The sequence below is a fragment of the Coregonus lavaretus genome, assembly GCF_964263955.1.
Source record: "Coregonus lavaretus genome assembly, chromosome: 31".
NCBI classification, from domain to species: Eukaryota; Metazoa; Chordata; class Actinopteri; order Salmoniformes; family Salmonidae; genus Coregonus; species Coregonus lavaretus.
The window spans coordinates 22,036,509-22,101,364 of record NC_140018.1 but is presented as its reverse complement, the minus strand read 5'-3'; the positions used below and the strand labels follow the sequence as shown (position 1 = coordinate 22,101,364).

Genomic DNA, 64,856 nt, shown 5'->3' with positions numbered 1-64,856 from the left:
CCATGTCCTGGCCTGCAATCTACTCATACAACAATCTGGATTTAATACGGCTTTATTAGCTTAGTTATTATATATAATCAAACCCAACCAAAGTGGTGGTGTAAAAGTGGGCCTAACAGCCCAAAGGGGAATCAGCAAGGCTTTTCCAAGTTCTCTCAGTGTGATTCAATTCAACTCCTTCTGTTACGGTCATATTAATCCACAGATTGAAAACATGAATACACATTTTCCCATATCCTGGTGGCCTTGCAATCATAATCCTATAAAAAACACCACATGGAAAACAATAACTGTTCACATTATATAAACGTCCCTGGCAAGGATGTGGCATGGAGAATAAGCAAGAGTACATGGCATAAACTCTGTACTTGGATAATAATTTGGTGGGTGCTTTTAGTTGTCCTGTTTCATGTACAAGTGTGTATTATATGCATGTGAGAAATGGAAATTAGTTTTTTTGCATATCCAAACTCCCCCTGAGACACCAGCGGAGAGTGGGGTCACGGCCAGGGTCAGCCATTATCAACGGCAACCCTGGAGCAATTATGGTTAAGTGCCTTGCTCAAGAGCACATCTACAGATTTTCTACCTTGTCGGCTCGGGGATCGAACTAGTGACCTTTCAGTTACTGGCTCAACGCTCTAACCGCTAGGCCGCCTGCTGCCAGAGTTGGTGTAATATCATAGTTACTCACCTAGTGATGCCAGCACTGCCACTGCTATGATGAGGAAGGCAAAGAAACCGTACAGCACTTTAACAGCCAGCTGCAGAGAACGTGTCTGCTGGCATTTCACACAGCCACCTCTGGTTCTTCCTGCAATCAGAAGCATGGGGCTTTAGTCTCTCTACCATAACATCAGGTGGTTAGAGAGCAGAGAAGAGGGGAAATACCTGTCTTAACCCTGACACTGTGTGGACTGTGCATGACTAACTACTGGACTAGTGGCTGGCTTTGGTCAGCAGAGTCAGTGTGGAGTGAGTAGGTGGTCAGACTGGGGAAAGAGAAGGATTAAGGAGGGATATCTGAAACAGATGTACAATGCACGCACACAAACAAAACAGTGATCACAGATGTATGCAGACACAGGCAGGCCCGCACACACACAAACACTGTACAAACAAAGCCCAATGTGTACACAATACGCCCTTGATGGATATTCTGACGTTATTGTTCATAGTGTTATTGTATTGTTGGGGACTTTGTCTGAGAGATTCATGACCGACATATCAAAACAAAGTACACTTCATAGAACCTGCATCTCTATCCACATAACAAGCCACAAAAACAAAAGTGGACAGCAAGAAAGAAAGCCTGTGGATTGTAGATTTGGAACCATGTTTCTCACCTCTAAAGGAAGGCATCTCTTCCTCCTCCCCAGTAAGATCCTCCTCTGAAAGGCAAAGAAGAAAAATGAATCACTGTTTTGGAAACATCTGATAACACACACAAGCTCAGCTTATGTCAGCATTCATTCACTTTTTACTTAAACTCAGCTTCCCATTAGGCACCTTAACACTATCCTTAATCTGACTACTCCCACCATGCAAGCATGCAATAGTAGGCCTACTATATTTGCCAAAGCCAGGATAGCAACAAACAGATTTGTCACACCATTCTGGCCAAGAACCAGAGGATAGTTTAGAAAACGAACACGCATGTTTGTCCTCACCTTTAAAGAGCTGGTTCTCGTATCCGCAATAGATTTCTGAAAAACAGATGGAGAGACTTGAAATGCGTGTTCACAGATGAAGGTCAATAGTATGAAACTTTAAGGTATCTTAAGGGAACAACTCACACATTTTATTAAAGTGGTCATAAATCACAAAATACGAGGTGAAATGCAATAAGCCCCCTCAGCCACTTCTACCATCCAAGACATAAAACATTCAACTTGGAGCTCTCAATATGAATGTGAGGTCATACTTGGCTGACAACTTATAGAAACACAATTACGCGAATTGGAAACGGGATCGTTTTCCTAGTGTTTAATCTGTGTCTCTCATCAATATATCATTCACTTCTCTAAGTATGGTGGGCTAGAATGAAAATGTATGTGCTGTCAGATAAAGGGCCCCATTGCAGCACAATATGAAACATTACAGTAAGGCTGATTGTGTGTGAAGCTAGCTGGGCTGGTTGCAGTGGCGTCACCCCCCTGGTTCCAGCTCAGTGTGGTAGAGGGGCCAGGGGGACACGGCACACTGATACTAAAGAGAAGCAGCTTCAAGCCAAAACCTGAATTTGGATTCAATTTGGGTTTAAATGGCTTATTGCTGGCCACAAATGAACTAGCAATGCTTACCTAATAGAGCTATAACTTAATGTATGTGATTTAATCAAATCAAATCAAACTTTATTTGTCACGTGCCGAATACAACAGGTGTAGACCTTACCGTGAAATGCTTACTTTACTGTACCACTTTGATGCAATAGATATGTACACAGGCCTTTCAATTGATTAATGGCATATGCAGTTTTAGGCTACAAACCTCTGTATTTTCTTGTGAGGTAATCCTTCAGAATCTCATTTGAGTTATGTCAACAACTCTCTTACTAAGGTACAGCATCACTCAGTTGAGTCTCTGTTGAGTCTTTTCCATCACTGTCTTTTCCCCTTAAGTTATATAACTTAAATTTAGGCAGCCCTGGTGTATTCCCCTCTGCTGGGATGTGCAGTGCTTTGTGTGCACAGGGAGAGGAATACAGTGAACTCTAAGGTGAGGGTGTTTATGTGTGCTGGCTGCTGGCTGCTGGAGCAGCTGAAGTCAGCCTGTTGAAGGCCAAGGCTCTGACTGAAATGCTGAGATGTGCGGACCAGTGGAAGAGAGAGAGAGAGAGCGAGAGAGAAAGAGAGAGAGGAAGGGGTCTGGAATGGGCCCAGCTGCCTGCTGCAGCTCTTAGACTTTACATTATCCAGTCAGCCATACCGGTGGCTGTAAGCTAAACCCGGACTTGCCCTCCACTGCTCTCCCGGCGAGGGCTCTATTGGTCAGTGGTCTTTAGAATGGAAGATATTTAAATGTAGTGGGTGTTTGTAGTAGAACCAGTGTTCCATTGCAAATATGAGCACAGGTGTTACAGGAGGGAGTTCCTAGGTGTCATCCTCCGACAACCTTAGGCACCTCCTCACTCACAGTCTGGACTAATCAGTATCCTATTGGTGTCACCTGTGTCTACCTGTTCACCTGTGTATTTATGCCCTCACTTCCCTGTGTTCCCTTGCTCAGTTTTCTCTGCTAGTTTCTCTATGTCCAGCAGTACTACTCAGTGTCTGATCAAAGACCTATGTACAGGTACTTGAGAAGTGTTCTCCCTGTTTCGTTGTTTGTTTCAGTCGTAGGTAGTATTTCGTATTTTGTCTGTCAGCTGGTTTTTGGAGACTTATTTGCTCCGCCTTTCTTTTATTGTGATAAGTCCGTTATTTTGTATTCTGGATTCGGGACCCCCAGTAAAGATCCTTGTTTCACCATCTCTGCCTACTGCCTACTGTATATCCTGCACCGCACCTGGGTCACACCTCACACCAACCCTTACACACAGGTGCATTTGAAGGAAATGGCAGAAAAAAATATTCTGCAAATTCTAATGGACAAAACTAACATTTCTAATTCATCAAACGCTTCATGAATGGAATGTCCACTCCAAAAATCTATAACTATTTAGATAACTTTGTAATCCAATAATGTATATGCCAGCAGGGGAGGGACATTTCTATATGTCCAGTAGGTACTGTATGGCCAGCAGATTTCCTTAATTAGAGGGTGTGTAATTCTTGCATTGCTAAGCTTCGAGCCTAATGTGACTGGTAAAAACATGAACGTGAATGTGCCTGGTAAAAACATCAAGGTTACGCCACTGAAAATAGAATCACCCCTACCTATCATTAGTTTTTATAATAGATCATTTGGAATGTGAATTTGATTATATGTTCTCTGTTTTAACAGTGTATAAAGCAGCGACTATGTAGCCCTCTGTCCACTATAGTAGTTGCCAAAAATACCTCTCAGGTCCAATGCTATAGTCCTTGAACTGTCATAATGTGTTAAAACCTTTCATTACCTGAAAGTAATGAAAATAATCTTTGTTAGGGATATTCATCCAAATACTTCAGTCATGCCTCAGCTAAAGCTATGGAGACGATTGCATTTCAACAGTTGACAAAAGTGTAAGTGGTGAGAAAAGATTGATACAGTGATGGTACTGTATGGAGAGGATTAAAGATGGAAAACATTGATAATGTCTCAGTTCTAGGGCAAGAAAGAAGAGCTTTGACTCTCCGAAAGCAATACAGTTAATTTGTTTCTTGGCCAGATGTCTTACAGAACGCAGCCACATATGAAAACACACCTTGAGCTCAATTAAAACATCTCAGCAAGAACATTAGAGGTAGCGATTGCGTTACATAGTACTCTTTGATGCTACTCTAAACATAGTTGATTATTTGTAACCACATCCATATGAATACCTACTTAGGTATGAGGGTAAGTTTGACAAGCTGGCTAATAATCTAGCTGTCACACATTAGGCTAAATAGTCTAATTATTTAACTCTGTAACCTATTACATAAGAAAGGGCCCTCATGGGGCTGGAAGAGAGGTCCATACAGAACTGCTGATAGGGCAAGGACAATGTTGACTGCCAATGATGGCCAAATGATGACACCCTAGGGAGAGGAACTGAATTCAGTAAAAAAGGTTCTGTTCTGTTTCCACAATAGGACAGCCACCTAGTAAGCTGACCCATTTCTAATGATGGTATTGCTGTGTAATGCCATGGACATGAAGCCTTCCCTTAGGAGACTACTGTAGGAGACTACTCTCATCTAACACCTCCATCAACAACCCAGTGTTTCTATTCCCATTGCATTTGTTTCACGTATCAAATAATTGCCAATATGCATGTACAACACACAGTGAACAAAGAGAATGTTAGTGGTCTCACATGGCAAGTCCTCCCACCCTCAATGTTATTGTGAACTTTGGGCCACACAGAGCAAGAACATGACACCAGTCAACTCCCTGCAAGTCCACAAACCTCATGATTTGTCAATGCTTGTGGTTACCCTACTGTGTTCCTTCTTGATTTGGCAGTGGATGTTCAAATGCTACACTTAATCTCTCCTATCAACCTAGAAAAGCTGCTGAATATGTAAACCACTGCTTGGATTTCACACACATTCAAATGTGGAGCAGATAAAATCCAGTTTTGTTTGACTATTGAACTATAGTATAAGCTTTGGGTCAAAAGGTTATGTTTTCTTGTCTTTTAACAGAAGCAACTGGCAATCCATTCTCCAAACAAACAAATACTAAGACTGACAACCAACTATACTGTACTGGTTGAAATGCCTGCCTGATTGGTGGTGACTTAAAGCTTTTAACATGGATACCTAAATCCCCAATTTGAAAACAGAGACACAAGATTTCTCCAAAACCAAAGGGCCCCAACCGCAACCGATATAGACAAGTGTCTCCCCAAGCCCCTGTTGACATCCAACTGTTTTAGATGCACTTAAAAGGGAACGTGTGTTTGCTTTCAAAGCAATGAAATGCCTGGAATGTGTTGATCCAAATGGTCTTGCTCCAAATGATCTCAAGCAGCCCTTTATTGTGGTTCCTCTGTGGTGGAGTGAGAGGGTTCAGACTTTAAATCAAATGATACCCTGAACATGCCCTCGTTTTCTCCAGGAAAACGCTTTGGACATCTCGTGATAGAAATAGCCAGGCATGTCTGGTAATACTAGCAAGGGTCTTGTTCTGTAATCTCACAATCTTCTCTCTTGCAATCTCAGTAGTTTTGTATAATCAGAACCTTTCATTTTTAAATCACCATCTGATAACTGTCATGTGCCAAAGATTTATGATTGAATGTATGTCTAAGGAATGCATTTGTCTTTCCAAAGAAGAGAGCTGTGTTGAACAGTGTTATTCAAGTTCTTGTAAGGCAGTCTGTGTCTCCAGTCAGAGGTATCTCTACTGTACTGTACTCTATGTACCAACCACACACCTGCTGCTTCCCATACCGAGGTGCCTCTTTCCTGTTTCACATTAGGAATGTGTTAGACTGCATGTTTAGTAGCTCGGCTTCAATGGAGCACGCTCCAAACAAGAGATGAGGAGACCTCCTACCTGTGTGTTTCCCTGTAAATACCTCAACACTTTATAACACCTTCCAAAGCTAAAGCCACATGTCACTGCTTAATTCCTCCTCCAAGAGGACTCCTCAGATTTCTCAGCCTCTTCAGAGTCTCTGAAGAGTCTTATATCATGCAGCGTTGACAAAAGTTAGTCTTCAAATGTTATCCTTTCAATAGGGCTCATATAAGATCCTTAAAGGAAACCCAAAAGCAAATGTGTGGCTTCTGAAAACAGCAAGCTTTTGAAATATGGAGCTTTCAAAGCAAAGGAGTGGATGTCCCACATCCAAGATCAACAAACCAACGTTTTCTCTGGATCCTGTGAGGTACTGGTCTTAAAAGCAAGCTGTCTGCACATTTGTGTGCCACCGGTGCACTTTCACGTCTCCTACAGAATATATTATATTCCTCCACAGTAAGCAGTAGTCTGAAGTTGAATACAGTATCAACAGAGATTCATCAACAGTCATCTAACCTTTCATGGTGATTTTACAAGGCAGCTCTGGTGACGATGTGAAGAACTTGTTGTCCGGACAAAAGCCTCTGACTGTCCCAGTCCTCTTCTCTGCAGTACAATCTCCTACAGCAGAAGTAACAGAAAAACAGTGTCTAATTTACAATGTATACACTCATCCATAGGCAACAGGTCCCTCTTGTAAATGGTTCAGGGTGTCCAGAGCACTGAGCAGGAGACAGGACTTACTTGTTAATTTACGACTGCTTTATATCCAGCCAGACTTTCTCTCCAGGGCTCTCTCTCTTGAACTGCAGCTCAAATACACAAAACAGTCTAGGTCTATTAGTGTGTGAAGAACAAATTCCCAGCTACATGCTACAGTTAGTCTGCAAAAGGCTGCTGCTCCTCTCTCCCTCAGAGCCAGAAGAAACTAATACACTGGACAGTAACCATGTGCAGCTTGGGGAAACATGACTGGGCGAGAGAGAGAGAGAGAGAGAGAGAGAGAGAGAGAGAGAGAGAGAGAGAGAGAGAGAGAGAGAGAGAGAGAGAGAGAGAGAGAGACAGAGAGAGAGAGAGAGAGAGAGAGAGAGAGAGAGAGAGAGAGAGAGAGAGAGAGAGAGAGAGAGAGAGAGAGAGAGAGAGAGAGAGAGAGAGAGAGAGAGAGAGAGAGACAGAGAGAGAGAGAGAGAGAGGAGAGAGAGAGAGAGAGAGAGAGAGAGAGAGAGAGAGAGAGAGAGAGAGAGAGAGAATGGGAGGGGGACTGAAAGAGGGAAAGAAGAGGGAGGGATGGAGGGTGCATATGTTGTAGAATGTCCGGTCTGCGGCTCGGGCTAATTGCTAACAAATGTTTGAACATGGATCGAATGGGCACCTTTACTATCTATGGCCTCCCTCCGCTGTTTAAAAATGAAAACTTTCCTCCATGTCTGACATGTCAGGGCTAATTCAAGAGGCATACCTCAAGTCATTTCAGAAAACATGTAAGTGGATGGTTATAGACCACTTTAGAAGACAAACATCAGCTTAATTTACTTATAATACAATTTATCACAATCAATTTGCAATGTGGTCTCAGGGCAATTCGGATTATTCTGTATTTAAATCTGTGACACTCCATTTAGTATGATATACTATGTTACGTTAGGTTACATTATGAATGGAATATTGGATGTACAATATCATATTATAGGACGCATATTATCATACATCTTACCCGGTCATACAATACAATAGCATATGAATTGGATGACATACCTTATCATACATCTTGGAGGATGTATGATATTATACATCTTTCTCTGAGACCAGGTTGCTTGTTGCACTGTAACAACAAAGGAGAATTACGGGAAGAATTTATGTTGGCGCTTAGGGGAACTAACGAAAAAGGTTAGGATAATTTACGTAAAAGGAGAACTAAAATTACAAAGGTTAGGTGAATTTACATAGCAGGTTAGGTGAATTGGGTTAAATGTAGAATATGGGTTAGGGGAAGGGTTAGCTGAAATGCTACAGTTGTCCCCGATGCGAATTGAACACGCAACCTTTGGATTGCTAGAGGGTCGCAGATTATGCCCACATGTAGTTTCCTAATTAATAACAAAAATTAACAGCTGTACAGAAAGACTAATGTGAAGGCCAAATTACAGAGGAGGAACCTCTTGATGCAATTAAAGCCTTTAAGTCCGGGTAAACTCCAGGGCTAGATGACATACCAGTGGAGGTATACCAAACCTTTTTTGATATACTCAGAGGACCGTTATTAGCATGTTTTAACCACTCCTATCAAAATGGTAGATTATCAGATACTCAACAAGAAGGTCTGATTTCATTATTACTGAAACAGGATACAAGTGGAAAATACAAAGATCCAGTCCATCAATGTAATTGTCTGCATCACTTCCAATCCCCCATGTTTTTTATATATATACTCCCCTTTATTACTTTTCAACCCCGCCATCCTTTCCCTACTTGGAGTAAATTAGTGAACAACAATGCCCAGGCCTCTACTTCCGGTCTATACTTACTATCTACACCTTATGGACACAGTTAATTTTACAATAATTATATTATATATATATATATATATATATATATATATATATATATATATATATAATTTTTTTTGCTCCTAAACTTCTTTTACTCTCAACCTCTCCGATCATTTTCATGATGTCCATCCGGTTTGCTTCTATATGCCATATCTTTCTAACTGTGCTCTTTCCCAAAAGCTCCCAACATACAACCTATATACTTATTATGGACACAGTATGCTTACATTATTAGCTATCTTTGTTATTATTTGTTGTTATTTGTTATTAGTCCCATCCTTCAACTCTATTCAATACCTCCCATCTATCTCTTAACACCATCCATATAGGATTTCTATTTGCCATATATATTTCAACCGTACTGTGATGTTTTACAAAAGTTCTGAACCTTTCTATTCTCATTGCTTCTACAGATTGTGAATTAAAAATAAACATTTTTGCTAAAAGTATTATTATATTATTGATCGGTTGACTATGACTTTTCAGATCATCCAGTAATATTATCTGCAAGGTTAGCTCCAGGTAAATATTGCAATTCTTTAGCCATTCCTGGACCTGTGTCCAAAAACAAGCTACAAATGGACAGAACCAAAACGGTGTCGTTTTGCGTGTCAGTTCATAAACACTATGCCATCTATTTTGCAATCTATATGGGACGGCTGTCAATCCTTTGGTCCTTAAGTGAAACTGATATACTTTTTTATTTATCACAGTTTTCCTTAACCAATTATGTTCTTTAATGCAAGGCCGACAGACAAGTTCCTTACTTTCTCCCCTTCCACTTTCCTCTTCCACTTTTGCGGTAAGGCTGCAATTATTTGGTTGTAATTTTGGGTAGAGCAGACATTTCCATATGTTTTTGTTAGCTGCATGTGCAACATAACTCCACCAGTCCTACCGATAATATCATTTACGAAGATTATACCTTTTTTAAACATTCTGTCAAAAAATACAGGTTTTTTGTCAATTAGTATATTTGAATTTAACCACAATATTTGTTGCATTATTTGTTCTGTCGTTTCTGGAGGATTAAATTGAAATTGCAACAACTTTCTATGGCTTGTTTTAGAAATAGTGATATTGGGAGATGATTTCCTTTTCAAATAACTGCAAATGAGTTGTTGTAATCTGAATAAAGGGAAAAAGGCCTTTCTTGAACATTGGGTGAGACAATCTTACTAATTTGCTTGAGAACCAGTTCGGATTTAAGTATAACTTTTGTATGACTGAAGCTTTTAGTGATAGGTCTAATGCTTTAATATTTAATAATTTCTGTCCTCTGAATTCATATTCATTATATAAATATGCCCTTTTAATTTTGTCTGGCTTGCCGTTCCAAATAAAATTGAAAAATTTTTTCTCATATAATTTAAAAAACTGTTCGCTAGGCGTAGGCAAGACCATAAGCAAATAGGTAAACTGGGATAATACTAAAGAGTTAATCAGGGTGATTTTGCCACAAATTGACAGGTATTTTCCTTTCCATGGTAGTAAGATCTTATCTATTTTTGCTAACTTTCTATTAAAATGTATTGAAGTGAGATCTTTTATTTCCTTTGGGATATGTATTCCGAGCATATCCACATCACCATCAGACCATTTTATTGGTAAACTACATGGTAATGTAAAGATTGTATTTTTTTGTGATCCAATACGTAATTTAGTACATTTGTCATAATTTGGTTGTAATCCAGAGAGGTTAGAAAATGTATCTAGATCCTCTATGAGGCTGTGGAGGGATTCTAGTTGTGGATTTAAAAGAAAACATGAATCATCACCGTACAATGACACCTTTGTTTTTAAGCCCTGGATTTCTAATCCTCTGATATTATTATTGGATCTGATTTTAATAGCTAACATCTCGTTGGCCACAATAAATAGATATGCCGATAGTGGACAACCTTGTTTCACTCCTCTTGACAGTTTAAAACTTTCTGAGAAATAGCCATTATTTACTATTTTACACCTAGGGTTACTATACATGATTTTGACCCATTTTATAAGAGATTCTCCAAAATTGAAATGCTCCAGGCATTTATATATAAACCCCAGTCGAACTTTATCAAATGCCTTTTCGAAGTCTGCTATGAATAGCAGGCCTGGTTTCCCATATTTTCCATAGTGTTCTATTGTTTCCAATACTTGCCTTATATTATCTCCAATGTATCTTCCATGTAAAAAACCTGTCTGATTAGAATGAATAATATCCAACAATACCTTTTTAATTCTATGCGCTATACATTTTGCTAGAATTTTTGCATCACAACACTGAAGTGTAAGGGGCCTCCAATTTTGTAAATGGACTGGATCTTTATATTTTCCACTTGTATCCTATTTCAGTAATAATGAGATCAGACCTTCTTCTTGAGTGTCAGATAATCTACCATTTACATAGTAGTGGTTAAAACATGCTAATAACGGTCCTCTCAGTATATCAAAAAAGGTTTGGTATACCTCGACTGGTATGCCATCCAACCCAGGAGTTTTCCCAGACTTAAAGTCTTTAATTGCATCCAGAAGTTCCTCCTCTGTAATTTCACCTTCACATGAGTCTTTCTGTGTGGCTGTTAATTTGACATTATCAATAGAAAAAATATCTCTACAATTAGCTTCAGTTAGAGGAGATGGAGGCGACTGAAAAGAAAACATATGCTTAAAGTGCTTTATTTCTTCCTTCAAAATATCATTTGGTGAATTATGGGTGACTCCGTCAATTGTAACCAGTTTCATTAAGTTCTTTTTGGTAGCATTCCTATGTTGAAGATTAAAAAAGAATTTTGTGCATTTTTCCCCATATTCCATCCAGTTTGCTTTATTTTTATAATATATTACACTTGATCTTTCTTGAATAAGTTTCTCCATTTCTTTTTGTTTTTCCTCTAATTTATTCTGAGCCTCTATGTTACAGTTTTTATTGCCATCTATCTGTTCTGTTAGACTTTCTATTTCCTTTCTTAGTATAAACTCTTTTGACCTATATTGCTTTTGTTTTCGAGATGAGTACTGAAATGCATGGCCTCTAAAGGCACATTTAAAGGTGTCCCATACAATAAGGGGATTAGCTGTACCTATGTTATGTTGGAAAAAGTCAGTTATAAATTCCTTTGTTCTAATTATAAATAAATTATCATCCAATAGGCTTTGATTAAATTTCCAATATCCTCGCCCACGTGGAAATTCAGTAAGAGTAATGTATATGCCTATTATATGATGGTCCGACCGCATTCTGTCCCCTGTCCCCCCCCCCCATTCTTTTCTCCACGCTACTTCATCTCGAATTGTTGAATGAGTTTCCTGTATACAATAGATATTATATTCCTTCTCTTTGAGCCATGTAAATATTGTTCTTCTTTTGTTATTATCAGCTAAGCCATTACAATTATAACTTGCTATACTTATTTCACCATACACCATAATGAGATACAAGTTTCAAGTCTATTTATCATTATATATGTTTGTAAATTTACCAATAAAAAATACCGTAATGATTGAGTGTCCATATAGCTGTACCGTGATATTTGCATTGCTACGGAGTAACCCTTCAATTTTTCTCCACTAATTCCCCCGCTAAAGCCCCTACCCATCCCAAGTTGAGCCGTCATCCCAGTGATCAGCATCCCACCCACGTCCCTTCGGATCCCTAAGGCCCCGAGAGGCCAGGACCCATCCATCGAAAACAGCACACAGTGCCACCCACAAAACAGAAGCAGATTAACAGCCAAATGCATTTCCAATGCTTTCACCTCTATATATATCTATATAAGTATTTTTTTTTAAATTATGCATGTCCTATTTTCCATCATTATCAATTAATATGCGTAATAATGTCGGCAGTTCACGCGTAGGATTCTAACATATAACCTGGATTGCCATTGTATTACATTTAATTCATTGACAAGCAATTATTATCCTAGCAAATAATTCCTGTGGTCCATCCCATACCTTTCTATTTGGAACGGCAAGCCAGGCAAAATTAAACGGGCCTATTTATATAATGAATATGAATTTGGAGGGCAGAAATGATTAAATATTAAAGCATTAGACCTCTCACTAAAGGCGTCAATCATACTAAAGTTATACTTAAATCCGAACTGGTTCTCTAGCAGATTAGTAAGAATGTCTCACCCCATGTTCAAGAATGGCCTTTTCCCATTTATTCAGATTATAACCTCTCACTTTCGGTTATTTGAAAATGAAATAATCTCCAAAATATCGCTATTTTAAAAACAAACCATAGAAAGTTGGTTGCAATTTCAGTTTAATCCACCAGAAAAGACAGAACAAATAATACAACAAATGTGGTTCAAGTCAATTATACTAATTGATTTAAAAAATCTGTTAATTTATTGAAAAACAATTTAAAAATGTATAATCTTTGTAAATGAGATCATAAATAGGACTGGTGGAGTTATGCCACACATGCAGCTAACAAAAATATATGGTCTACCCAAAATTACAACCAATAATTGCAGCATTACTGCAAAAATGGAAGAGGCAAGTGGAAGGGGGAAAAAGTAAGGAACTTGTCTGTCGGCCCTGCATTATCAACAAAATTGGTTTAAGAAAATTGTGATGAATAAAAAAGTATACCAGTTTAATTTAAGGACCCAAAAAATGACAGCTGTGGCATATAGATTGCAAAATAGTTGGGAAGAGATTTTCGATGTACCGATTCCATGGCACATGGTTTATGAACTGTTACGCAAAACAACGCCGGATTCAAAACTTTTCAATTTAAATTATTATACAAAATCCTTGCAACCAATATAATGTTATATATATGGGGATACAACCATCCCAGCTCTGCAGATTTTGCTGTAAAGAGACAGAATCATTAGATAATTTGTTTTGGTACTGTCCATTTGTAGCTTGTTTTTGGTTGCAGGTCCAGGAATGGCTGAAGAATTGCAACATTTACCTGGAGCTAACTCTGCTGATAGCACTACTGGTTGATATTAAAAGTCATAGTCAATCGATCAATAATATAATAATACTTTTAGCAAAAATATTTATCTTTAATTTATAATCTGTAGAAACTATGAGAATAGAAAGGTTCAGAACTTTTGTGAAACATCACAGCACAGTTGAAAAATATATGGCAAATAGAAATCCAATATGGATGGTGTTAAGAGATAGATGGGAGGGGTTGAGTGGAGCTGAAGGGTGGGACTAATAACAACAAGATCACTAATGTAAAATATACTGTGTCCGTATAATGTATATAGGTTCAGAACTTTTTTGAAACAGCACAGTAAAAAATATATGGCAAATAGAAATCAAACTGGATGGTCTTCAGAAATAGATGGGAGGGGTTGAGGGTAGCGGAAGGACAGGAGTAAAAACAAACAAAATATTAGTATAGATATATGTGTGCAAGGCTGTCATCAAGGCAAAGGGTGGCTATTTGAAGAATCTCAAATATAAAATGTTTTGATTTGTTTAACACTTTTTTTGTGACTACATGTTTCCATATGTGTTATTTTCATAGTTTTGATGTCTTCACTATTGTTCTACAATGTAGAAAAACCATTGAATGAGTAGGTGTTCTAACACTTTTGACTGGTAGTGCATTCGGAAAGTATTCAGACCCCTTGACTTTTTCCACATTTTGTTACGTTACAGCATTATTCTAAAATTGATTCAATTGTTGTTGTTTTTCTCATCAATCTACACACAAATACCCCATAATGACAAAGCAAAATCAGGGGGGGGGGGGGACAATGCAAATAGTCCGAGTAGCCATGATTAGCTGTTCAGGAGTCTTATGGCTTGGGGGTAGAAGCTGTTAAGAAGCCTTTTGGACCTAGACTTGGCGCTCCGGTACCGCTTGCTGTGCGGTAGCAGAGAGAACAGTCTATGACTAGGGTGGCTGGAGTCTTTGACCATTTTTAGGGCCTTCCTCTGACACCGCCTGGTATAGAGGTCCTGTATGGCAGGAAGCTTGGCCCAGTGATGTACTGGGCCGTTCGCACTACCCTCTGTATTGCCTTGTGGTCGGAGGCCGAGCAATTGCCATACCAGTCGGTGATGCAACCAGTCAGGATGCTTTCCATGGTGCAGCTGTATAACTTTTTGAGGATCTGAGGACCCATGCCAAATCTTTTCAGTCTCCTGAGGGGGAATTGGCTTTGTGTGCCCTCTTCACGACTGTCTTGGTGTGTTTGGACCATGATAGTTTGTTGGTGATGTGGACACCAAGGAACTTGAAGCTCTCAACCTGTACATTAGGTTAGGGTTAAGAGTTAGGTTAAAGGGTTAAGGTTAGGGTTTGCATTAGGTGAAGGGTTAGCTAACATAATAAGTAGTTGCAAAGTTACTAATTAGCTAAAATGCTAAAATTGTCTGTGATGAGATTCGAACGCTTAACCTTTGGGTTGCTTGACAGGGAATGGTTAGCTAACATGCTAAGTAGTTGCTAATTTTGCTAAAGTTGCCTTTTAGCATTTTAGCTAATTAGCAATTACTATGCATGTTAGCTAACCGTTCCCCGTCTTGGAGGACATATAGTATTATACATCTTTCTCTGAGACCAGGTTACTTGTTGCGCTATAAGAACAGAGGAGAATTATGGGGAGAATATATGTTGGAGCTATTTTTTGTCAAATATAATACGTTTACTCTGAGACCAGGCTGTCTAATCACCCTCCACATGGCTGTGTTGGTCATAATAATAATAATAAAAAGCCATTTAGCAGACGCTTTTATCCAAAGCGACTTACAGTCATGCGTGCATTCATTTTTTTGTGTATGGGTGGTCCCGGGGATCGAACCCACTACCTTGGCGTTACAAGCGCCGTGCTCTACCAGCTGAGCTACAGAGGACCACATGCAATGCCATGCAATGCAATGTCATGCAATGCCAACTATGATATCAATTGCTCCCAACAATGATATCAAGATGCTATAATGTTAGCACACTGAAGAAAGGGCAGATGCTTCTCTGTGAACCATATGGGCACTAGTCACATCAACAGTCACCAAGATACGGATGACTGAGGAAGTACAGAGAGGATCTGGACAGGGCAGGAAGAAGTTATCCCATCACTGAACAGTTTGAAGATTATTACTCTACCTAAATTAGCTCACTTTTCTCTGACTGAGTGAACCTTTTGCCTGGCTCCTTCTCTCCTTGTACCTCAGGAGAGGAGTAAATGATCTAGCTGCTCTATGGAGGGACATGCATATACGTTCCAACAGAAACCTCTTAATTGCTTTGGTCCACTATTATCCATTATCAACATTATCTTAGTGATTGTCTTAGTCTTATTCTGCTCCACTGATGTTTTCTAATATGCAGCGACTGCACAAAATGTTATGATCTTGGATGGGATCCTAATAGCCAGTAAATCAATGGATGGATAAACATTACAAGATACTCCAAGAATCCTTCATTTGGAAAAGGTTCTGACAGCAATTTGTTACTTAAGAAATGGGTTCCACTTCCAGCTTGATTTGATAAAGCTCCATCTTTAGAACATTTAGTTGAAAGAGATTTCAGAGAGAGAGAGCGTGTGAGAGCGACAGAGAAAAACATGTGTTTTTGCTTCAATCCATGAGCAAAATGTAAGACGTTGTCTCTACCTGCTGTGAAATGGCCTTTTGTCTTGGAGAGTGGACAGAATATTATTGATCTAACCATATGCATGATGTAAGCTCCTATGCAGACAGCTTCTGTCAGTTGTAATGTAAGTCTCTACTGCACACTTTTTTTTCTTCATTTTGTTTTTTATATTTCATTTTTTGGGGGAAGATTTAGGCTTTCGGATAATTTATCTATAATAAAAACATTCACTTTACCCCCCTCACCCAGAATTTTAGTCCAAATTGGATTTTTATTTGGATTTCATGTAATGGACATACACAAAATAGTCCAAATTGGTGAAGTTAAATTAAAAAAATAACTTGTTTCAAAAAATTCGAAAAAATAAATAACGGAAAAGAGGTGCGTGCATATGTATTCACCACCTTTGCTATGAAGCCCCTAAATAAGATCTGGTGCAACCAATTACCTTCAGAAGTCACATAATTAGTTAAATATAGTCCACCTGTGTGCAATCTAAGTGTCACATGATCTGTCACATGATCTCAGTATATATACACCTGTTCTGAAAGGCCCCAGAGTCTGCAACACCACTAAGCAAGGGGCACCACCAAGCAAGCGGCACCATGAAGACCAAGGAGCTCTCCAAACAGGTCAGGGACAAAGTTGTGGAGAAGTACAGATCAGGGTTGGGTTATAAAAAAATATCATAAACTTTGAACATCCCACGGAGCACCATTAAATCCATTATTCAAAAATGGAAAGAATATGGCACCACAACAAAACTCACGGACCAGGCAAGGAGGGCATTAATCAGAGAGGCAACAAAGAGACCAAAGGTAACCCTACAGGGTCCCCTGTAGCTCCGTTGGTAGAGCATGGCGCTTGCAACGCCAGGGTTGTGGGTTCGTTTCCCACGGGGGGCCAGTATGAAAAATGTATGCACTCATTAACTGTAAGTCGCTCTGGATAAGAGCGTCTGCTAAATGACTAAAATGTAAAATAACCCAGAAGGGGCGGCAAAGCTCCACAGCGGAGATTGGAGTATCTGTCCATAGGACCACTTTAAGACGTACACTCCACAGAGCTGGGCTTTACAGAAGAGTGGCCAGAAAAAAGACATTGCTTAATGAAAAAAATAAGCAAACACATTTGGTGTTTGCCAAAAGGCATGTGGGAGACTCCCCAAACATATGGAAGAAGGTACTCTGGTCAGATGAGACTAAAATTGAGCTTTTTGGCCATCAAGGAAAACGCTATGTTTGGCGCAAACCCAACACCTCTCATCACCCCGAGAACACCATCCCCACAGTGAAGCATGGTGGCAGCATCATGCTGTGGGATGTTTTTCATCGGCAGGGACTAGGAAACTTGTCAGAATTGAAGGAATGATGGATGGCGCTAAATACAGGGAAATTCTTGAGGGAAACCTGTTTCAGTCTTCCAGAGATTTGAGACTGGGATGGAGGTTCACCTTCCAGCAGGACAATGACCCTAAGCATACTGCTAAAGCAACACTTGAGTGTTACAAGACATTTCAATGTCTTGGAATGGCCTAGTCAAAGCCCAGACCTCAATCCAATTGAGAATCTGTGTTATGACTTAAATATTGCTGTACACCAGCAGAACCCATCCAACTTGAAGGAGCTGGAGCAGTTTTGCCTTGAAGAATGGGCAAAAATCCCAGTGGCTAGATGTGCCAAGCTTATAGAGACATACCCCAAGAGACTTGCAGCTGTAATTGCTGCAAAAGGTGGCTCTACAAAGTTTTGACTTTGGGGGGGGGGGGGGTGAATAGTTCTGTACGCTCAAGTTTTCTGAATTTTTTTTGTCTTATTTCTTGTTTGTTTCACAATAAAACATATTTTGCATCTTCAAAGTGGTAGGCATGTTGTGTAATTCAAATGATACAAACCCCCCAAAAATCCATTTTAATTCCAGGTTGTAATGCAACGAAATAGGAAAAATGCCAAGGGGGGTGAATATTTTGCAAGCCACTGTATCTTCCCCTTTGCTCACACTACGTGCTCATGTCACTCTGCGATTGATACATCACAGTAACTTCTGCACCTCATTGGATTGTTTACAGACATGTCATCACATTTGTTTAAGCCATACTATACAATCTTTGATTGAGTTTTACAACAATTTTACTGGCGGCCATCTTGTAATAACCTACAATCCAATCCAGTTTCATGAGTTTATAAACAGGGACCATTTTGTTTCAATCCATAACAGATTATATCAACATAAAACTGCTATCAAATAAATTGCCTGGCCACTGATTAATGGGAAGTTCATGACTACTTTGATTTGTCATTGATGCACAGAGATGCCATCTTGGCTAGAGTTTAGAGGCCACTATTTTTAACATTTTCAGTGTTTACATCCATACAAATGTTGATGCCTGCATGTTTCTAATAGCAGCTGTAATTCAGCTGTTTGTAGAGAGATCTATTAATGTGTCTAAAGGTCAGAATGTAATCACCCTTGAGGTTCAAGAGCAATTACTGAAGTTATGTCATGTAAACTATGGAAATAGGACATTGACCTCCAATCATGTAATCTTATGCAGTAGTATTGTAGGCTACATCAAAAAAGCAGTAGCTGGTAACACAATATTGAGCTAAACTGAGGGCATGTGGATCTAAAGATTGAGAGTGAATATCAAGTTAGGATGTTGAGTCTTCCATTAGCAGATTAAGAAACCCCAACATAATTAAATCTGTGGAGTTGTGATTTGGGATAGACTATAATGACTCCAAAGACACTTTGATCTCGATGCCAAACTTCAGAGACAGTGAAAACAATTGGCCCATGCACTCATAAGGGACTAGGCTATAACCCAGAATGGTTTAAATGACTTGGAAGATAAAACAGAAGAATGATGAAACAATGAAAACTTTACTGAAAGCACTGAAGATTCCATTTTTCACACATTTTGGATCATTTCAAAAGTTTTGTATCTGGACTGCATCTATTTATCGCACTGCAAGGATAATAGATCCACGTTTTGACATACCCAAAATGTCCAGTCCTTTGTTTAAAGCAGTTGCTACTGAGAACATAAACATCTCAGTATTTCTTACGTCAGAACTACTGCCACCCAGTGGACACTATGTAAAATTTCTCGGAACCTTCTTGATTAATACTGCAGGAGGATACATTATGACTCTGAGAATCAGCAGAAAATATAGATGACTATCGTTTTTCATTGTCCTAAAATATGTTTCAATCTTACATCCACAGAGAGGAGCCTAGAAATCGAGCTTAAAGGCACTCGAAACCCACTGCTGTGGCCAGCCGCTGTATAACAAGGCATGAACAATTAAAGTGATACAAATCAACAGCATGATTTTGAGAGTAATACAATACAACATTTCTCAGAGGGAGCAGCTGTTGTCATTCCCAGCAATAGTTTATCACTGTGGGAGAGAGAGTGTCTCTTGCATGCCTCAAGAGATCCCTGTGTTCTGTGGGAAGTGATAGTCACACGTCTGGCTCTGACTGTGTCTCAGTCTGTGAATGACCTTGACTGGTCACATACACTTGGGAGGAGAGGAGGAGAAGGACGGAGGATGAAAGATGGAAGATGAGAGGAGGGGGGAGAGAAGGGGATGGAAAAGGAGGAGGTAGGAGAGGATGCAGGCCCAGGCACGTCTTGCTCTGCCCTGGTCTGGGCCTGCTGGAGGTCTGCCCATAGAGGGGGAGAGAGGAGAAGTGTCTGCCTGCCTTAACACAACAGCATCTCTCACAAGGGCAAGACACCATTACAAATCAACCCTGAGCTCGTCTGGAAGTGGATGACAAATCATGTCTGTGGACTTGAGCGTAGACACTAAACTTGGCTGAGTCCTTTTCTATTCTTTGCAAAACTGAACATCAAGCCATAAGGACCTATGCCAAGGGCATTATTCAAGTTTGTTTATATATGATCTCATTTATATCCTTAAAACTGGTGTGTCAATTTCGTACCCACATTAAATTATTATTTTTTTTGTTGTCATTTAGCAGACGCTCTTATCCAGAGCAATTAGGGTTAAGTGCCTTGCTCAAGGGCACATCAACAGATTTTTCACCTAGTCGGCTAGGGGATTAGAACCAGCGACCTTTCGGTTACTGGCATAACGCTCTTAACCACTAAGCTACCTGCCGCCCCACATTTAAAATCAAAAATCTGTCTTTGCATGAGAAAAGCACAAATAGGTGAGAATTAATATAAAAATAGACCAATTGAGGTCTTGTTGCTAGGATGCTCCAGCTGTAATGTCCTGCACAAATGAACTTTCACCTTTCGTCTTATTTGAAACCACAAATCAGCCCCTGAAGACTGCTGACACAGTGCCAAGGTATGAGTGTGTGCATACAGTAAATATCACCCTAGCAGACATTCAACATTAGGGCCCAGAACTTGTTATTCTCTGTGTGTTTTAGGTGGGATGTAGCCAGGAATCTAGTTTTTCCATTTCCTCCTTTTATATCGTTTTATTTCTGAATGAGCTTATGTAATGATCTTGCGTCACAGGAAAAAATAAAGTATACTCCTAACTGGAGACATCTGGCCACTGGCCTGGCTGTAGAGCTCAGCTTGGCAACAGGACGATGAGAGCATAAAGTAAGAGGTTTAAATTTGCAGGGCTCATTAAAGAACCCTTTTATAACCTGTTAGATTCAGCAGGTTTCCACTCAGAACACATCATCAACATTCCCGTACCTGTGCTTGGTCATGCATTTGTGTGAGGCTGGAGCCTGGGAATGTTTGTTTGAGCCAAGTGTGGGGTTTAGGGATATGTTATGAATTAGAGCTACAAGGTGTTACAGTAAATGTTTGCATTTGTTTGGCTGATACCATTATAATTTCAATTTGACTCATTTTGCATGATCCTTGTGTGTGTGTGTACTGATGCGCTGATGCACCGAGTCATGGGGATGTGTGATAATATAAGGATCAATCATCTTTAAAGCACCCTCCTCCATGTGCCTAAACCTTGTACACTGACCCACATAGCTTACACAATCTTCCCTCTATTTACATAGTCTCCCAGGAGCCAGAGAGTAGCCAGAGGGAGCTTAGTGACAAATAGTGCAACAGTGCCCACTCCTGGCTGCTCCACAGCTCCGAGCTGTGACTGGGAATTACACAACTTCTGGAAAAGTCCAAAGCCACAGGGCGTGAATCACAGTGTCAACATCACCGCTAGGTCCTGTATAAATATCTAGCGGAAGACAGCCTCACTGCGCTTCATCCGCTCTGAAGAGGCAAGATCAACAGGGAGGTGAGTGGTCCTCTTCTGCCTGGCAGCCCGGCTAGGTGGGAGGAAAATGCCTATTGTGTGTCTTCAGGGTACCAGCCCTGTGCACAGCTGCCTTCTGCTGCACTAGACAGAACTGCAGTAGGAATATCCTTTAAATGCTTGATTTGTCTTTAGAATTGTACATGGGGCTGATGCTACAGTTTTTGCCATGTTGTTTATTATGATAAAGATTGTTTCTATTTGATCCTGCAGAAATTATGTACAGTGATGATACTGTTATTCCTAATTCTTACTCATGGGTGACCTCTATTCAAAACTGCTGCTGCCTCTGCCTGGGAATGACCCAGATACGTACTGCATATATCACAGCATTTTAAGGCTGCAAGCTTTATCCAATGCATTTGCTATAAAGACTACACAATTGGATAATTTAATTCAGCATCCTCAAAGGCACAAAGTCTCTCTGAGTTAGAGAGCTGTTATTGAGTTGATATTGTAGCTGCACAGGGCACGTTTGAGTGAGATGGACAGAGCAGAGAGCAATCAAGGCTGGACGCTACAGTTCTCGGACCCCATGTTTTTTCCTAGTAGGAGTGTATTAGAATGTGCAAATCCCTTCTAATGCAGAGCTCTGTCCATCTGCGTGATTGAGCAGAATTGTGGGTTCTACTATTGTGGGTTCTTCTTCTGGGTTCTATTAACAGTGTTCTACTTTTTCCTGCAAGTCCTACAAGTACTATTGGACCTTATTTATGAGTAGGACATTGTTTGAACTTGTTATTGACTTATTTTTCTCCCATTATTATTTTCCCTTATATCCAGACCTGTAAGATATGTAAGGCTAGTAGTCCTGTGACTGAAAATGTCAACATTATGACTGTTTTCCCTTAATGGCAAGATATTTACTTCAATAGTGACATTTCAATTGAATATCTGGTACCAAAATTGAAAGGATGTGTAATGTTTTCCAAATCTAGACATTGGGATTTATTTTTCCCCCCCAACGATTCAGTGTTTTCTGGGAAGTTGCACAGTGAGTGTGTTGAATACACAAGGGATTATAGGGCTGCCTGGAATAATCACAGAGATTAGTGGAGAAGAATTTGTGTTTGTTTCTGTGCCATTCCAACAGGGAGATCTGTCAGATAAGATCCCCCTAGGGCTGGATTCAATCTGTTGCTCCGAAGATCAGCGTTGTAGCATGATTTAAATGTATAGGCATTGTTTCCGTGTTCGCGGAGACTGCATTCACGGTAAACGATAAACGCTGCATATGTCGACTCAATTGAAATTAACTTTACATTTCAACCGCGCTACAACTCTGCTCTTCGGCGCTACGGATTGAATCCAGCCCCTAATCTCCACATTGTATCCATGTCACAGGGCTCATCTTGAGCCTAATGTCTATACTTATATCAAATTAGAAAAGTATAAAATAGAAGAAATGTCTATGATGTAATGCAGTATAAAGACACTTTATCCTTTGGAACAAATCAGTAAATGTCAGCATTAAAGGAAAAGGATTTAAATTATGCTGTGTCACGCTATTGTCATTGTTAGATGGGCAACATTACCCTCTAGTGGGTATTATCAACATCACATCAACACCAAGGTCAGACGTGGACTATGAGGTCCTTTTGCAGTGCTTTTCACAAGAGGTGTTATGATTACATCCGAAATACCCTCAGCCCCAAGTAGCTTCCATAGATGTTTTCCCCCATAAATGTATTAAATCTAGGTTTGCCAGTTATATTGTATCATGTCTGTTTTTCAGGTGTGTACTGCATCAGTCGCTTGGGATCTAAGAAACAGGAATGATGAGAGTCTTTGGGTCACTAGTGGGCCTTGCTCTGCTTCTGCTATCTACTGAGTGTCTGCTGCCTCCATCCAAGGAGGATCTAAGCCGTAAGCCATCATATAACTAAATATTACAAAAATATCTTCAAATTGTTCTGAATAGCAGTATACTGTATAATGCAGGGTGTTCTGTGAATTTTAAGTCCATTTAAGTCGCTGTGGAGATTTATTTTGAGCAATTGTTCTCTGCAGAGATTTCTCTCCTGGGGGTGAAGTACCTGGACAAGCAGATAGAGAATGCCATCAGTGGGGTGAAGGAGATGAAGACAGTGATGGAGAGGTCTGGAGAGGATCACAATAAGTTCCTGAGTGCCCTGGAGAAAACTAAACAGCAAAAAGAGGTACAGTACATTTGACGTATTGTACCATGAGCTGTCATCACTGTTTTGGACAAAATTAAGATCACACTGTACATTTTGTGTGCAATTCATCAGCAATAGTCACCAAGTTCTTTTTAGACCACTGACTCGGTTGCTGTGTTTGTTTCCCAGGATGCTCTGAAGGCAGCTCAGGAGATGGAGACGAAACTGAGTGAGGAGCAGGAGGTGTGTAACGGCACCATGCAGTCTCTGTGGGAGGAGTGCAAGCCCTGCCTGAAGAACACCTGTATCAAGTACTACTCCAAGACCTGCAGCAGTGGCGCTGGACTGATCGGCAGACAGGTACCGCCTCAACTACACAGAACTATCATCAATCAATCTCCACATTGGTTTGCAATTGTAGTTCAAATATGTTGTGTGAGCTAGACTTACACAGAGACAAGCAGTACAGCTGATCAATGTGTTTAAGCTATTGTTATACAATCCTTCCAAATAAAATAGGTCACTGTTGTACTAGCTGCTTTCTCCTGTTTCTCTCTCAGCTGGAGGAGGTTCTGAACAGGATCTCTCCATTCTCCATCTGGATCAACGGGGAGAACATGGATGTTCTGGAGCGGGAGGACCAGGAGCAGAGCCAGAGGTTCCAGAACCTGGAGGAGCGCTACTCCGACGTGGCCGATGGGGTGGACAGCATCTTCATGGACAGCATGAGGGTGTTTGACCACATGCGCTCCCTCAACCCTCCCATGTTCTCCAGCCCCTTCCGCATGCCCAGCATCTGGGGTCAGAGTGAGAGGGCAGAGGCGGGCGAGGTGCGCTCCCGTATGGTCAGGTCCCCTTTGCAGGACCCAGACTTCCATGGGTTCCACAACATGTTCGCTCCCATGATGGACATGGCCCGGAATATCTTCGGCTCCATGGGGCCTGTCATGGACGCAGATGCTAACTTTGACATCAACCCCTCAGAGGGTATACCTCAGTCCTAATTAAACAACTGTTATTATACAATAATATGATTTATAACGTTTACATAAATTATCTTGGGTTTCTTTTTTCCACAGAGGGGAGTGTGAATGAGGATGTTGTTGTGACAAAGCCTTCTGGTATGACCTGCAGAGAGATACGTCGCAATTCTGCTGGCTGCATTAAACTGCGAGGAGAGTGTGAAAAATGTGTAGCGATCCAGGATATTGGTAAAGGCCATCATATTTATTAGTATTTCTCTTTCGCACAATTCTGCAACATTCATATAACCCAGGTGATTCAAAACTCAGAGGTCAGAACAGGCCTCAACAAAAACAAGCAGGATTATCATTGGCACATCACAGGGAGTAGCATTCATCATGCACTGGCTTGTACACCTACACTTTCAAGTGTCTACGATACCATAAAGTCATGCCTTCGCTGAGTCAGGTATAATAAGTTGCTATTACATCACACCAAATGTTGCTGACATAGGGCTAGAGGGACACCAGCGACTCTGTTGACTATAGAGTTGTGTATTACATGAAATGTGGTTCTCTCCTCCAGACTGCTCAGGGAAGAAGCCTCTGGCTGGTCCTCTGAAGAAGGACCTGGAGCAGGCCCTGGCCATGGCAGAGAAGTACACTCAGGAGTACAGCAAGCGGCTGAGGAGGTTTGAGGAGCAGATGTCCAACACCTCCAGCCTGCTGGACCTTTTTAGCAAGCAGTTTGGCTGGGTGTCTGCCCTGGCCAACAACACCAACGATGGAATCTTTAAGATCAAAACGGTGACACTCCATAGTCTGCATTGCGTTTCTATTACTAAAGTATCTTACCTATTTCTTTGTAACATGGTCTTATGAATAGACTTATGTCTTGAACTCCTCCAAGGTCATGTCCAAGGACACAGAGGACCCTGAGAAGCCAGGGGAAACCAATGTGTCTGTCCAGTTGTTTGACACCCCCGCCATGACCTTCAGTGTGCCTGGAGACATCCCCTGGAATGACTCCAAGTTCTCTGAGGTGGTGGCGCAGGAGGCCCTAGACCGCTACAAACAGACCACTGTGTGAGTGCTTTTGTGTCAGTGGACCAATAATAATAAAATTACAAATCATACCAGGTTTTATAGCAAGTACATTTTAAAGTGAGACAGGAGACAATGTCATGAAGTGGATTTTGAATTGACCTTATTTCCTTTCCAGAGTGGTGAAGTAGAAATTGGAGGAGACCCCACCGTGCACCACTACACGAAGCAGAATGTTCAGGATGATTTCACATGGTCAACTAGAAACAGAAGTGAAACCTGTCATCATTGTTGTTGTTGATCATATTACAAGTAATTGTATTACTGTATATTATGTGTAACTAGAGCTCATCCTGCTGTAAGAACCTAACTATAAATAACGCACCAAGTCCTGTTGTCTTGAGGAAATAGAATATAGTACTGCTGTTGCCCTTGAGTAAAACCTGCTCACTGCTCTTCACTTCATGTTAATTGCTACTGTTCCTTTTGTACTCTTCTGCACAGCAACGTACAACTAAGCAATATAAGTAAATGAGACCTGACAAAAACACCACCACTGTATCTCTGATTATTTACTTGCCCAAGTTCTATGAAAAATGTTACATCAGCTTATAAAGGATCTTGTCAGACTGGAATGCATCAAATTTTACTATCAAGCCTTAAAAATGTAGCAATACAAGCATTTCTTCAACGGTATACCTTGGGACTGCTTGAGTCAGTCAAATCAGCAATACAAAATCTGAACCGGAAAAAGGTGGTTAAAATATTGTGCCGTTTTTATTTTGTGTAAAAATCACACAGCTGCTAGTTCATTCTGCAGAGATACATCCATGCAGTTAAACATCTATCATCCCACAGCCATAATATAAGCAATTAAATAGAATATTTGCTGTTAGTCAGCAATTAATGCAAATGTACATATGAGATCAAAAGGTGTGTATCATATACAATATACAACATACCCCTTATACAGTACATCAACCTGAACAGCGGGGAAAAGGCGGCTCACCTTGGTTCAATACAGGGAGAATAGATTACAGTGGAAACCTGAACGCCAGGAGTAAGGCTTTTGAGGCCAAGTTAAGAAAAAAAAGAAAAAATAGACAGTTACACAAGGTTTAGGTACCACCACAAATGTCATACTAGGTAAGATATACAGGTAGAAATCAAGTGGTATATTTTGAAGCGCAGTCTTCATACTAGATAAGAACATGAACAACATGCAGGTAAAAAAAAAAAAGGGGGAAAGTGCAGTCTTTTCATTCAGGTCTCACTTCCATAGTGTGTTTGGGATAGGGCTGATTCAAAGAATGTATCGTGGTAGCAGGCACAGGCAGCGTCAGCATGAGCAACTACAGAGCCAGGAGCGAAAACTAAAAGGTGTTCCGTCATCTGGGGGTCGATCACTTCACAAGGTAATACAGCTCACTGTGTTAAGAGATCAAATCGCAGAAGACTAGTGAAAACTAGAAGAACGCATACATACACTCATTGCATTGTGCAGTTTATGTAACCGTTGCCTGCCCACATACATCCAAACACACACACACACAGAGCTGAACACAGACAGGCTGTAATAAACTGGAACATTAATGAATTCCTGTCACATGATCAGTCCAAGGCGCTCCAGGATAGAGCATCATCTCCCATAGACTCCTCCCCTCTCCTCACCCAATGCCCTCGCTGGTATGATTATCTGTCCTCGACAGGGCCCGGGCGGCCAGGCCCACACACGGCACAGTACAGGCAGACCACAGTGTGCTCCTCTCATTCAGTGAACTGGACACTTGTCATCATGGGGAAAAATGGGGGAGGGAACTTGGCCTTCAGTACCCCATGACTCAAGTTCCAGTTCTATGCCTGCCTGCCTGGCCATCTGGGGCCTGTGCTACTATAAGGGATTGACGTCTACAATAATCTTTATTTCTTTGATAAATAAAGTGCCAATATTTGTAACATTCCCATCCCAGCCGCTCTGGTAAGACTGTTCTCTGTCCGATGAGGTTGACTCAGGGTATGTTGTTGCAGTCAGTCGATGACAGAGTCTGGTTCCCACAGTAGACAGCAGAACACAGAGGGAGTGGACATCGGGAGAACACTATGTGAATCACACAAAAGGCCCCTTCAGGCCTCTCCTATCTGCTCTGATGGACTTGTCCTCCTCACACACACAGGTTACAAATGGGAAAATGGTCTGAGCTGTTCCAGTTGAACCTCCAAAGATATCCTCTCTTCTAGCAAGTCCTATGAATGAAAAACAACAAGATAAAGAACCTAAAATTAGGACTGAAGTTCAACCTTGTTAAAGGCTTTGCTTTTTTGAAGCCAAAATGTTCAAAAACAAGCCTCAGGTTCAGTTCACTAACAGATTGGTTAGTATGCATGTGCTGTGTTTAAACACTCCCCTACCTTTAGCTGTTGCTGTAATTCACTGTTGAGCCTGGCCAAGACTGTGTTGGTCTCCTTGTTTCTTCTGATAGAGGCTTGAATTGCTTTTTTATCCTTCCCAATCGACCTGTATTTGTTTTAAATTACAAAGTTAATTTCTTCATTTCGATGCCAATTAAGTGATCTATAATAAATCAACAACGACAGACCAGTCACTATTCAGATTCATATGGAGCCCCTGTTCCTACCTGGGAATGGATGGCTGTATAGCTAGAACAGTGGCTATGACGTTAGACTTCAGGGGGAGGGCCTCTTCCTGGAGTTCATCCTCAGACTTCAGTCTCCGGCGGACAGGCTTGGGTGGGGGGGCCATGATGGACCCTTTGGCCTGACAGGGAAAAAACAAACACACTGTAGAAATCATCTGAAATGAACCATATGCATGAAAGGAGGACATTGAGGCCCCCAGTATTGGCATCAAATAAAATAAAATGCTATTTGTCACATGCGCCGAATAAAATACTTTACTGTGAAATGCTTACTTACGAGTCCTTTCCCAACAATGCAGTTAAAAAGTAAGAAAATTAACAAATAGATAAAAATGTAAATAGTAACAAAATATCAATAACAATATTAAGATACAAATTAAAATAGTAACAAAATAACAATAAAGAGGCTATATACAGGTACCGAGTCAGTATACTGAGGTACGAGGTAGTTGGGGTGATTGATTGAGGTGCATCATGGTCTAAATAAGTCAACTACTTACAGAGTTCACAGTAGCTGCAGCTCTCTCTTCCTGGTTGTCACTCTTCACGGTTCTCAAAGGCCCAGCACCTTCTGAAGACTTTTCTACCTGTGAATGGAGCACTAACAATCTCAGTGTCTTTTATTATAACAGCGCAAATATGATAGAACCGGGTTAGGTTACCTTCAACTGCAGGGTGGTTCTGTATTGTACTGTGTCTTACTTACCGGCAGACTCTCTGGGTGCTTCTCCCCGTCGTCGCTCCGCTGATCTGAGGCAGCGAACGCCTGGAACTGACTGAAGTCAGCGAAGTTGGGCTGCTCCGGGATCTGCTGGGGCGAGGTAGTGGAGTGAGCTGCCAGGCCCTCATCCAAGCGATGCCCACTATGGGGACCCGAGGTCTGGCGACAAAGGGGATAGACAGAGGGTTCAGACTGAACACTGCATATTGAAAACAACCTTGAACTGGAGATTACTTAGTCAATGACTTAGAGGTGGATCGATATTTACTGAATGGGTACTTGGAGGAAAATGGGAGAAGGTCATGCTTTTTCAATTTCAATCAAGGGGAGGGTTTAGTATTTTTTAAATCTAGTCCAGGGGAGGGTCATGTAATTTGTAATTGATGAAATTTTAATATTTCTCAGTGTTTTAGTATTAGTTGCTTATTAGGAGATGTGCAATATCAAGTGCGCTCATAGGCTATTTAGTGTAGTCTCAATCAAATTATCCATAGGCTATGAAGTGCATGCTCAGAGAAGCACAGAGCAAAGTTATATTACTAAGATCGCTGCTGGGATGGTGTAAATAAAACTAGGCTGCATTACACACTGCAATGGATATTCCAACCCTGAGCCCTGAGCTGCTCTGCTCTTGCTGATCAAAAATGTTTTTGTGTGCTGCTTAACCAATGTATGTGCTGTGTAGGGCTATGGTGGCAGTTCAGAAGGAGAGTCAAAGGTTTCTTCCGAAAATAATAGTCCAAAAATGCAATATCTTGTGCGCGGACTACCCTATAACTTACGTTCTGTTCAGTTTGAGGAGGAGAGCGTGAAGATGAGGGAGGACCGGAGGTCAACTTTGATAGCTTGCTACTAATATAATTGTTTGTTTTTTTAAATTAAAAGTTTATTGCACATGATGTATTCAGAGTTATTGATTTGAGTAACTTATATTGTGGTGCTGAAACTTGAAGCAGCAGCCGAGGCACAACCAATGGACAGTAGGCATAATTAATTTCAACAGTCTTCATTTTAAATTAGACTTCACTAACAACAAGAGGGCTTTGTGTTGGAGCCTATTTCTTCCTATTTAAGAAATAAGAGGTAGGCCTACCTGTTTGACAGAGGTAATTAACCACAGGCTATAGGCTGCTATATCCATAGATTTGCCATAAGCCTACGTTTTATTAAAGAATATGGCAAGAAAAAGCACAGGCCTACCCATCGCTATCTTAAGATTTAGAGGGGGAAAAAATTACAGATCCGATTATCCGTGATGCTTTATGCTAGAAACGAGCTGTAAAATACCCAGGAAAGACGTGACTCCGATGCATATGAGGATATTGTTTCTTTGACAATCAGAGGCTGAGCTACAGAGGAGACAAAAATGTACTTTGCTTGGGAAGTAATCTAATTCGGTCACTATCAATTGATTAAGCTATTCACTTTCTGCACAATAGAAGATGTTTAAGACAGCTTTTAGGGAAACACTTGTGACCTCCTCTCGTTGGGTTAATAATATAATAATAATATGCCATTTAGCAGACGCTTTTATCCAAAGCGACTTACAGTCATGCGTGCATTCATTTTTCTTTTTTTGTGTATGGGTGGTCCCAGGGATCGAACCCACTACCTTGGCGTTACAAGCGCCGTACTCTACCAGCTGAGCTACAGAGGACTTCCGTTAAGCCACGGAAGAAGAGTAGCCAGTAGTTAAAGCTTATATTTTTCTGCGTCAGTAGGCCTACTCTGTCTAAGGGTGGAAAGGTAGGCTTAACTTTGAAAGTACCATGCTCAGATTCCTAATGATTATTTGCAAACAGGGACAGTTTTGTCGCAAACAAAACACACTGATTTGGCATTGGAGAAATATGGCAAGATGAACACATAGGTATATCTCTCCATTTTTAGCCTGTCATTTCTGTCATTTATGGGGTATTAAAAAAAGATTATGCTAATATCTCAAATTATGTAGAATTGCATGAAATGTTTCTAAATGGCAATTTTTTCCCCCTCGCACCTAGAAATATGATAGATTCATGCAAATGCTTTTATTATAAAGGAGATCTTTCCACCCCTACTGTTATCCACAGTGGTCTCTGAACTCACAACCTTCTGGCCCGCAGCCCTGTGCACAAAAAAAGAAATCCTGCATTGCCATGTAATCCAGGCTCTGTCGTAGCCGGCCGCGACCGGGGTAGGGGAGGGAATGGCCGGCAGGGATGTAGCTCAGTTGGTAGAGCATGGCATTTGCAACACCAGGGTTGTGGGTTCGATTCCAGTATGAAAAATAAAATAAATAATGTATGCACTCACTAACTGTAAGTCGCTCTGGATAAGAGCGTCTGCTAAATGACTAAAATGTAAAATGTAATGCTTACAGAACAAATAACCGTTTCTAAAACTGCATATCTAAGGCTCTGGTCTGTCCAAGAAGTGAGGGTAAACAGTAGGCATGTTCTCTGCTATCCACTTCGTTTTAATTATTATTTTGGGTATATGTCACCTTTTTCCCCCCCAAGCATTTAGGGAGGGTTTAGATCAAATATATTTTGCTGAAAGGAGTGCTATCCATTTTCATTTCAGAGACGTCCGATTTTCTCCATGTAACACTTATTATAAATAACGTTCACTCCCTTAGTAGTAGTAGTAGTAGTAGTAGTAGTAGTAGTAGTCTGTGTAGAGTCAATAGAACAATATAAAGTAAGGAGATTTCAGAATTTCAATATGTACATTTCCTATTAAAGACTACACAGAGGAGGCAACATTTTGATAAAAGTCTTCAGGTCTGTACTGATTGTTCTACCTGTGTGGGTAGTGGTCTAGGAGGCACGGCTGGAGGGTAGGCCACGACTCCAGCCAACTGTGGCCCGGTGGGGACAGACGCAAAGCTTCTGTTCATGTCTAGCGAGGAGGAGCGGGAGTGGGAGGCGTGGGGTCTGGGAGGGGGCGGTGGGGGGGCAGCCACCACCTTCAGTCCTTCAGGAGAGTTCCCAGAATGAGACCTAAAACACAGCTAGTGAGCTTACCATTCAAAAACTCTTCAATAAACAACGCACATGTGTTTTGACATCGAATATCTCTAGATATTGAGACCAACTTACCTTTGTCTAGATACAACACTTGTAATTGGGTCTTGATCCGAAGTATATGAATCTGAACTGCTATAACCATCACCTTTAGGAGAGAAATACGAGTATTGTATGTTTAACCATGCCTCAAGGAAATGCAATATAATTATGGTCACATAGGCCATATTTCCTACAATAGATCTACCTACAAATTGCAACCGTCGTAAGTTCTTTATAATGGCACATCCCTTGAGACACTTACCAGAGTTAGCAGTTACAAACTTCATAGAGGTGGCAAGCTTAGTTTCTTCTGAGAGGTCTGGTGGTTTAGCCATCAGGGGACTCGTAGGATGGGTGTGGTCTACAGGAATGAGAAGAAAAAAAACGGTAAATTCCCTTAACAGCATTTAGAAAAAGGTAGTGCATCCCTTCACTACTTCCAGTAAAATTATTGAGAGTTGCTAGTTGATCGAGTCTCCAAAGTAAACGCTGCTTTCGAAGACAGAGCTCTTACCACTTCCGGTTCTCTTCAGCTCCATCTCTTGCATATGGATCTTGCTTGGGGTCATGCGGATGGGGACAGGGTGGACAATGGCTGTATCCTGTAAGGACAGAGGTGTCTTAGTTTGATCATAAGCCCACATACTGCCATTAGGATTGAAATCTTTCATATTGTCAGAACAGTTTGTAAAGGTTAGAAAAGGCTTCTATTCATGGCAATTATGCAGATTGAGAAAATGGAATATGTGAAAGATATTAAATTTTGCTAACATTTAGCTAATATCCCAGGACCTTGTAGCGCCCACAAGGTCATATTCTTAAATCATAGTATGGGACAGAAAAAAGCCAATAAGCTAAGCAAGCAAAATCACATGGGCACTGCCGTCGCGGTGGATCCAGTAGCACTAAGTACATGCACTCTGAGAGCCAGCTCTCAATTAGTTATTGGGTTAATTTCATAATTAATACTGAAACATGCATACTAAGTGATGGACTTACAGGGTCAGCTGGTGCAATGTTAGAATCAAATTGGGTCAGAGTTTGTGAGCTGGAGGAGCGTTCACTAAAAGTCTCCCACTGCTAGAGAGACAGAGCAGAAACACATCAGCACACAGGATGATTCCCCACCCAGTTACAAACCCCACTGCTCTCACACAGGAGGGGGTGATGAACTGCATTTATCATCACTTATAATCCATTAATAATAGTGAGGATATTGGCTGGAACCTGGTTAGTGAAAACACTTTGATCTAAGAATGATAACTAGCTAAACAGAAATGGAGCAAACTGACTGATTGAGAATATCAACAATTGTAGCTTTCTGTAAGTACTAACCTGTGTTTCTCAAAAATGGACAAGAAAGATACTGAATTAGGAAATTACTGCAAGAGGATAGCTACTAAAACCTAGCAACGGAAAGACCCTTATCGATCACTTAATTGAGAAGTAATTTGCAAAATGCTGGAATGGCAAAAGTTCAACAATGTCCTATTTTACAGTGATAACATGTGGTGGTTCTGTGTCCAACCTCGTTGCCCTGGTTGAGATCAGGCCAGGTCTGGTTGAGTGAGGGCATGGAGGGGGACTTGTTGGGGGTCACCTCCACGGGGGAGCCCGAGTAGCCCACGTCAGGGGCCTGGTCTGGAACCTCTGGAACATTTATATAAATCAAGATGACAGTTCCATTCAATCATGCTAATTTCTCTCTGTGTTTCATAAATCAACTGTCTGCAGCAGACGGTCCCAAGGCCAGATTTGGACAAATTCTGATTATATAGCAGGAGGAGAGCACCAGCTTTTACCTGCTGAGTCATCCAAGTCAATAAGCTTTGGCATAAGACTCTCCGGCAGCTTTTCGGGAAGATCATAGCCGTTTTTCCTAGCAACAACCAGATGAAATGCAGCACAGAACTCATCCAGTGTCAAGGCCCCGTCTTTATCGAAATCCGACAGCTCCCTGTAATGCAAAGAACGTTAATCAGCAAAAAAGACAACCCACTCGTGAATAGAGAACTGCTCGAATCCCTTGTGAATTCAATCACTGAGCAAGAGTTATCCAAATTCATTAAATTGAAGAGGAGTTATTGAGGGTCATATATTCCATTCTTTGGTATTGCTTCCTGGATTAAGAATACAGCAGGTGGCTCATAATATAATTCCATCATTACATATGGGGAGCATCTCAACTAAAGCCAATAGCACACTTTTGAATAACTTACCAAATATGGGACAGTTCAAGAATAGGTAGCTTTGATTTAGTGAAAAATTCTTTTGCGGCAGAACCTGAAATATAGAGGAAGGGAAAAACAGATTGTGCTGGGTCAATCACTGTAGCATAACAGCCAATCCCTGTAACTTTTAAAGGGCCAATTCTTAATTGAAACAATAACAAAGCGGTTCCCTGCCTCTGTTTTGGTAAAAAGCTGAGGGATGGGCCTGGAGAAATGATAGTTCTAAGCATGTTGAGGCATTTACAACGTTTACAATCATTGGTGTAAAACAAACGTATATGTTGGGTTCTGATTGGGTACGACAGTTGATTCTTGAATAACATATCATTAATTTATAAGTCCAAAATTGGATGAAGCAACTGCAGATTGCGGATTTAAAGGTGAATACGTGTAAAAGGTGGTTTCAAACAAAGCTCACTACTCACCAGGAATGAAACCGTTGAGGTCTGGTTGGATGGTCTTGAACTGATTGATGTAATACTGTCTCTGCTCGTCTGTGATTTTCCAGGGGTCGTCATAACCACCACTGGACTGTCTTTGGATTTCATTGGTTGTTGAAGCAGATGCAACCGTTCGTATCGAAGAGTTCTCCTAAAGACAGTCACGTGAAACATTTAGAGAGAGAAAACATATTGAAACAATCCCCTAAAGCAGGGGTGTCAAACGTCCGGCCCGCGGGCCGGATCAGGCCCGCAAACGGGTTTAATCCGGCCCGCGAGATGATTTTGAAAAAAATATATATATATTTAATAATAATTTTGTAAAGTATGAAAATGCACTGCAATTTTTCAATAAAATAAACTGCTGTTCCAATTGCGTCCACTGGATGGCGCAATAGCAAGTGTGTTAAGCAAGCAAACTGTTTATACCGGGGCAGAGCAAGTAGGTCAAGCACGTGCAGCCAATGAGCTACTTTGTTTTGCCCGCGATATTTATTACGGCTTCTACTTTTAACATTATGTGCTTTGGCACCCTCATTGCCCCAATATGTCTCTGTCAAAAAAGAGAAAAGTGGACGCAGAGTGCAGAGTGTTCCAAGAAAAATGGTCATCCTATTTATGCTGAAAGAATATAACCTTCGTCGCCACTATGTGAGTCTTCATGCCGACAAATATGACAACTTTCAAGGACAGCGGAGATGAGAGAAGGTGAATGAACTGTTGGCGGGTCTGAAGAAACAGCAGTCTGTGTTTACTCACAGCCGAGACATCAGTGACGCTGCAGTGAAAGCTAGCTACCTCATTGCTAATGAAATCGCAGTGGCTTCAAAACCATTTAGTGAGGGTGAATTTGTAAAAACATGCATGATGAAGGCAGCGGAGATTGTGTGCCCTGAAAAGCGGCAGGCTTTTGCAAATATCAGCCTGACAAGAAACACAGTTGCAGACAGGATTTCCGATCTTTCAGTGGATTTGGACAGCCAGTTGAAGCAAAAAGTAAAGTCATTTATTGCGTTTTCGGTTGCAATTGATGAAAGCACGGACATTACAGATGTTGCACAACTGGCCATTTTCATCCGCGGAGTTGATGACACATTGACCGTCACCGAGGAGTTCGTGGAGTTGGTGCCGATGACAGATACAACGACAGCAGCTGATATTTTTACCGCACTCGTCGGCGCGCTGGACAGGGTCGGAGTGGACTGGTCCCGCGCTGTCAGCCTGGCTACAGATGGTGCGCCCTCAATGATCGGGAAAAAAGCAGGCGTTGTGACAAAGTTCAGAGAGAAAGTGCAATCTGCAAATGGAGGACGTGATTTTTTGACTTTTCACTGTATTTTGCACCAGGAGGCTTTGTGTTGCAAGTCATTAAAGATGGATAACGTCATGAAGGTGGTCATCCAAACTGTTAATTTCATCCGATCCAGAAGCCTGAATCACCGTCAGTTTGACAGCCTTCTCAGAGAGAAAGACCACATCTATGGCCTGCCATACCACACTGAGGTAAGATGGTTAAGCCGAGGTGCTGAGGCGTTTCTTTGATTTACGAGAAGAAATTGAACAGTTCATGGAAGAAAAGGGCAAACCAGTGTTAGAATTTCATTCCGCAGAATGGATGCAGGACCTTGCATTTATGGTGGATGTTACAGAGCACCTGAATAACTTGAACAAACAGCTGCAAGGGCGCAACAAAGTTGTCACGCAGTATTATGACAGCATACGTTCTTTCAAGTTGAAGCTGTCGTTGTGGGAGACGCAACTTTCCGGTGGTGATGCAGCTCACTTCCCCTGTCTGAAAAATGTGTGCGCGACCCAACATGTGGCAGACATGAAGCGGTTCAAAGATAAAATAACGGGACTGTTACGGGAGTTTGAGCAACGCTTTCAGATTTATGTTTATATGTTTTTATGTTGATGTGCTATTGTTTTTAATTTATTTTATTTTATTTGTATATTTAACCTATTCTTGACTCTGTGGTTCTTGCACTTGTTTGGGGAACAGGATTTCATTATTTTTATCTACATTTCTGCCTGAGAAATGACACCCTGATATAGTTCTGTGATATACTTCTGTGAATCACTGAGGCATTGTGTGTTTGTGTGTTCTTTGTCCTCAGAACTTTCAAATAACTTGAGGTGTTTTATGATTAATAGTGATGTTGTGCTTTTGGACACTGTCCTCAGGCTCCAGCTTTATGTTGTATGTTGATCGTATTAAAACAAAGAAAACAATCTGAAGTTGTTGTTTTTAAGTTATATATATATACCATGATTTTTCCGGTCCGGCCCACTTGGGAATAGATTTTCCTCCATGTGGCCCCTGAGCTAAAATGAGTTTGACACCCCTGCCCTAAAGAGTTGTGATAGTACTAATAAGCAACGAGTACACAGACAATGGAAAATATACAAAAGAGTAGCAGAAAAGGAGGGGGGAGATGCGTTTGCAAGCATTTGTCTTCAAATACCTCAAACCACTTACAAAGAATATTGCTTGTTTGGACAAAGAACTGCTCCCGACTTATTGCAGTGAACTAGCAGTAGCTACAGTGCATTCGGAAAGTATTCAGACCCCTTGACTTTTTCCACATTTTGTTATGTTACAGCCTTATTCTAAAATTGATTAAATATTTGTTTCCATCAATCTACACACAATACCCAATAATGACAAAGCGAAAACAGGTTTAGAATTTTTAGCAAATGTATAAACAATTAAAAATAGAAATACCTTATTTACATAAGTATTCAGACCCTTACCTGTGGTAAATTAAATTGATTGGACATGATTTGGAAAGCCACACACCTGTCTATATAAGGTCTCACAGTTGACAGTGCAGGTCAGAGCAAAAATCAAGCCATGAGGTGGAAGGAATTGTCTGTAGAGCTCCGAAACAGGATTGTGTCGAGGCACAGATCTGGAGAAGGGTACCAAAACATTTCTGCAGCACTTAAGGTCCCCAAGAACACAGTGGAGTCCATCATTCTTAAATGGAAGAAGTTTGGAACTACTTCCTAGGGGGAGAAGAGCCTTGGTCAGGGAGGTGAACAACAACACAATGGTCACTCTGACAGAGCCTCTGTGGAGCTGGAAGAACCTTCCAGAAGGACAACCAGGCCTTCATGGTAGAGTGGCCAGATGGAAGCCACTCCTCAGTAAAAGGCACATGACATCCCACTTGGAGTTTGCCAAAAGGAACCTAAAGGACTCTCAGACCATGAGAAACAAGATTCTCTGGTCTGATGAAACCAAGATTTAACTCTTTGGCAAGTGTCACGTCTGGAGGAAACCTGGCACCATCCCTACGGTGAAGCATGGTGGTGGCAGCATCATGCTGTGGAGATGTTTTTCAGCAGCAGGGACTGGGAGACTAGTCAGGATCGAGGGAAAGATGAACGGAGCAAAGTACAGAGAGATCCTTGATGAAAACCTGCTCCAGAGCGTTCAGGACCTCAGACTGGGGGCGAAGGTTCACCTTCCAACAGGACAACGACCCTAAGCACACAGCCAAGACAACGCAGGAGTGGCTTGGGGACAAGTCTCTGAATGTCCTTGAGTGGCCCAGCCAGAGCCCGGACTTGAACCCGATCCAACATCTCTGGAGACCTGAAAATAGCTGTGCAGCGACGCTCCCCATCCAACCTGACAGAGCTCGAGAGGATCTGCAGAGAAGAATGGGAAAAAGTCCCCAAATAGAGGTGTGCCAAGCTTGTAGCGTCATACCCAAGAAGACTCGAGGCTGTAATTGCTGCCACAGGTGCTTATGTAAATGTTATAGATTTATTTTTAATAAATGTGCAAACATTTCTAAAAACATGTTTTCGCTTTGTCATTATGGGGTATTGTGTGTAGATTGATGAGGGGGGGAAAAAAACAATTTCACCCATTTTAGAATAAGGCTGTAACGTAACAAAATGTGGAAAAAGTCAAGGGGTCTGAATACTTTCCGAATGCACTGTATGTAGTTATATGAGGGGGAAACATTAGCCAATGAAATAGAGCATCTAGTGAAATAGGCCAGAAACTAAGTGAAGATAAAAGAGGCATCTCTATGCCTTTAAGCCATTACGAGAAATATGCCAGGTCCATGGAAGCATTTGCTGCACTACCTGGACCGGCGAGGAATGTATTGCTGGGAGTGTGCTGGAGGAGGGGGGATGAGCATCTTTCAAACTGACCCAGCTTTCCTGAACAGGGGGAGGAGAGTGGGCAGACCACATCCCATCACCTGCCACCACAGGTCCTGTAGAGAGAGGAGAGTTACACAGCCTCAGACAGGGCAATTAGATTACACAGCGCTCCTCCTAGCTGACGCAGTGAGCACACTCAAGCATTGAGTGAGTGGACTATGGAGACGCATGTCTTCAACGCCATCAATATTGTTATTATCAATAATCATGTTCTGTTTATTGGCTGAACCTCTCACTTATCTAACAAGCTATGTCATAGTTGTATGACTGGGGAAAGCCAAAACAATGCATTACAACTGTGTACAGATGTTAATACACATCTACAACAAACTGTAAAACTTGTCAGATTGTAACATTCACAGAGGATACAGGTTGTTGCGTGGAGTGTGTACCTGCTTGTGCTTCTCTGAAAGGTGTCCAGACAGCACCTGCCACAACCACAGGTTGTCTCTCTACGTTCCCCCCGCTGGCCTGACGTTTGTGCTTTCTCCAGTGGGGCGAGGTGGGAGGGGACTGGTGAGGAGACACCACAGGGGACGTGGTGTCGGGCTGCAGCTGCAAAGAGTGGCAAATAACAGATGAAAACCTCATGTCTATCAAAGTTTGAATTGTAATTCTGACAGATCTATATGTCAAGAAACGATATCATTCAAATAGTTTTGTATCATACATTTTTCTCCACTAGAGATGTCTTGATAAGAGAAATGCTCAGAGGGGCACTGACCTGTGGTTCTACTGTGGGCACGCAGGACTGAATGACCTCATGGGCAGACACCTTCTTGACCTGCCCTCGGCCTGGGGGTCGTGGGATTACACCCTGGTAAGGCCCCTGGTTCTCAGAGTCCGGGTACATGGCTGTGTGTCTGGCCTCGTGCTCATTCTTGGCCACAACAAAGCGAGGCAGAGGCAAGTCCTTGACTGTAGATGAGAAACACTGTTAGATAACAGTACTGCCTCAAATCCACTCTAGCTAGTTGTCTCAACTAGCAGGACTTGACTAGTCAGCTGTTGTAGTCTAGTATGGCCTATTACAACATGGCCTACAAAAGTGTTGAAATTGACAACCACAACATTTGTTTTCAACTGCATTATTAACCACATCTAGGTAAGTGTTAGTCGATTTACTTAAATTATATATCAATGGTGCTTTACAAAGCCTAATGTTTATGTTTTCAAGAGCTACTTTGAGTCTTTTCCTCCAATATATTTGGCCCAGCTTCCTGTTTAGGCTGTGCGATTTCCTGTTGAATTTGTTCTCTATTCTTCGCTTGTACAATACATGACCAAAAGTATGTGGACACCTGCTCGTCGAACATCTCATTCCAAAATCATGGGCATTAATATGGAGTTGGTCCTCCCTTTGCTGCTTTAACAGCCTCCACTGTTCTGGGAAGGCTTTCCACTAGATGTTGGAACATTGCTGCAGGGACTTGCTTCCATTCAGCCACAAGATTATTAGTGAGGTTTGGGTTTTAGTCCTGGCTTCGCAGTCAGCGTTCCAATTCATCCCAAAGGTGTTCGATGGGGTTGAGGTCAGGGCTCTGTGCAGGCCAGTCAAGTTCTTCCACACTGATCTCAACAAACCATTTCTGAATGTACCTCGCTTTGTGCACGGGGGCACTGTCACGCTGAAACAGGAAATGGCCTTCCCCAAACTGTTGCCACAAAGTCGAAGCACAGAATCGCCTAGAATGTAATTGTATGCTGCAGCGTTAAGATTTACCTTCACTGGAACTAAGGGGCCTAGCCCGAACCATGATAAACAGCCCCAGACCACTATTCCTCCTTCACCAAACTTTAGTTGGCACTATGCAGTCGGGCAGGTAGTGTTCTCCTGGCATCCGCCAAACCCAGATTCGTCCGTCGGACTGCCAGATGGTAAAGCATGATTTATCACTCCAGAGAACATGTTTCCACTGCTCCAGAGTCCAATGGCGGTGAGCTTTACACCACTCCAGCCGACGCTTGGCATTGCGATCTTAGGCTGGTGTACGGCTGCTCGGCCATGGAAACCCATTTCATGAAGCTCCCGACGAACAATTATTGTGCTGACGTCGTTTCCAGAGGCAGTTTGGAACTCGGTAGTGAGTGTTGCAACCGATGACAGACGGTTTTTACGCACTACGCGCTTCAGCACTTGGCGGTCCTGTTCTGTGAGCTTGTGTGGCCTACCACTTCACGGCTGAGCCGTTGTTCTCCTAGACATTTCCACTTCACAATAACAGCACTTACAGTTGACCAGGGCAGGTCTAGCAGTGCAGAAATGTTACGAACCGACTTGTTGGAAAGGTAGCATCCTATGACGGTGCCACGTTGAAAGTCACTGAGCTCTTCAGCACGGGCCAATCTACTGCCAATGTTTGTCTATGGAGATTGCATGGCTGTGTGCTTAATTTTATACACCTTTCAGCAACGGGTGTGGCTGAAGTAGCCGAATCCACTAATTTGAAGAGGTGTCCACATACCTTTGTATATATAGTGCGTCTTTATTTCCTGCAAACCCACACTGACGCTCCATCTCTGATCATCCATATATCTGCATCCTGTTACTTATTAATGGACTCAGATATGAGACTTTATAAAACATTTGAAAAAGAAATACCTTATTTACATAAGTATTCAGACCCTTTGCTATGAGACTCTAAATTGAGCTCAGGTGCATCCTGTTTCCATTGATCATCCTTGAGATGTTTCTACAACTTGATTGGAGTCAACCTGTGGTAAATTTAATTGATTGGACATGATTTGGAAAGGCACACACACCTGTCTATATAAAGGTCCCACAGTTGACAGTGCATGTCAGAGCAAGAACCAAGCCATCATTCTTAAATGGAAGAAGTTTGGAACCTCTAAGACTCTTTCAAGAGCGGGCCGCCCAGCCAAACTGAGCAATAGGGAGAGAAGGGCCTTGGTCAGGGAGGTGACCATGAACCTGATTGTCACTCTGACAGAGCTCCAGAGTTCCTCTGTGGAGATTGGAGAACCTTCCAGAAGGACAACCATCTCCGCAGCACTATACCAATCAGGCCTTTATAGTAGAGTGGCCAGACGGAAGCCACTCCTCAGTAAAAGGCACATGACAGCCCGCTTGGAGTTTGCCAAAAGGCACCTAAAGGACTCTGACCATGAGAAACAAGATCCTCTGATCTGCTGAAACCAAGAACTCTTTGGCCTGAATTGCAAGCGTCACGTCTGGAGGAAACCTGGTATCATCCCTACGGTGAAGCATGGTGGTGGCAGCATCATGCTGTGGGGATGTTTTCAGCAGCAGGGACTGGGAGACTAGTCAGGATAGAGGGAAAGATGAACAGAGCAAAGTACAGAGAGATCCTTGATGAAAACCTGCTCCAGAGCTCGCAGGACCTCAGACTGGGGTGAAGGTTCACCTTCCAACAGGACAACGACCCTAAGCACACAGCCAAGACAACGCAGGAGTGGTTTCGGGACAAGTCTCTGAATGTCCTTGAGTGGCCCTGCCTGAGACTGGACTTGAACCCGATCAAACATCTCTGGAGAGACCTGAAAATAGCTGTGCAGCGACGCTCCCTATCCAACCTGACAGAGCTTGAGAGGATCTGCAGAGAATGGGAGAAACTCCCCAAATACTGGTGTGCCAAGCTTGTAGCGTCATACCTAAGAAGCCCCGAGGCTGTAAACGCTGCCAAAGGTGCTTCAACAAAGTACTGAGTAAAGGCTCTGAATACTTATGTAAATGTCATTTCAGGTGTTTTTTTTAAATAATACATTCGCTAACATTTTTACACCTGTTTTCGCTTTGACATTATGGTGTAATGTGTGTAGATTGATGAAGGGAAAAAAACAATTTAATTAATTTTAGAATAAGGCTGTAACGTAACAAATGTGGAATAAAAGTCAAGGGGTCTGAATACTTTCCGAATGCACTGTATTCAGTTCAATGCCTAAACAATGCCTCATTTGTATTTTAGACCTGTGTGTCCATTCAATTGAGAGGATGTTGGTAAGTGTAGGCTATCCTTATTCTTATCTTTGAAGTTACGCAATCAGCTCTGTTGTTGCAATGTGCCATTGTGAAAAACACATGACTAGGCTACTGTCCCTTCAATATAGGCTGACTGAATTTAACTGAAACCACACCAAAGGCAAACATAAAAAGATGTAAACAACATTGTCCGGTGTCCCCCCTTGACTAATACCCGCTCTCATACTTTAGTGGTTAATTTCTAATAGATGGAGCATTCTAGAAGTTTACTAACCAGAATTGAGGCTCTCTACCCGGAGAGGCAGTCCGGACTGGGCTACAGCGATGAGTTTCAGTGCAATGTAAAACTGGCTCCTTCCAAAATGGCCCAGGCGAGTGGCTCCACAGAGCTCTGTGATCTGAGACAACAAATTAACATCTTAGTCTTTTTTTTTGTTTCACACTTGGGGTACAAGGAAAGAGGAGAGCTTGGACTGGGCTGAGTGGGATCTGCCCTCCCGTAGGGGTGGGAGGGCCTAGAGACCAGAGGTGGCAGAACGGAGTGCTCGGGTTGGGGTGTAGGGTTTGAGCATAGCCTGAAGGTAGGGAGGGGCAATTCCTCTCATTATCAACATACTGTGGGTCTGTAGAGCGATATAAACTCACTATTCTGTTCATGCACTACTGTTTTGTGCCAAATTGTTGATCATGGGAGAGAATGTTGCAGTCTCTCGCAGAGAAAGTTCCAAGGACATTGCTTCCTAACACAGGAAGACAGCTGTTGCTTTGTGTGCTCACTGAGCAATGTGACTTGTGTCGTCATAAAACAAAATGGTCTGACATTTCTAAAATGATGCATCTGAATTAGAGGTAAGGAGAAGGCCTATTCCCTGAGACTTTGCCATTGCGGTGCTATAGGGTTTGACCAACATTGGTAAGAAATATAGCTACCAGCCTAGGCCTAGTGAGTCAGCATCATTTCAATGGGAAATAGGCCACATTTCACATCTCAGATTTATGGATCAGGCCTATTCTTCAGTATAATATACAACCATAACATAAACCATTAATCCTGTGTTTTTACATTAGGGAGGAAATAAAAGCATATATCATGGCCCACAAAAGAGCACAGTAAATGTTGAAACAAAAGTGTGAGTCAAACCCCTTCATATCACATGAATTCTATATAGCCTCCACCAGTACAAGTGGCTTAGGAATTAGACTGAGCCGGTCAATAACTGACACTTTGAATGAAAGACAGCCCAGCAATCCTTCAACCGTAACAGAAATGTTGGTGTCAGCCCACAAATTGATAACAGCAAGAATATACAAAGAAATAGCTGAACATGACTATGTTCAAGTAACACAGTCTGTGCTACAATGCACATTCTACTGGCTTCACATCTTGGATCGGATTCATGTTAATCAGTCAAATGAGCACTGTGACCTTTGAATAGAATCAAGGTGATACAAATAAAAGAGTGTGTCTATACTGTAAACTTTGTATCCAGTCCAGAAAACAACAAAGTATCAAATGCACAAGGAAGGAAGTGGGCTGTCCACTGTTGAAAACTGGTTAGCTACAAAAACAAGTTGGGATAGCTAAACTAGCTTATGATTCAAATTACAAGAATATCAAGCAGAAAGACAGCTAGAAGAACATTGAAAATAAATAGCTATGGTGTTGAAAGAACATGTGGCTATCTACATCATTTTGGCCATGTATAAAATGTAATGTTAGCAACTTGCTAACTTCATTCTGTGTAGCAGGCTTTGCTAGTTAGCCAGCTGCAGCATTAAAGCCCTTTTTCACTTTGCTAACTGGTTAGTAGAAGGTGTGTCTCGTCACGTTCACCACTGTCAACATGAACGCCACATACATGACAAACACACCTGTATCACATTTGACAGATTGATACGTTTAGCTAGCTAGTTAATTTAAGTAGCCTACCTGCAGGACAACCTCACTGGGTAGCTGGGCCGCTCGGAAAAGGTCAAGAACTCTGCCGTTGGAAGCCACTTTCTTGGTGTTGTCCGTATCGCAATAAACGAACAAATCAGAGTAATACTTCTGCTCTCCATCAGTTAATGTTAAACTTTCCATTATGTCATAAAAAGTACCCGTTTAGCGAACTAGTTGTTTCGTTATCCTTACTTGCCTGAACTGGACCCAAAACGGGGGAAAGAGGAGCGACGTTGCTGGTTAGCTTTGCTAACTAGCTTAGCTAAGTGCTAGTTATGACAAGAAGGGGTCTTGAATGTCCCCAAAAACCAGCCCAGTCGCAATATTACGTACCGACTGGTTAGAACAATTATGATTATTTCTGATAATTACTTAAATATTTATCAATGGATAAAGTTAGACTCTCTGGCCTCGCTACTAACGTTACTGTTAGCTAGCTAACGTTACAAGCTGTTAGCAGCTAGCTAACGTAGCTGGCTAGCCAGGTAGAAAACCAGTCTCAAATCAGCAGTAGTCAACTTCCGAGACTGGCCGTCGGTATTCAACAGTAAATGAAACGGAGTTCTTCCGGTTCTATTCCGTTGCCGTATGTTGTTTCAATCAAGTCTGAATCATTCTAAATTATGTTAGACGTAAAGTTTCAGGGTCTTCTGGCTCTTTTCTCCATCAGTCAGAGCCGCCAGTCCTATGCCCCGTGATGTCATCGTACAGACGTTGCGAGTCTGCATGGCACTAATCCGGGACCCGGATCACACAAATTGCCATAGCTAAATTACTAGTTGTGTGTGTGGATATAGACTCTGTCGGTGTCTAGCGATCTTCACCCTGGAATGAGTCCCTGATTAGAGGGAGAATGAACACGTGTGTATTGCCACTGGACAGCATTGCTGTGTATAATATTTGTTAGTCAGGGATGCACTATCACTAGTAAAATGTCATGGCTGTGATTGACCAGGCATGGGAGGTTCATTGAGGTAGGTGCAGTCCAGAATATGTAGTGCAGCCGTTATAAACTGCTGTTGTTTCCCTCGCTTATGATGAGAGGACACTGAACCAGAATCTGGCTTTACAGTTGACGTTGATACTGTGCCTTAAGAAAGTGTTCATACCCCTTGATGTATTCCACATTTTGTTGCGTTACAGACTGAATTAAAAATGGATTAAACTGATTTTTTTCTCACCCATCTACACACAATACCCCATAATGACAAAGTGAAAACATTTTTAGAAATATTTGCAAATTGACCTCAAGTGCATCCAAGTTCCTTTGATCATCCTTGAGACGTCCATACAGCTTGATTGGAGTCCACCTGTGGCCAATTCAATTGTTAGGACATAATTTAGAAAGAAACACACCTGTCCGACAGATGTCAGTCAGTTGAGAGGTCCTGGAACACTAATCGTGAAGAAGGTTGATTTTGCTGCGTTTATTGCGCAAGTGATTCATTGTACAGGACAAACTAACAAAAAAATCAAAGAAACTGGAAATCATTGTGAAAACGGCTAAAAGGTTATTGGATCTCCAAGACTTCACAGTCAGTATACTCAGATGAACTGTTGGTGATAGCAGTTGCCCTCCAGTGGGTAGAGGACATTCAACCTGTCAAAATTATAGTATGCTCAGATTCCCTGTCTGTATTGAATAGTTTATCATCTGGCAAATCTAATAGGAATGACCTACTATTGGAGGCATTAATGTTATTATGGAAAATTGAGAGACTGTGTAGTAGTGAGATTCTGTTGGGTCCCAGCCCAGTTGGGTGTGGAAGGGAATGACATTCTAGACCAGATAGTCAAAAGGGCTTTAAAATGACATATAACTGATGTTAATGTTCCATTTTGATAGATGTGTGGCAGAAGAGATGGGACTCTGAGCCCAAGGGCCGGCATTTATATGCCCTCCAAAGAAAGGTTGGTGGACCAAGATTCAAAGGTCAGATTAAGAAGGAAGAGGTGGTGTTTGCTCGATTGCGCCTAGGACCTTGTACATTGAACTCGTCATTACATCTGGTTGGCAAGCATGTTAATGGTTTGTGTATGGTCGATTTAAATGGTGGAGCATGTGTTGTTATATTGTTGTAAGTACAGTATGTTGAAGAGAGGGAAAGATTGAAGTGTAGGGTCATTGGGGTTGGGGGGGGTTGGAAGGGATTTTAGGGATGGGGGAGGGTCTGTTAGTAGGGCTCTTTTATTTTCTCGGAAGTACTGAGTTAGGTAGAAGAATTTAGAAATGTGGAGATAATGTTTTAAGATGTGATTGAGACACACTCCGGTACAGTAGGTGGCGGTGTGCACCTTTAACGTTTGTTTGGGGACCGCCATTATATAATAAACGGACTTACATTTACGTCATTTAGCAGACGCTCTTATCCAGAGCGACTTACAGTTAGTGAGTGCATACATTCTTATTTTAAAAAATTCATACTGGCCCCCCCGTGGGAATCGAACCCACAACCCTGGCGTTGCAAACACCATGCTCTACCAACTGAGCTACTGCACAGTGAAACATTACAGGGAATACTGTCTGAAGATGCTCCCCCTCTCAGGCCCCAGAGCCTGTGTAGGGAGATCAGTACATTTGACCAATTTGAAGGAGTACTTTTTGTTTTGTAAGAATAATATGAAGTTTTTTAAAGCTTTCCCCTATTCCCCTTTTTTGGGGGGTTAAACTATGTTTTCACCCCACCCAGTAGGTGGTAGCAATACACCTTTTTGGATATAATCTTCCTATGAAACCTTGAAGAAGAACCACAGGTCCAACAGTGCATGTCAGAGCAGAAACTATACCATGAAGTCCATTGACTGTCCGTAGATCTCTGAGATATAATTGTACTAAGGCATATCTGGGGAAGGGTATAAAACAATTTCTAGAGTGTTGAACGTTTCCAAGAGCACAGTGGTCTCCATCATTGGGAAATTGAAAAAATATGGAACTACCCAGACTCTGCCTCGAGCTGGCCATCTGACCAAACTTAGCAACTGGGCAAGAAGGACCTTGGTCAGGGAGGTGACCAAGAACCCAATGACCACTCTGACAGAACTATAGAGTTCCTTGGCTGAGATGGGAGAACCTGCCGGAAGGACAACTGTCTCTACAGCACTTTACCAATCTGGCCTTTATGGGAGAATGGCCGGACGGAAGCCACTCCTGAGAAAAAGGCACATGACCACACACCTGGAGTTTGACAAAAGGCACACGTGAAAGACTCAGAGCATAAGGCAAATGATTCTGTGGTCTAATGAGACAAAAATGTAATCTTTGGCCTGAATTCAAAGCGCTATGTCTGGAGAAAACCAGGCACAGCTCATCACCCGTCTAACACCATCCCTACCGTGAAGCATGGTGGTGGCAGCATCATGCTATGGGGATGCTTTTCAGCAGCAGGGAGACTGGTAAGGATAAAGGATATACTATCATCATTTACTGCCGTCATTGCTGGAAGTCTACAGTAGCTCAATACATTGGAGGTGCCGATGAGGATTTTTCTTTGGGTTGCATGTAACTTTTTATTTAGACCTTTTTTGGAAGTAGATATCGGCCATGACGGCAGTAAATTACAATAGTTGCTATTCGAAACTCCATATTTGGTGAGTAATAAACGTATTTTGACATTATTAAGCTTTAAAAGCTGGTGAATGGCAAGTTGAATGGATGCTTCCTGGGTTTAAAGGAGATTCGCCATATCCACATCTCCTGCAAGGCCAGATTCTGGTTCAAGAGGAAACTAACCAAGAACAGGAAGTGGGAATCTTGAGAGTCCTGCTGCTAATTCTGCCAACTGGGCTAGGTGAGTGATTGTCAGGTAGGCTACAGTGACCATAAGGGAAACAGGGCACACTGGTCACAGAATATTTCATAAGCCTAACCTACCTGACCAGTTCAGAACATTTTGGTCAACCTGCACGACCACCTGTTGTGAAGAGCCAGTTTGGGCGGAGCCCTCTGGCCCTCAGGGCTCTCTGGCTGAGTATTGAGTATTTTAAACAACCCTTGGAATGATTGGCAGGAAGACTCATAACCAGTACCCTATTCTGTAGTTATCCTTGAATAAAAAAGATATGGTTGAAACACAACCTTAGTTCAAACACACCCAGTAGCCTTTTAAAATGTTTTTTTATATATATTTTTTAAATGAATGGCTTTGTGTTTGCAGTAGTCAATGGCAACACTAAGCACATGCATCAACATAGAAGGTAGAGGTACAGAAGCATATAAATGCAGTGGAAATAGCAAAACGAAGACAAGCTAATCATGTCCAACAGCCAAGCTCCCCCTCGCTGTATCCAGAGAAGGAGGGGTCATGACGTCAGCATTACTGCCCTTTATGGTACAGTTTTAATTTGCGTCGCCCCTCTTCATTCTTCCTGTTGAATTCTACTCAGGCATCGTGTGATATCGGGGATATCGCTCTTACTCAGGTAAATACTGCAACATAATAACCATTTAATGTGAAATAGAACATACGAATGAATGCGTAGTCTGTTGGGTTATTAGCCTACATTTAAACTCTGTCATCACTTTAGCCGGCAGCCTCCCGCATTTCCTTCCATTGTCTGCCATAGCCGTGCGTATGTAGTCTATAATCAATTGATTATATAAAAAAAAACAATGATCGAAATAGTCAAAAGTTAGACAGAGCTCAAGTAATGGTTCTCGAAACGGATTACACGTCTGTATTTCAACATGATTGATTCTAAATTCCCTTGGGTAGTGATCGGTCGTCACTAGTTACCACAGCCACAAAGTCATAAACCTCGTCTATTTCTACAATTTCTCTTCTTAAAATGTGATTTTTAACCCAAATTATAACCACACTGCTAATCTTATGCCTAACCTTAAATTAAGACCAAAAATGACTTTTGTATTCATGAATTGTTACATTTTGACTTTGTGGCTGTGGTAAATAGTGTAAACCCTACTGATCCCAGCTAGCCTACTTCCGCATTAATGGTACTTTTCATATGGAAGGAAATTTATGTTGCAGCTTGTTACAATGTGAAACTGACATGTTTTTGCTGCTGCGTAGGCCGTTTCGCAAAAATGTAGCCTGTCTTTATAATACTGTGATGGTGTATCCTGTCTTAGTCAGGTGCCCGTTTATCCTATAATACATTATACTAATACATTACAAGGGATGTTATGACTCAAATGTCTACATTATGACACCCCCCTCTCCCTTGCTATTGTTTTTGGCTTCAGGGAATGCCCATAGAATATTGGCATGTGACACTATTATATTTTGTTACACTTCTAGTGGCAATGAATGTCCAACATGAAGTATCTCTGCTTGTTGGAGAGATCCAACGGCTTGGCAGTAAAAGTAAGTATAATCTTGTATTACAGTGCACTTTGCTTATAACAAATAACCAATGCAATAGGTTGCCCTATTGACCAGGGCAAGTGACCTGAGCAGTCACACAAGTTGAGCCTGCTCTGAGGTTGCTCCTTTAGGCAGGTGATTATTATTAATTAATATTTTACTGATTACAACCAAAATGCAAATTAATTCCAGTAGTCTGGTCTCTAGGTCCTCCCATATGTGTAGGTGAAAATAGATACTTAAAATGTTCAGGCAAGTGATCATGTTCTTCAGGCGGCTTTTCAGACCTTAATGTCAATCCCAAGAATAAAACCAACTGGATAAAGTGGTAAATCAATCTGTCAATGTACTTTGCAAGACAATCTGTTAAAATCACCAGGGATAGGTGGTGTGATTCCTGTAATAGAGGCTGTGCTGTATTTTGAAACTTCTACAATTCTCTCCAAACAGGATGTGTAGACTTTTTCCCAGCTAAATTCTAACTAGTGCTGAGCCATTAACCACATTTTCAGGGGGAGTTCGGTTATTAAACAACAAATTGACCGGTGTCAGTTCAATTACTTGAATTCCATTTATGGTAGTTTGTTTCTCTAAAGAGAAATCAAATCATTCACGAGAGAAATGAAGTCAAGGAGTACAGTATATGGGACGCTGGTCCGACGGGAGTTTTCATTAAGCAACATTTAAACCTATACTGAACAAATATAAATGCAACAATTTCAACGATTTTACTGCGATACAGTTCATATAAGGAAATCAGTCAATGGAAATACATTTAATTAGGCCCTAATCTATGTATTTCACATGACTGGGCAGGGGTGCAGCCATGGGTGGGCCTGGGCCCAGCCAGTCAGAATAAGTTTCCCCCACAAAAGGGCATTATTACAGACAGAAATACTCCTCAGTTTCATTAGCTGTCTGAGTGGCTGGTCTCATGTTCCCGCAGTTGAAGAAGCGGGATGTCCAGGGCTGGCGTGGTTACACGTGGTCTGCGGTTTTGAGGCCGGTTGGACGTAGTGCCAAATTCTCTATGGTAGAGAAATTAACATTACATTATCTGGAAACAGGTCTGGTGGATATTCCTGCAGTAAGCATGCCTATTGCATTCTCCCTCAACTTCTGGCATTGTGTTGTGTGACAAAACTGCACATATTAGTGGCCTTTATTTTCCCCAGCACAAGGTGCACCTGTGTAATGATCATGCTGTTTAAACCGCTTCTTGATATCCCACACCTCTCAGGTGGTGGATTACCTTGGCAAAGGAGAAATGCTCGCTAACAGGGATGTAAACAAATTTGTGCACAAAATGTGAGAAATAAGCTTTTTTTGAGATCTTTTATTTCAGCTCATGAAACGTGGGACCAACACTTTACATGTTGCGTCTTATATTTTTGTTCAGTATAGTTCAGCGCAGAAAAGTGGTAATTAACCTGTTCTTTACCGGCTCGGACACAGATGGATACACTTTTATGCCTGCTACGTTAGGTTAGAAACACACAGACCGCATACGCTGCCGCATGAGAGAGGAATGTAAACAACACAAAGACAAGAGAGGGATAGAGTTCGTGAAATTATGCCTTATCTACTTTGAAGAACTAGTCAAATGATTTCTTCAGACAGCTCTGCAGCATACTTAGGCAGGCTAGCCTAGCTAAATGGGATGACTAAAGACCGTAGCCTACAGTATGGGGAGAACAGAGATAATGTTAATGGTTGGCTGGCTGCTGCCTGAGATGATGACTTTAAGGAATGAACAATTATAAAGCCATCAAATAAAACTTAGTAATATACACAACATGAATATTTTATTATCTAATAGTAATTTCCTATTCTATGTGGAGCTGACGGAGACAATGGAATATTTTCATTGTTTTGGTAATTTAATGTTCACTATTTTTGGCTTTGGCATTTCCATTAAAAAGCTTTTATCATTTTAATGTCAGTATTTCATAATGTATTTTTTTTATTTGTAATCAAAATCCGTGATAATGTTTTTGGAACCGAACCGACCTCAAAAAGCACAAAACGCTCAGCACTAGTTCCAACACACGAACGTTGCAGATAGAAATGCCATGAATGGAGCCAATATGGTCTACATGTCGGAGAGGCATGTTTGTTCTATATGACATTTCTATCCAAAATGTTGTGTCCTGCTGAATGTGCCCCTGGTTCAAGGGCCTGGTGGATAGTTGAATTCATTAGCACTGGGGTGGAACCAAAGTCTGCACACCATGTGGATTCCCAGCACCATAATGCAATTAATGAGATCTATAATTAATTGGTGCAATGTAAGTAAGCCTGTTTTGTCTTCATTTGGACACTATCTTTATCCTCAGGCAGTGGAGCAACTTGTTTGTGAACTAATCTCAGACTTTTCCAAATAACCACCTCAACCACCCTAAAAAAAAAAAAAAAAAAAAAAAAAAAAAAAAAAAAAAAAAAATATTAGCTCCACTACCACATGCTCTCTCCTGCTGTTGAAAATCTCCTGGCTTTAATGTTTGTTTACAGAGCCATGCTTCCCCCTTATTTGCTCCTCAGCTGTTACAGCCTATTTTGGAGTGGCTAGTTTCAGTGTGATCCTCTGCCAATACCGTGCAGTGCTAGAGGAAACACTAAACATATATGTGATAGACATTCACAGGCGTTTCAGGAAAGTAAAAAAAAAATCTTCTTACAGAAGGAATACAGGATTCGCTTAATACTACCTTGCTTCTCAAACGATCTTGCCTTGTTTTACAGATGCAGATGGACAAACATGTGTCAAATTTGGTGTCCTGTTCAATGACGATAGGTGTGCCAATATCTTTGAGGCTTTGGTTGGGACTCTGAGGGCTGCCAAGAGGAAGAAGATCATCGCATTTGAAGGGGAGCTTCTCCTGCAAGGTGTCCATGACAATGTTGACATCACACTCCTACAAGAATGAAGCTGATGGCTATCATTATTCAGATGTTAAGTCAAGAGTTTCTTTGAGGCGTTACTATTTCATCTACCAACCAGGGATCACAAATCAACATTTTGATACATTTTTAGGACTACAAATGTACAGGCTGAGAATGTAACATTTTGTATATCACATTAGGAAAATATTGTTCTTGTCATAAGGAGTATATTCTAGGGGACGAAATACACCTAGACTTTTTAGGAAACAAATTACCTTACAGTAACAGGAATCACCAAATGGCAACTTCATTTATTGTTTACATGGGCATTTTGCTACCTCTTGTGAACAACTAAGATGGCAACGCTTCAAGAGAAGCTTTTGCACATATTGATTTTGTATTCATGCTAACGTTAAGCATTTGAGTATGTAATATTCACGCTTTTATATGTTTGCAAGACTCTTTTCTCGATCGACCACTCACAAACCTTTGCCTTTGCTATAACCAAGGGGGATTAAGCCAATGGATTTCCTGTGTAATTCTTAGCAGTATTTAATTACAGGGTGATTTGTGCCAAATAAAAATGTGGTTTTGTAATGTTCCTCAGGACCAAATGTGTTAAACTGACCTTTGAAATTAGACTCCTTATTTAGAATACAAGTTTGCCTCATTCCAGATACTGTGTTGTATATTATGCAATCATAGCATAGTCCTTCTAATAAGAGACATTGATAATGTACTCAATGTACATTATGTTGTAGATAGAAATTATGTATAAGATGTTCTCTATTTTACAGGATAGGGAGTTGTAGATCACATTTCTATATCTGCAACATGTATGTTGTGGCTTACTTGATGTGCCCCATATGATGAATAAGATTCTATCATCAAATGATGTGTGGGTCACCATGAACTGTGAATAAAGGCTTATCATGCATGGTGTTACTGTTCAAAGAGGAGACACAATGTTTAGTATTGTGTCCTGGTAGGAAATACATTTGGAACTTGACATGGGAAGCAATAGTAACTCTTCAAAAAAATGGTTTATCAAGAAAAAAGAAACATATGAAAAATTTAGCACAATTTTTTTCTCTGATCTAATACAATGCATGTATGATCATCAAACTTGATCAAAGTGCAGTTCCTTTCCAAAGTCCAATAATTTCCAAATTATTGACTTATATTGGCAATAATATATTCCTAAGAAAGCAATGGGGGTTCTGAGGACGGTGAAATACTCTGTTAATAAAAAACAAACCTTCACTTTGCAGCCTGATTTTATTTTTATGATCTATAGGCCCCATTTAACAGAATGGTAATGTATACAGTGCATTCGGAAAGTATTCAGATCCCTTGACTTCTTCCACATTTTGTTACGTTACAGCCTTATTCTAAAATGGATCGAATTGTCCCCCCCCCCCATCAATCTACACACAATACCCAATAATGACAAGGCAAAAACAGGTTTTACATAGGTATTCAGACCCTTTACTCAGTACTTTGTAGAAGCACCTGTGGCAGCGATTACAGCCTCGAGTCTTCTTGGGTATGACGCTACAAGCTTGGCACACCTGTATTTGGGGAGTTTCTCCCATTCTTCTCTGCAGATCCTCTCAAGCTCTGTCAGGTTGGACGGGGAGCGTCGCTGCACAGCTATTTTCAGGTCTCTCCAGAGATGTTCGATCGGGTTCAAGTCTGGACTCTGGCTGGGACATTCAGAGACTTGTCCCAAAGCCACTCCTGCGTTGTCTTGGCTGTGTGCTTAGGGTCGTTGTCCTTTTGGAAGGTGAACCTTCGCCACAGTCTGAGGTCCTGGGTGCTCTGGAGCAGGTTTTCATCAAGGATCTCTCTGTACTTTGCTCCGTTCATCTTTCCCTCGAGCTTGACTAGTCTCCCAGTCCCTGCCGCTGAAAAACATCCCCACAGCATGATACTGCCACCACCAGGCTTCACCGTAGGGATGGTGCGAGGTTACCTCCAGAAGTGACGCTTGGCATTCAGGCCAAAGAGTTCAATCATGGTTTCATCATACCAGAGAATCTTGTTTCTCATGGTCTGAGAGTCTTTAGGTGCCTTTTGGCAAACTCCAAGCGGGCTGTCATGTGCCTTTTACTGAGGAGTGGCTTCCGTCTGGCCACTCTACCATAAAGGCCTGATTGGTGGAGTGCTGCAGAGATTGTTATCCTTCTGTAAGGTTCTCCCATCTCCACAGAGGAACCCTGGAGCTCTGTCAGAGCGACCATCGGGTTCTTGGTCACCTCCCTGACCAAGGCCCTTCTCCCCCGATTGCTCAGTTTGGCCGAGCATCCAGCTCTAGGAAGAGCCTGGGTGGTTCGAAACTTCTTCCATTTAAGAATGATGGAGGCCACTGTGTTCTTGGGGACCTTCAATGCTGCAGACATTTTTTTGTACCCTTCCCCAGATCTGTGCCTCGACACAATCCTGTCTCAGAGCTCTACGGACAATTCCTTCGACCTCATGGCTTTTGCTCTGACCTGCACTGTCAACTGTGGGACCTTATATAGACAGGTGTGTGCCTTTCCAAATCATGTCCAATCAATTGAATTTATCAAAGGTGGACTCCAATCAAGTTGTAGAAACATCTAAAGGATGAACAATGGAAAGCTCAATTTCGAGTCTCATAGCAAAGGGTCTAAATACTTTTGTAAATAAGGTATTTCTGCTTATTAGTTTTAATAAATGTGCAAACATCGCTTTGTCATTATGGGGTATTGTGTGTAGATTGATGAGGAAAATTGTTTTATTTAATCAATTCTAGAATAAGGCTGTAACATAACAAAATGTGGAAAATTGTTTCTGAATGTACTGTATATATTGTATCCTTATGCTATGCTATTTAACGTTGCACTCTGACTTTACTGTATTATTGAAGAAAATGTGAATGTATTATTGTGAAAAGGACAGTAGGCTATATGACTACCAGCCTAATAAGTCTGCACTGATGACTGCACTTTTAGAAGTAATCATTCAATAGTTGGCAATGCCATAGAAGGTTATGACTGCAACTGTAGCCTCAGATAACCCAGAGAAAGCATTGACTTGAACCTGAGATATTACTTTATATTCCCCTTCCTACCAGGACCGTTTACTTGGGACTCCCTTGCTAAATCGAATAATAATTTACAGCAAGGTTCGGGGGGCGGAGCCGTTTTTCGTCATGGCGGCAGGAGGAAAACAGAACAGCTCCTGACGGATCTACGTTCAGAGCAGGAATCAAAACAAGAAACGGACACACCTTCGTAGGTTACCTTTGCTGTCACAACTGCATAAATCTGGATGGAGATAATATAGCTGTAAACAGTACCACCTGCAATCAAGAAGAGAGAATCATTGCATCTCTCAAGTAGGATTCAAATGGAATCCGCAGAAATGTCAGACAGTCGTTGATGGTTTGAAATTATTAATATCAGGATCTGTAAAATGCCCAACCAGAAAAGCAACAAGGGGAAGAGAAATAAAAGGACTAATAGTAGTGGAGATGAACAAGAAAATGGAGCCAGTGCTGCCGCAACAGGAGGAGCACCAGGGGTAACAACAACAACATTATTGGGGGCTACAGCTGCACCGTTCAACGAACATAGAAGTGGTAAGAGTGAAATTGTGTGAAAACATGCGTGACCGAAGTTATTGCAATGGATTTGATTGTATTGTTGCCTGTGAGACGACGTAAGCTTTGCGTTGCTTCACATTTTATTGTTATCGACTGTAGGCTTCATAACTCAATCGTTATAGTGTAATTGCCAACGAGCATTATGCATTGATCATTTAATGATGCGTCGACATGGAGGTCTATGCACTGTCATATCACGACGCACACATGTACAGTTTCAGTTGTGGCCTTGTTCAAGGGTAGTGCTGGCACCTCACCGCTTGCCTGCTCAAGTTCAACTTAATTTGATATATTTTCGGTATTGTCTCGTCTGTGTCTTGAGTCAGATAAAGCAACAAAAAACAACATCATTAGGCTGTGCATATAGGCTGCATATACATTATAGTTGGCATCAAAGTTATACTAGGCCTAACTTACTATCTGAATGAAACATCATTTGTCATGTAATAAATATTCAGGTAGGCTTTATATAAACAAAATATTACCAGTTAATAAAATGTGATGGGGTAAGCACATGGCTGAACAATGATGGAATTCATTGCACAGAGCCTCAGGTTTATGTTTGAATCACCCTGGCAGCCTGAAGTTGGTGACTCATATCTTTTTGGAGAGGCATAGACTGGTCCTGTTCTTCTTATTTCATTTTCTTCTTAACTGAACTGAGTTTTGATGGAGGTATAGTTAGGCACAGCACATTACAGTGCATGCATGGGATTGTTTCTGATACACTGTCTAGAAACCATGAGGCCTGAGAGATGACAGTGAAGTACAGGAAATGAAAGGAGGAAACTCATCTACCATACCCGCATGCAGGCACGCACGCACTCGCGCTTACAACACTACCAGTCAAAAGTTTGGACACCTACTCATTCAAAAATGTTTATTTTTTTAAACAATTTTTTACATTGTAGAATAATAGTGAAGACATCAAAACTATGAAATAACACATATGGAATCATGTAGTAACCAAAAAAGTGTTAAACAAATCAAAATATATTTTATATTTGAGATTCTTCAAATAGCCACCCTTTGCCTTGATGACAGCTTTGCACACTCTTGTCATTCTCTCAACCAGCTTCATGAGGTAGTCACCTGGAATGCATTTCAATTAACAGGTGTGCCTTCTTAAAAGTTAATTTGTGGAATTTCTTTCCTTCTTAATGTGTTTGAGCCAATCAGTAGTGTTGTGACATGGTAGGGAGGGGGGTATACAGAAGATAGCACTATTTGGTAAAAGCCAAGTCCATGTTATGGCAAGAACAGCTCAAATAAGCAAAGAGAAACCACAGTCCATCATTACTTTAAGACATGAAGGTCAGTCAATACGGAACATTTCAAGAACTTTGAAAGTTTCTTCAAGGGCAGTTGCAAAAACCATCAAGCGCTATGATGAAACTGGCTCTCAAGAGGACCGCCACTGGAATGGAAGACCCAAAGTTACCTCTGCTGCAGAGGATAAGTTCATTAGAGTTACAAGCCTCAGAAATTGCAGCCCAAATAAATGCTTCACAGAGTTCAAGACACAGACACATCTCAACATCAACTGTTCAGAGGGGACTGTGTGAATCAGGCCTTCATGGTTGAATTGCTGCAAAGAAACCACTACTAAAGGACAGCAATAAGAAGAAGAAACCGGTTTAGGCCAAGAAACATGAGCAATGGACATTAGACCGGTGGAAATTTGTCCTTTGGTCTGGAGTCCAAATTTGAGATTTTTGGTTCCAACCACGTGTCTTTGTGAGACGCGGTGTGGGTGAAAGGATTATCTCTGCATGTGCAGTTCCACTGTAATGCATGGAGGAGGAGGTGTTATGGTGTGAGGGTGCTTTGCTGGTGACACTGTCTGTGATTTATTTAGAATTCAAGGCACACTTAACCAGCATGGCTACCACAGCATTCTGCAGCGATACACCATCCCATCTGGTTTGGGCTTAGTGGGACTATCATTAGTTTTTCAACAGGACAATGGCCCAACACACCTCCAGGCTGTGTAAGGGCTATTTTACCAAGAAGGAGAGTGATGGAGTGCTGCATCAGATGACCTGGCCTCCACAATCCCCCGACCTCAACCAAATTGAGATCATTTGGGATGAGTCGGACCGCAGAGTGAAGGAAAAGCAGCCAACAAGTGCTCAGCATATGTGGGAACTCCTTCAAGACTGTTGGAAAAGCATTCCACGTGAAGCTGGTTGAGAGAATGCCAAGAGTGTGCAACGCTGTCATCAAGGCAAAAAGTGGCTATTTGAAGAATCTCAAATAGAAAATATATATATATGTGTTATTTCATAGTTTTGATGTCTTCACTATTATCCTACACGCACACACACACACACACACACACAGAGACACAGAGACAGACACAAATCAAATCAGGGTTACATCACAAGCAGCAAAAACAGGGCTCCCCATAGATACATTAGGATTCAAGTCTAGTGCTTCTTTAATTGCTTTTTTTAAGGTCTCCTTTGAATCGTTGAAGGTCATATTTTCATAAAATGGACTACTTACCCACTCACTTGGCTGCACTGAGGGTTTCCCTGTCTGATGGGTATTCAGGCACCCTTCTCAGTGATCCATGCTCAATGATGATGGCTCTTATGTTGCAAGATAAGACAGATCTCATTAGTCTTCTTCTTATTATTGAATGTTCACACAATCCATTACTGTTTAAAGTTAAGTCCCAGACAGGCTGTGCATTGATGTTTCAGTCCTGAATTGTTCAGTAACGGCATGGAATATTGTCAACATTGCAGTCCAAGGAGTTAGTCCTTTTAGCATGAACAAAAATCTATTCTGATTAATGTCGTTTTGTTGCTCTGTAATATGTCCAAAGTGAATTTTGTGCCGCAAAGCACGTTTGTTTTTATTTTCAAGTCATATTTTGTATGGAGATGTTATAATATGTTTATGAGTGATATAGTAACTCTGTTTTGTTGTGTGTGCTGCAGAGGCCCCCTGTGCTACCCCTCTTGTGTGCAGTCTGGCCAGAGACATTGACCTTGAGAAGGATGACTATCAACGTGTGGTGTGTAACAGTGATAGCTGCCCCTATGGCAACTGGATGCACTTGCAGTGCTTCTACGAGTGGGAGAGCAGCATCCTGGTCCAGTTCAACTGCATTGGAAGGGCCCGCAGCTGGAACGAGAAGCAGTGCCGGCAGAACATGTGGACTAAGAAGGGATATGACCTGGCCTTCCGCTTCTGCTCTTGCCGCTGTGGCCAGGGCCACCTTAAGAAAGACACGGACTGGTACCAGGTGAAGCGCATGGCAGAGGTGAAGAAGAAGGTGCCTCTGGAGAAGAGCCTGGGGAAGTTGAGCAGCTCAGCTGCAGCTGGAGGAGGTGCATGTGGAGGCGGGCTGGATCCCCCTGATGATCCTAAGAGGGGCAAGCTGCCTGGGGGCAGTAAGCTGTCTCACAGAGCATCCAGTCAGGAGCTGCCTCGCCGACAGTCAGTGGATCGGCAGAACTCTCAGGAGAGGGGTCACGGAGGCCTATTCTGTGGAAGCAGCCTGGGGCCCCGCTCACCCTGTGACTCCCCGGGTCAGTCCCCTCCGACAGGCTTCTCCTTCTTCTCCCCACCCACCTTCACAGGGCCCCGCAGCTCCCGTCACCTGGGGGAATTCCTGAAGAATGCGGTGCACATGGAGAGCCACCGGAAGCACATGCTGGCAAGCGGCATGCTGGGTCGCGGAGGCCACCTGGATCACACCATCCTGCCCCTGCCCAGACTCACCACGGGGGACAACCCAGTGCAGTTCTTGCGGAGGCTGGACCTCACAGAGCTGCTGACCCACATACCCAGACACAAGCTGAACACCTACCATGTCCGTATGGAGGATGACGCCCAGGCGGGCCAGGGAGAGGACCTGAGGAGATTCATCCTGTCGGCTCTGAGCGCCAGCCACAGGAACATGGTCAACTGTGCCCTGTGCCACCGCACCCTGCCTGTCTTTGAGCAGTTCCCTCTGGTGGACGGGACCCTGTTCCTGAGCCCCTCCAGACACGATGAGATCGAGTACGATGTACCGTGCCATCTGCAAGGTAGGTCTTTGGAACAATGTCTATCTCTGAGAAACAGACTTTGAAACACTTATGCTATCAAAACCAGCAGACAGCCGTAACCATTGCACATGCATAATCTGTATGTTGTGATTGGCTACAAACTCAAATATTGCAAACTGGAAATTACATCATTCTTTTAAAATATTTTATACACTACCGGTCAAAAGTTTTAGAACGCCTACTCATTCAAGGGTTTTTCTTTATTTTTACTATTTTCTACATTGTAGAAAAATAGCGAAGACATCAAAACTATGAAATAACACATATGGAATCATGTAGTAACCAAAAAAGTGTTAAACAAATCAAAATATATTTTAGATTTGAGATTCTTCAAATAGCCACCCTTTGCCTTGATGACAGCTTTGCACACTCTTGGCATTCTCTCAACCAGTTTCATGAAGTAGTCACCTGGAATGCATTTCAATTAACAGGTGTGCCTTGTCAAAAGTTAATTTGTGGGTATACAGACGATAGCACTATTTGGTAAAAGACCAAGTCCATATTATGGCAAGAACAGCTCAAATAAGCAAAGAGAAATGACAGTCCATCATTACTTTAAGACATGAAGGTCAGTCAATACGGAACATTTCAAGAACTTTGAACATTTCTTCAAGTGCAGTCGCAAAAACTATCAAGCGCTATGATGAAACTGTCTCTCATGAGGACCGCCACAGGAATGGAAGACCCAGAGTTACCTCTGCTGCAGAGGATAAGTTCATTAGAGTTACCAGCCTCAGAAATTGCTGCCCAAATAAATGCTTCACAGAGTTCAAGTAACAGTCACATCTCAACATGAACTGTTCAGAGGAGACTGTGTGAATCAGGCCTTCATGGTCGAATTGCTGCAAAGAAACCACTACTAAAGGACACTAATAATAAGAAGAGACTTGCTTGGGCCAAGAAACACAAGCAATGGACATTAGGACGGTGGAAATATGTATTTTGGTCTGGTGTCCAAATTGGAGATTTTTGGTTCCAACTGCCATGTCTTTTTGAGACACGGTGTGGGTGAACGGATGATCTCCGCATGTGTATTTCCCACCGTAAAGCATGGAGGAGGAGCTGTTATGGTGTGGGGGTGCTTTGCTGGTGACACTGTCTGTGATTTATTTAGAATTCAAGGCACACTTACCCAGCATGGCTACCACAGCATTCTGCAGCAATACGCCATCCCATCTGGTTTTGGCTTAGTGGGACTATCATTTGTTTTTCAACAGGACAGTGACCCAACATACCTCCAGGCTGTGTAAGGGCTATTTTACCAAAAAGGAGAGTGATGGAGTGCCTGGTGACCTGGCCTCCACAATCCCCCGACCTCAACCAAATTGAGATGGTTTGGGATGAGTCGGACCGCAGAGTGAAGGAAAAGCAGCGTATGTGGGAAGTGCTCAGCATATGTGGGAACTCCTTCAAGACTGTTGGAAAAGCATTCCAGGTGAAGCTGGTTGAGAGAATGCCAAGAGTGTGCAAAGCTGTCATCAAGGCAAAGGGTGGCTATTTGAAGAATCTCAAATATAAAATATATTTTGATTTTTTTAACACTTTTTTGGTTACTACATGATTCCATATGGGTTATTCCATAGTTTTGATGTCTTCACTATTATTCTACAATGTAGAAAATAGTAAAAATAAAGAAAAACCCTTGAGTAGGTGTTCTAAAACTTTGGACCGGTAGTGTATTTTCCAACAAATAATCTCAATTGACCTGTAATTTAAAATGTTTGAATGATTGTCTTGAACCCGAGTTTAAGAGAAAGATCACTTTATTGGTCAATTGCACACATGTTCCATCTGAAATTTGACTTTCACTTTGAACGCAACCCTCCAGAAAGACACGTATGCATACAGTCGTGGTCAAAGGTTTTGAGAATGACACAAGTATTGGTCTTCGCAAAGTTCGCTGCTTCAGTGTTATGAGATATTTTTGTCAGATGTTACTATGGTATACTGAAGTATAATTACAAGCATTCCATAAGTGTCAAAGGCTTTTATTGACAATAACATTACGTTTATGCAAAGGGTCAATATTTGCAGTGTTGACCCTTCTTTTTCAAGACCTCTGCAATCCACCCTGGCATGCTGTCAATTAACTTCTGGGCCACATCCTGACAGATGGCAGCCCATTCTTGCATAATCAATGCTTGGAGTTTGTCAGAATTTGTGGGTTTTTGTTTGTCCACCCGCCTCTTGAGGATCGACCACAAGTTCTCAATGGGATTAAGGTCTGGGGAGTTTCCTGGCCATGGACCCAAAATGTTGATGTTTTGTTCCCCGAGCCACTTAGTCACTTTTGCCTTATGGCAAGGTGCTCCATCATGCTGGAAAAGGCATTGGTCGTCACCAAACTGTTCTTGGATGGTTGGGAGAAGTTGCTCTCGGAGGATGTGTTGGTACCATTCTTTATTCATGGCTGTGTTCTTAGGCAAAATTGTGAGTGAGCCCACTCCCTTGGCTGAGAAGCAACCCCACACATGAAAGGTCTCAGGATGCTTTACTGTTGGGATGACACAGGACTGATGGTAGCGCTCACCTTGTCTTCTCCGGACAAGGTGTTTTCCGGATGCCCCAAACAATCGGAAAGGGGATTCATCAGAGAAAATGACTTTACCCTAGTCAACAGGCAGGTGTGAGTCCAATCCCTGTACCTTTTGCAGAATATCAGTTTGTCCCTGATGTTTTTCCTGGAGAGAAGTGGCTTCTTTGATGCCCTTCTTGACACCAGGCCATCCTCCAAAAGTCTTTGCCTCAATGTGCGTGCAGGTGCACTCACACCTGCCTGCTGCCATTCCTGAGCAAGCTCTGCACTGGTGGTGCCCCGATCCCGCAGCTGAATCAACTTTAGGAGACGGTCCTGGCGCTTGCTGGACTTTCTTGGGCGTCCTGACGCCTTCTTCACAACAATTGAACCTCGCTCCTTGAAGTTCTTGATGATCCGATAAATGGTTGATTTAGGTGCAATCTTACTAGCAGCAATATCCTTGCCTGTGAAGCCCGTTTTGTGCAAAGCAATGATGATGGCACGTGTTTCCTTGCAGGTAACCATGGTTAACAGAGAAAGAACAATGTTTTCAAGCACCACCCTCCTTTTAAAGCTTCCAGTCTGTTATTCTAACTCAATCAGCATGACAGAGTGATCTCCAGCCTTGTCCTCGTCAACACTCTCACCTGTGTTAACGAGAGATTCACTGACAAGATGGCAGCTGGTCCTTTTGTGGCAAGGCTGAAATCCAGTGGAAATGTTTTTTGGGGATTAAGTTCATTTTCATGGCACAGAGGGACTTTGCAATTCATCTGATCACTCTTCATGACATTCTGAAGTATATGCAAATTGCCATCATATAAACTGAGGCAGCAGACTTTGTGAAAATTAGTATTTGTGTCATTCTCAAAACTTTTGACCACGACTGTACATAAAGGTTTTGGAGAGGTGCTGCCGCACTGGGCCCCCAAGAGCTGTTGTTGTTAAGTGCCTTGCTCAAGGGCACAACGGCAGGCAATGTCATCTAGGATTTGACAGATTTTCCCCGTCGGACCCGGGATTTGAACTGACAACCCACCGGTTGACACCCATATGCTGGTTCCTGCTGTGGTAGAAGAAATGTGTACAGTGAAAAGTTCAGGTTTACTGTTGACAGCTGATCAGGCCCCAAGCAAATGATTTGGACCACAGCTGTTTCCAGATATGCATATTTTAGTGTAGTTTCAGAATAACTTGTTTGGTTGTGAATTTTCATAATTGTTATTCTGGTCTGCAAGGGTGTTATCCCTTGCATATATTTGAGATAAGAACACACCATAATAAACCTGGCACAATAGAATTCATTACTTTCATTGAGAACTAAACAAAATTATTATGGCACATGAATGTGATCAAGCATGTCATACATATCAATCAAGTCAATCTATACTGTTTTCCACAAACAGCTTTTTAGTAGCTATTCACCACATGGATAATAATTAAATCAGTGGATGAATGCTGTTGCTTTGATCTTCAGGCTTTGTAATGCATGATTATTTTTCACGCTTTAGGGATTATTTGTGGAATCTATTAAACAACCCTATTGTCTCTCTTGTAAAGGGAGGCTGATGCATCTGTATGCAATCTGTGTCGACTGTCTGGAGGGAGTCCACAAAATTGTCTGTATCAAGTGCAAGTCCAGGTGGG

The 64,856-nt window shown here is 41.7% G+C and overlaps 5 protein-coding genes across 5 annotated transcripts in view; 3 read left to right on the top strand and 2 right to left on the bottom strand.

The window, feature by feature from the left end:
- Nucleotides 1-830, bottom strand: part of LOC311106801 (scavenger receptor class A member 3-like) — a gene marked incomplete at its 5' end in the record, with an annotated part of 5,464 nt that extends 4,634 nt beyond the window's left edge. The window contains one exon of the mRNA XM_084149182.1: nucleotides 695-830. Coding sequence (XP_084005308.1) covers nucleotides 695-830 — 136 coding nt within the window. The remainder of the gene's footprint in view (nucleotides 1-694) is intronic.
- A 20,467-nt stretch (nucleotides 831-21,297) lies between these two features.
- Nucleotides 21,298-26,158, top strand: LOC311106381 (clusterin-like). The gene is made up of 9 exons (XM_084148715.1): nucleotides 21,298-21,461; nucleotides 23,215-23,345; nucleotides 23,490-23,638; nucleotides 23,789-23,959; nucleotides 24,160-24,586; nucleotides 24,679-24,810; nucleotides 25,148-25,368; nucleotides 25,472-25,647; nucleotides 25,784-26,158. The coding sequence occupies exons 2-9, from the start codon at nucleotides 23,255-23,257 to the stop codon at nucleotides 25,794-25,796; spliced, it is 1,380 nt and encodes a 459-aa protein (XP_084004841.1). The 5' UTR covers nucleotides 21,298-21,461; nucleotides 23,215-23,254; the 3' UTR covers nucleotides 25,797-26,158.
- A 205-nt stretch (nucleotides 26,159-26,363) lies between these two features.
- On the bottom strand, nucleotides 26,364-45,465 carry LOC311106544 (ralBP1-associated Eps domain-containing protein 1-like). Its single transcript, XM_084148915.1, has 19 exons — nucleotides 44,781-45,465; nucleotides 43,125-43,248; nucleotides 39,614-39,807; nucleotides 39,282-39,444; nucleotides 38,878-38,942; nucleotides 34,690-34,855; nucleotides 34,253-34,316; nucleotides 33,836-33,990; nucleotides 33,562-33,683; nucleotides 33,033-33,113; nucleotides 32,548-32,635; nucleotides 32,296-32,394; nucleotides 32,067-32,139; nucleotides 31,769-31,967; nucleotides 28,969-29,142; nucleotides 28,763-28,849; nucleotides 28,242-28,381; nucleotides 28,015-28,120; nucleotides 26,364-27,849 (listed from the first exon to the last, which is right to left on the bottom strand). The coding sequence occupies exons 1-19, from the start codon at nucleotides 44,931-44,933 to the stop codon at nucleotides 27,781-27,783; spliced, it is 2,322 nt and encodes a 773-aa protein (XP_084005041.1). The 5' UTR covers nucleotides 44,934-45,465; the 3' UTR covers nucleotides 26,364-27,780.
- A 3,642-nt stretch (nucleotides 45,466-49,107) lies between these two features.
- On the top strand, nucleotides 49,108-54,259 carry abracl (ABRA C-terminal like). The gene is made up of 3 exons (XM_084149307.1): nucleotides 49,108-49,211; nucleotides 50,048-50,113; nucleotides 52,856-54,259. Exons 2-3 carry the CDS (start codon nucleotides 50,053-50,055, stop codon nucleotides 53,038-53,040), a joined length of 246 nt encoding a protein of 81 aa, XP_084005433.1. The 5' UTR covers nucleotides 49,108-49,211; nucleotides 50,048-50,052; the 3' UTR covers nucleotides 53,041-54,259.
- Nucleotides 54,260-56,174: 1,915 nt separating this feature from the next.
- LOC311106678 (headcase protein homolog) overlaps nucleotides 56,175-64,856 on the top strand; it is a 9,513-nt gene continuing 831 nt past the window's right edge. The window contains exons 1-3 of the mRNA XM_084149072.1: nucleotides 56,175-56,603; nucleotides 59,576-60,670; nucleotides 64,770-64,856. The exon at nucleotides 64,770-64,856 is cut by the window's right edge and continues 68 nt beyond it. Coding sequence (XP_084005198.1) covers nucleotides 56,438-56,603; nucleotides 59,576-60,670; nucleotides 64,770-64,856 — 1,348 coding nt within the window. The 5' untranslated portion in view covers nucleotides 56,175-56,437. The remainder of the gene's footprint in view (nucleotides 56,604-59,575; nucleotides 60,671-64,769) is intronic.

Bases quoted from the DNA above. Each gene is read 5' to 3' on its own strand.
- LOC311106381 (XM_084148715.1), top strand. From the start codon at position 23,255: ATGATGAGAGTCTTTGGGTCACTAGTGGGCCTTGCTCTGCTTCTGCTA. The intron at 23,960-24,159 runs GTACCGCCTCAA...TTTCTCTCTCAG, and splicing joins CTGGACTGATCGGCAGACAG to CTGGAGGAGGTTCTGAACAG. The intron at 24,587-24,678 runs GTATACCTCAGT...TTTTTTCCACAG, and splicing joins TGACATCAACCCCTCAGAGG to AGGGGAGTGTGAATGAGGAT.
- LOC311106544 (XM_084148915.1), bottom strand. From the start codon at position 44,933: ATGGAAAGTTTAACATTAACTGATGGAGAGCAGAAGTATTACTCTGAT. The intron at 39,808-43,124 runs GTTAGTAAACTT...TCTCATCTACAG, and splicing joins GGTAGAGAGCCTCAATTCTG to TCAAGGACTTGCCTCTGCCT. The intron at 33,114-33,561 runs GTTGGACACAGA...CTGTCTCTCTAG, and splicing joins ATCTCAACCAGGGCAACGAG to CAGTGGGAGACTTTTAGTGA.
- abracl (XM_084149307.1), top strand. From the start codon at position 50,053: ATGAATGTCCAACATGAAGTATCTCTGCTTGTTGGAGAGATCCAACGG. The intron at 50,114-52,855 runs GTAAGTATAATC...CTTGTTTTACAG, and splicing joins CCAACGGCTTGGCAGTAAAA to ATGCAGATGGACAAACATGT.